This window comes from Pezoporus wallicus, unplaced genomic scaffold, assembly GCF_028554395.1.
Source record: "Pezoporus wallicus isolate ANWC-B61680 ecotype Strahan unplaced genomic scaffold, APGP_CSIRO_Pwel_v1 contig_5767, whole genome shotgun sequence".
Lineage (NCBI taxonomy): Eukaryota > Metazoa > Chordata > Aves > Psittaciformes > Psittacidae > Pezoporus > Pezoporus wallicus.
Genome location: NW_026640599.1, coordinates 10,349,982 through 10,422,070, shown reverse-complemented (window position 1 = coordinate 10,422,070; position 72,089 = coordinate 10,349,982). Strand labels below are relative to the sequence as shown.

Below are 72,089 nucleotides of genomic sequence, written 5' to 3'. Positions count from 1 at the left end.
CTTTTCAATATGTACCTTCAGCACTTCGTTCCACAAATGTTACATTTGCATTTATAAAAATAACATGGGAATAGTTAACCAAGGCCATATGTATTAGGATACATTAATGCAATTTGTTTCTTCTTCTCAGCTGGCAGTGGCCAATTAATTTCCAAGTCCCTATGTTAAACTCTGTCTGCACTTTTGAAACAGGAGAAGAAATACCGCTTTCAAAACCAAGTGGACAAAATGAAAGAAAAAGTCAAGAATGTGGAGGAAAAATCAAAAGAATTTGTTTACAAGGTGGAGGAGAAGAGCCATGACCTCATTCAGAAATGGGAAGAAAAGTCCAGGGAGTTTATTGGCAACTTCTTAGAGCTGTTTGGACCCGATGGAGCCTTGGTAGGTATTCTGCCATTCTAGGAAGTCTGGATGGCTTTTATTTCTCCTCCGTGACACAGGTCAAGAGCAGATTCTTTTGCTGCAGTCTTTGTTTTGAAAACCAGCACAGTAGGATAATGTCAGACCTGCTTGCTGAGTCCAGTACCTCATGCCAATACTGCAGTGGGAGGATTTGCCCTTCTGACTGTTGCTTCTTTGTGGATAATTTCTATCTTTTGTCAAGGTGTGGTGCCGAATGTGATGCTGCATTCAGTAGAGCTATGTAACATCAGTACACAAGTAAACAGGCTAATACAGTCCATTGTCCCCATTAGCACTAAATGGGACCACACAGACATTAGAGAGGGATTACACACTGGAAGTGGTGAGGGAAAGAAGACCATAGAAAAGTTTTTCAGAAGTTATTTTCATGCTCTATACTCAATAGTAGAAGATGACAATTTTCTAACTTGAAAAACTACTAATTTGAAGTTCCAAGAAGTGATTTTACACGTCAAGTGGCCAGGCTCATCTGACTGACTGCAGGGAAGGCTTAGGAACTGAAGCACTTCGAAAGCTCTGCTTGGTACGTGCTGGCTCCACAGAGCCCATTTATCAAAGGCCCCCAGGTGACTTGGAAAGGCAGTGGAGGGTCTGCAAAAGCATCCTTCTGGGGGGAAACCCTGGGGCCTCACCTGCTCAAACCAAAGTCATGCACTGAGTGAGTGGTGAGTTGGTGACACTTCGGAGCCCCAAGAGAGTCCTGGACCCCATCTTTCAGTTCTGATAGCTTGCCAAAGCCTTGAGAAGCTTCGTCTTTTTGTACTACTTCCCCTTGCTACATTGAAACCAGTAGCAAAGCTTAATTTATATGTAGAATTTATTTGTTCTTGGGCCTTCCCAGGCCTTCCTGTTGGGAGTCAGTCCTTTTCCAACAAGCTCTCTCTGTGCATCTGTGTTCTGGTGAAAGCCCAAGCCCCAGCCAGACCCTCCAGTGCAGGCATCATCTCAAATGTGCTGCTCTAATTGCAAGCTCTAAGTGAAGTTGTTGCTCTGTTCAAGGAAATGTGAGCGAGCATGGAGGAGAGCAGCAAGCACTGCAGGGTGAACTGAGGGGAGCAGAGTAAGAGCTAGACAAATGATCCTGCAGAACAGCAGGATGCTTCAGAGGTGCATTTTCAGATTGTGGCACACAGACAGTCAGGCATCTGCCTCCTCACTTGAAAGTAAACTCTGTGCAGGAGGGTTGTGCAAAGCTTTCACTGCTCATGGATTACAGTTTGAGGCAAAGTGTCAACAGAGGCAGCAAGCCAGAAGAAACAGTTTAGGACTAACATGAAGCAGATACTATTGGAATAAAGAGTCAACACACGCATAATGTTCTCTTAGGTCCCTCTTTATCAGTTAATATCTGAACTTCCCATCACAAAAGGTACCTTGTGTTAAAAGGATCATAGCAGAGGTTTTGTTTATAAACAAACACTCAGGAAGAGTCACAGACCTGTGGCGAATTAAGTAGCCCACATCACAGGTGTGTCACAACTCAGTGCCGCTAAAGCACATAACATAGTACCTGCCTCTTACTGGAGTTCTCATCTCTTCTCAGCTATGACATGCCATATTGATTACGATTCAGTTGAGAAAACCCTCAAATTAGGCTGTGAAGGCTTCAGAACAGAAACTGCATCTTTATAATCTCTTTACAACATCTGCCATGCAAAGGCAGGTGCTCTCTGAATAACGTAAGTCCCAGCCATATAATCAAATAGCTTATTTTCCCTGGGGAGGGGAAGAGAGCAACTCTTCTGATGAAGAACCCAGGTTTACCTGCACTGACCACATCCACATGAAGCTTCTTCTCTTAAGTTATTCTCCATAGAGCTCGGCAACTGTTCCTCATGTGGGATGGTCCTGTGGCCGTAGGTGCTGAATAAATAAAACTAATGCTAACAGAGCACATGAAACTCAGAGGAGGTGAGATGAGTTTGCCTGTGCAGAGAGGAAAAGAATTTGAAAGCCTTGATCCCATCCCCTGGCTCTACCCACTCAACTGCACACTGGTGGCATTTTTAGAAGCCCTTTGCTGATGAACATTTTACCAAATCTGATTCGAGAAAAGCTGCTCTGCAACGGTCTCTTAAGAGCTGGGGGTGGCCTCCTGTTTCACAAGTTAGTGTTTGACCATGGGGCAGGGAATCTGGTGAAGTCACAGAGATCTTTGCTAAGAATAAGAGGATTGAAACCTCCTGACAGTGTTGTAGGAAAAGCGTCAGTGACAGCGAGCCGAGAGGTGGTGCAGCTTTTTTAAATACGCTTTGAGCCTTGGCAACAGGAAAGACTTTTAAAATAACGATAACTTGCTATTAGTGTCAAAACTGTTATTAACATTAATTTGCCTTATCACTGTTAGTTAGATGTTGCTTTTAATGTTGACATTAAAAGTACAGGAATCATTATGGGCATGGTGGATTCCTAGATCGGTAATTTGCATGCCATTAATATGCTATTATTATTTCACAAATAATTATTATAATACGCTTTATGCTAGCATCATTTTTCTGAAAGGGCCACGTAGCCCACAGAAAAATGCCCATTTGTGAAAAAGGTCAAAATGTCAGTTTTCAAATGTCAAGACGTCTATAATTCATTGGCAATTCTGCCCACCTGCGTGTAGTTTTTCTGCAAGAGAGTCACATGTTCTGGCATGAGAGAGGACGACCACACACTAGGGGACCCTAATGGCAGAGACATGGCCCCGGGGAAGGGGAAAGCAGTAGGGTTCATTCCACCTCCCCTCAGACACATAGGAGCAGGCAGCTGCACATAGGTCAGCAGAGAGAAAACAAGCTCACAGGGCAGGGTTTCTGTGCTAGTCTCCCTCAGGAGTGTACCTTCAAAGGGCCAGCTTCACCCTATGCAGTGCACAGAGGGAGTTTGGGATGGTTGCAAATGGCTGCATCACCTCAGACATCAGCAAGGGCTCAAGATAAATCCTGCAGGTTGCAACTAGAACCCGGGGACAGCGTTTAGGCCTCACCATGCGTCCACAGCCTGGACTTGAGCATGGCCTTGAAAGAATCAGCAGCTCAAAAGCAGCAGTCATGGAATCATAGAAGGGTGTGTTTTGGAAGGGACCTTAAGATCATCTAGTTCCAACCCCTCTGCCATGGGCAAGGGCACCTTCCACCAGACCAGATTGCTCAAAGCCCTGTCCAACCTGGCCTTGAACACTGCCAGGCATGGGGCAGACACAGCTCCTCTGGGCAACCTGTGCCAGTGCCTCAGCACCCTCTTAGTGCAGAGCTTCTCTGCAATGCCCAACCTGCACTTGTTCCATAAACTGAAAGAATGTCAACATGCAGGCAATAAAATTCAGAAATAAGCAAAATACTTCTGCCCAGTAGCAAGTTTGACAAAAGCAAAGCATTATCTCAGGACTGAGCAGGCACTTACCCTGCTGAAGGTCTGAGTGCTCCGGCTTGCTCAAGCAACAAGCTCTTTGCTGAAGCAGAGACTGGAAAGCAGGTGTCCTACAGCCTGGCTGAGGGCCTCAGCAGGAAGGGGAGATTCTCCTTTCCATCCCTTGACCATGTAAACCTGCGGTACAGTGAAGCTCCCTCTGCTACACGGCATACCAGCCAAGCTGGGACACCTCAATCTCCTCCAGCACCGGTACCACAACACCGTGAAGCATCCCAATGTCACCAAACTTCCTGAAGTGGCTGACTGATGAGGTGCCAGTGCAGTGGTTTGCTTGTTCAGGAAGGGGATGTTTCATATCAAACATCATATTTTTTGTTGGGGGTTACCTTCAGTGCGACATGACACAGACCAAATGAAGCAACAAAACCTCAGCTTCTCTGATCTAGAGAGCAACTTTGCAGTCCTACCACTGAATTTCAAATAGGCTCCGGGGCTTTGCCAGCCCTGGTGACTTCCTCACAACTCTCAGCAGCAGAAACCCTCCCCCCATCCAAATGCTTCCTGGCACCATTTATCAGGAGCAACCACCATCTGCTAACTACTGAGATTGTAGGAATCCTTGACTATTCTGGACCCAGCAGGAGTGCAGGGGTAGGTTACATGCCATAGGTCTATGTGGGAGAATGCTATTAAGTGTGACTCCAGGCAGCAACTGCCCTATCATTCTGCACTGCAGTGACATCCAGGCTCTAAAACTTAATAAAAGCCAATGTGATAAAGATAAAAACAGTGTGAGGGAGCTCACAGGGGAACAGTTAAGTTTTGTACCTGTGCTCAGTCATTAGCCCCCAGGAGTAGCAAACACTGGATGGGAAAACCTTGCATCCGCCCCTCTGCTGGCAGGGAATAGTGCATTTCAAAGAGTAAGAGGAAGAGCAAGATGAACAGCCAGATGCTCCTTGGCTAGGAGGAAGGTCATCACAGAGCAGGGTTGCTGCAGGGGAAAGGGAGGAGGAACAAAATGAAAACTCAAGCTCAGCAAGCCTGTGGGCTGCAGCAGCCCAAGCAGGCAAAACCAGAGTACATCCTGCACAAGTTCTTTGTTCTCAGACCTCAACTTATTTTGCTCTCAAAGCATCAGTTTAACTTTGTCTGGGCTGGCTCTTCCATTCCAGGTGAGCATTGCCTATGAGCCGACCTCCAGTACTCCAGCCAATGCTGAGGCTTTTTGTTCCAACCCCCAGAAGAAGCAGTGGGACACTCACATTTTGCACATGAAGCCTGCAGCAGCAGCACAGCACAGGCCAGGCCAGGCCAGACCTCCTGTAACCCAGCCTGGCAAGGCCATGTAGGTGCTACCAAGCAGCAGCCTTTGCCTTAGCGTGGCAGACTGCTTGACTGGCAAGGTGGTCTCCTCCACCCCACCAGCACTGGCAGACCTTCATGCAGCTCCGCAAAGCAAAACTGACAATAAAGAGCCCAAAGCAGAACAGTGCCTGCATATGTTTCTCTTTTCAACAGACACCTGAATTCTGACATTCCCACCCCCAATTCAGGGTCTGGGTAGCACCAGCTCCAAGTAGCCGAGGATGTAGCTGACTCCCTTGGGAAGGGAAAGAAGAAAAAAGGCTGGGCCAGCCAGTAAAGCTCAGCGGGAGATGGGTGGTATGCCCCAGCACACTGAAAGGAAGAGGTCCTGGGAACAAGGAATGTTGAAAGCTCAGGCAGAAGACTGACAAACGTGTACAAAGAAATCCAAGTGGAGTTTTCCCTAGCTGGCTTAGGACAATACACACAGTATTCTCACACTAGGGGTGTCCAATCTAAAAACATTTGTCATGTAAAAACTGGGTTATCACGAGCACAGTAAAAGAGGCAAAGGCTAAGTGTGAGCTGGACTGGCCATGTTTCAGAGCAGAAGGCTATCCTCTGTCTCCCTGCTCTCCCCAGGTGACAGGCAGAGTGCAGCGCAGCACCTGCCTGCCCACAGGTGTAGATACCTTCTCTGTGCACTACTCAGAGAACATCTTCTCACTTTGCTTTTGCAGAAGCAGATGTTCCAGGAACGAAGCGGCCGAATGCTCCAGGCTTTTTCTCCCCGGCAGAGCCCCAACAGCAGTCCTACACGAGGCCGCTCTCCATCCCGTTCTCCATCTCCACCCTGGGTCTTCAATAAAGCCTCTCCTCCATCTTCTCCAAAAGCTGCCTCTGCCTCCCTCAGCAGCATGAGCGAGGGAGATGAGGATGAAAAGTAAAACAAAGATTTATTTTTTTAACCATGAGACAGAAGAACAAGCCACAAACTCAACCACTGGATGGGGAGAAGCGCGAGGAACATCAGGGGTATCTCTGACAGCGGGAAATGTGCTCTGGAAGATGCCGTAAGCAGATCAGAGCACAGCAAGGGAGATCTCAGGAAGAGCTTATCCCATCCCCACTCCCCGCGGTGCCCGGTGGCCCGACCGGCAGTGCTTGCCAGACACGGAACCAGGGTCTGACAGAAAACAGACACCTTTGTGCAGGCTCCTGTCTGTGGCTCACTGCTTACAGCTGCTGCAGCTGGGCCAGTGAGCTCTGCACTGAGCAGGACTGGCAGGGGAGCCCTGCTGGACCCAGTGCACAGGCAAGCAATGGCTGAAGCGTGTGGATGGAGGAGCTTTTCTGGCACGTGAAGGAATGGCACTGCTGCAGCAAGTTCACTGAGAAACAGGATGAAACTTTACTTCTTTTCTCAATGGGATCTGCCCCAGACCTCAAACCACACCAGTGAAATGGAGAGCCCTCTAGCCGAGTTGGTGGGAGTCAGTTGAATACATTGAAGCTACTGAATGCTGCTTGTTGACTGAGCCTCTGTAGAGGGTGGATGTAGAGTTGGGCTGTATTTACTTTACCAAATCGGTCTCCATGTTCCCAGTGCCTGAACAGCCACCTAATAACTGCTGGTTTGCTCCCTGGCTTTGCACTTTGGAGGCAAGAAAGTAAATGAAAACACAGCCGCAGCTGGCGTGTGTTGTTGAAATGACACAGTCTGAGGATGTTGGCAATCTTTACTGGTGAATTCTGAAAAACACATGGGATCCCAAGGCCTCAGGACATAGCCTCCTCAGAAACCCTGCTGCTCCCAGCTATGTGTCACCAAATGACGAGCACAACAGTGCTGCTATCACCACATGCTACGCAGATGGCTAAATAAATTTCACGTCAAACTCTAGCCAAGATACGTGCCCAGACACCATGTTCATGGAGAGGGTCCCAAGGCCATTCCTCTCTACCTTCATGTGGAGAAGAGCTGGGGAAAAGGTTTCAAACAGGTTAGGCATGGGGGTCTCTGTCCACAACACCCCCACAGCCCCCAGCAGAACCACAGCACGAGCAGCATGAGTGAAGCTTTGCCCTCCCCTCAATGCACCAGCTCATCTCTTCAGCTGTGCAGAGCCAGACCTGCCTGATGCCCGGCTGCACCACGCAGCCCCTCAGCTGGTGCCTGGTGAAGGGGCTTGCAGGGCTTCTGAGCACAGGGACACCCGGGCCCAGAGGTTGCTCTGCCCCGCAGCTCAGAGTGCCACAGAAGACATCGCTGCGGTAAGACTGCAAAGTATCAGTGCCGGTTTGCTCCTGGATTGCCTGGCGAAGCCTGCCTCAGTGCATGGGAACACTAGAGGCTCTCCAGCCCCGTGCCAGGCCAGGTGAAGGCTGCCACTGCCTGCCTGTCCCACCTCAGGCAGGAGGATGCACCAGAGCTGCCTGCAACTGCAAACTCATCAGGGCACAGACGGCCGGGGGCAGCACTTCACTGGTCCCCAGCAAAGGCAGCACAGGGAACACTGGGAGAGGGAGGAGCTGAAGGAACAAGATGCCTGAGCACAGGGGGTGGTAGTACCTGCTGGCAGCAGTCGTCCGCCCCCTGCAGCCAAAATCCTTACTCAAGTGACCCAGTAGGTAAACTCCTTTCACTCCTTCCCTTTCAGATGCTTTTCCAGGCAGGTAAATTACAGATCCTGGTACCAGGCGCCAAATTATCCCCGTGTTCTGTTCATTCCTACAGCTTTCATCCCTCCCTCACTACAGGGTAACCAATTTTTCTTTGGGAACTTTTTGCCAGACACTTCTTGAACTGCTGTAGCACCGAGGATGTTCCATCTCATGGTGTGCTTTGTCCTCTGGAGTCCAGTCAGGTCCTTCTTCACAGAGCTGCAAAAAGAGAGGAGCAGGGAAAAGGGTGGGAAGTGCAAAGGGAGTGCCAGGGGTAGTTCAGCTGCTGCCAGCTGTGTGCCCGATGGAATGATGCAATTAAGACCTTTCTCAGCCTTAGGCAACCTGTTACTGTAATTTCATACCTGGGATGCACTTGTTAGTTTTTCTGATCCTTTGCAAGTCCTAAGTCTTCCCATCACAAACCACTCCTCCACCATGGGAACTGTCTGCTCTGTGCTGGTGCTGTTTATATGATGAGCGATGGCCAAACGCAATGGAGGTCAGCAGGTTTTTGTTGTTCTTGGCTTTTACCATTTTTGTTTTGTTTTAGTTTCGTAACTTACTGATTTCATAAGCTTACTGTTCAGCAGCCTCTGTTCAGTGGTTTGAGTGGAAGACAGCACCATGACTTGTAAATAGGGACAAAACAAAACCTCACCAGTGGCTTCTGCCAAACAGAAACTGTTTCTCAGAGTCACAGGTTCCACCCAGCAACAAAGCCATACGCTGTACCAGGCGCCTGATCGCAGTTAGGATATCAACAAGCCGAAGCCTTTGCCCTGCTGGTACAGACACCAAACCCTGTGCTGTCTCTGGCAAACCAGAACCTCATTGCCTCTGCACACACGGAGGGCAGTTTTGCACTTCTGAGTCATGGTTGGGTTTTATTTTTCATGAGCATTGCTTTAATTCAGTCCCATTTACCAGCCAAGCGCCACAAGAAAAATAAAAAGTGTACCACAGATACTGCTGCCTCGCACCCTCATTTTACAGCACCTCTGGGCACAAACACACCCCCGGCACAAGCCCCACTGCCAACACAGTGCTTGTTATCCCCACCCTTTGTACCCAGGGCTTTACACCCCGTCCAAATGCCACTAGAGCAGCTCCACCAACCGCCCCAAATGCTGCTGCATGAGTTAGTGCTGCTGCTCTCTGCTGTGGGGATCACCTCTCTCCTTGCCCTCACCCACAACTTTCCAGCTGCAAGGTAACAGTGGGAGAATGCTGCCTCAGCTGGCACAGTGCAGCATTAGATACCAGCAGGTACAAGACCCCCCCTCACCCTCTGCCCCAGCACAGTGGCATCAGGAGCCACTATTTTAACTCTTACTTCCAGGTGGAAGAGGCAGTGCTTTCACAGCCATCCTGGTTCTGCTTCGGAAGACCAGCCCCAGCAGCAGCAGTGATGCTCTTTGTGCGAGACAGTATACGGCTGTGCCAGCTGCAGGCAAAACTGCTGCAGCCAACATTAGCCACGGAGACAAATCCCAACACTGCCCCTCCTCCAGCTAAGTCAGTCTGATGTCTGAACGCTCCTGCTTCCCTCCTTCCCTTTGTCCTTTCTGCAAGTAGCTGCTGCCACAGCAGCTGTAAAAATTACTGATCAGCCCTGCCTCAGGCAGGGAGAAGCTGAACCAGCAGATGGGAGCTCAGGCCTCCCCAGCAAAGACACCTTTAATTACAGAATAAGCAAATTTCAAAGTCACTGAGCATGGCAGAGAAGCTACTTAAAGGCAGACCCCACACCAGAATGGTCCTTGGTAAAACAAGCTTTATTACTGATGGTGAATTTGGGGCTGTTTTAAGCAGCGTCTTGCATCACCTGGGACATCCCTGTATGCTCCCAGGAGAGGGAAGGTCAGCCTGGCTGCAGTCCTGCTCTTCTTCTGCCACCAAGCTGCCTTCACAGCAGGAGACCATGCCCGAAGTCTGTTCACCATCCCAATGCCTTGTAGGCAGTTGTGTGCATGCCCCTGCACTCCTGGCAGCACCCTGGGAAGGGGCAACAGGGACCCATGTTCACATGGGCTGGATCTGAACCCCAGGACAATAAGAACCACCAGTGGGTAAGACCCTCCCAGGCAAGGTGACACAAGGCAAGAGCTAGAGCTCCCTAGGGCAACTTCTCCCTCTACTGCCAACAAGCACCATGTTAGATCTGGAACTGACTTTAAATCCAGTAGTATGAACTACAAAGCACTTCTGATTTTGTAAACTGGCATTTCACTGCACCATAGAAACCCTGAAACAGCAGCAAAGAGCATAACTGGAGCCGGTCAGAGAGTCCCCACTGTGAATTCATATGAGCTCATGTGAAAATAGGCAGGCAAAGTTTGAAATGAAGTGTGGCTGAAGCAGCAGGGATGATTCCCTGCAGTACAAGGCAGGGCTCTCGTTCAAGCGCTTGTGAAACAACTGCACTGTTTCCTTGGTTTTAAATTTTTCCAGGATTTTGACAACTTACAACATTTTACTGCCACCATTTTGGTAGCGCAGCTTTCCATTTACATTTAGGAACCAGAAGCCCCATATCCATAGGCAAGGGGATTGCTTTTGCTGCCCAGCAAACTGCATTAATTACAGCACAGCAATAAACACCTGGAAGAGCCCAGACATACACCCAAGAGGGGAACACCCCAACCCCCTGCCTGATTCTCTGCCACTGTGACCTCAGCCAGTACATGGCAAAGAACCAGGATTCCCCCATTTTAGAGCAGCCTGAAGTACCCTGATCAACAGCAGCTCTTGCTCAGGAGCACATCTGCAAGGGCAGGTGAGCAGAGCGACTTCAGGCCACGTACGACTGCCCTGGGCTGCTCCACCGCTGCAGGGAGCCACAGGCTCGCAGCAGCTGGGCAGCACTGACCTCAGCATCTGGCTGCTGGTGAGCTTGGTCCTAAGGGAGCAAACAGGGCAGGAAACCCTAAACCCTGGTGACCAACTTCTGTTTGCAAGGAAAGGCGCAAACAAAACCTCCGACATGGGAAAGCTGGGGATCCAGGGATCTCAACAGGTTTTGGCTTGTTTTTAGGTGACTATGCTAAACTGCGAGGCACAGATTTGTTACAAAGCCTAGCAATAAATTATGTTTTTAAATGCTTAACTGGACTCATCAAGAAAAAATAAACACATTCACTCTCTCAAAATAATCACTCCCAGGTCTAAATACACGAAGGCAGAAAGTCTAAGGGAATATCCTACCTGCTGGCACTGACCAGGCTGCATGCGCACCTCATGTCTCACACTTTAAATTCGAGGAACAGCTTTGTTACAGTAAGTTGCAGTCTCTGCAACACACTGTCATACTTTTTAACCCTATTCTATCATTCCCTAATCATAATTCTGACAAACTGACCCTGGTTTTCCATAAAGTTAATTAACTGTGAACCACAAAGCCATGACTGAATCACAGAATGGTTTGGGTTAGAAGGGGCCTTGAAGCTCATTCAGTTCCAACCCCCTGGCATGGGCAGGGACACCTTCCACTAGACCAGGTTGCTCAAAGCCCTGTCCAAGCTGGCCTTGAACACTGCAGGGATGGGGCAGACACAACTTCACTGGACAGCCTGTGCCAGGGCCTCATCACCCTCATCAGCCACTTACTTAAGATTAATTATAACCTGCTCTTTACGAGTAGCTTTGAATACCGACAGGGTTGTGTTATCTTACTGTACTACATGCCATACTAGTCCCTAGCTTTTCCATTTCAAAACTAGTGCACAGAAACAGTAGGAACCCACTTACTTTGCTGCTTGACTCTCCTTCGGGTATTTTCTATCACCAGTTTGAAAACTAGTTTGATTTTTAACAGTGCCCTAACCTTGCACTGCTACAATACATGGTTAAAGGCCAAATGGCAAGATTAAATATGAAACTATCCTTTAGAGCAAATTTCCATTGTGGTGGTTTCTTTCTTTGGTTAGTTTTTTTTTTTCTGTAACTGTTGGTCCTCCATAGCCCCAAGGGCTGTATCAAGCATTCTCTCATCTATGAAGAGGTTTATTGACACCAGAATAATGAGCAAAGTAAAACAGGGAAGGAAGGTGCTCACAGAAAGCACAGGACAAGCCACAGACATCACTGGCAATTTCAAGTCTGCTAGATGGCCCTTCTATTTTAAAAACTGACACAAGAGTGCAAGCTGGCCTGTTTCCATCACCACAAGCCAATTTTAATGCAGCTGTCCTTTGAAAGCTTTCTAATGCCAAAACAGTGTCAACATGTGACCTGGAGGACTGGCAGAACTAAAGGTTTCTTCTGGAAAAAGGAATTAAAATCTATTTACCAGCATCTGCTCATGTATTAATTTCAGGGAAAGCATTCACAGTGGCAGACCAAGGAGGAAAATCATCTTACAACTTCCAGATAACATCTCCTAGTTGCACACTAGTAGAAGCAAAGTGACATGCCTGTTGCTTTTGGATTGGGAGACACAAGAGGGGATATGCTGGGCCAAAGACAGGAAAAGTTATCCAAGTCACTGGAATGAGAAGGGTTTTCAGATTGCTGTGACAAGTCTTCTGAATGGCTGACAGACAAAATACAGCAGCCATTCTTTACTATATTCAGTTGTACTAGAAGAGATGGTACGAAAGCTTAAAATAAACACACCCTTAGTGGCAAATGATGACTATAAACTAATCTGACAGAAGAATGTTTAATTTCTCCTATTGAGCATGTCTGACATGTCTTGTACACCTGACTTCATTTTAAAACTGTCTACTGCAAGACTTCTTTCTACTTTCTAAAATAACAAATTTAAGTACTGAGTCTACAACAGTCTAAAAAAAAAGGCATGGGTTCTATAATGAGAATCTGGTCTCTAATTACAAACTGTTCTCCCACATAAGCCTGTGTCCTGGAGCCATAACTCTTCATTACGCTGCTGCTGCTGCTCCAGTTAGTTGCTTCCTGTTTTACAGGCATTTATTTTACAGGCATATTATGTGGTACATGCCAAGAGATACTGCAATTCTGAGCCACTTAATGAACCCCTGTGCTCCTGTGAATACCCTGCCACAACAAATGGCAAACAGGAAAGTTCAGCGCACAGATTTCATCTCAGGTTTCTAAATAAATTCTTCATCTGAAAGATGTTCTTCCAAAATTCTGACCATGTGGAGCCTCATTTATTACTCTGTAAGGAAGTTAGCGAGTCAAGCAAGCTGGGTCTCCAGACAACCCCCTGCTCTGGAATTGCTTGGCAAGAAATGTTGCTTTTTCATTTTAAGTTGTGAACCATATGAAACTATAGAAAGCTAAAGAAATTCACGGTAGAAGCCTTGGGTGTTGCTTTATATTGGATATTTCAAATGTTAAGAATGATCCAAGAAACTTTAGCTTTAGGGAGATTTATACAGCAAGAAAAGCCCAAACCTCAAAAGGTGCTTATATGCTTCAAAGAAAACTTTCTGGTGACAAACCATGCTGACATGCTCAGAACAATCAGATACCAGAGTTCCAGAAACCCCCACTCACTCAGTTTTGGTTCCAAACCATTGTAGGAGCTTCTGCTGGTTCCATGTCAGGAAATCAAAACCTCCAAGCAGGAAGGATGAACTGGAGGCAGTCCTTAGTAACACTGACTGTTAAAGGAAATGTCACACTCCACTGAAGTGTTAGGAAGTAGCAGAAAACAAAGGCTTCACCTCCATTCAGTTCAGAGGAAGCGTAAGCACTGCTGGATGAGGCAGCTCCATCCACACCTTCAGCATCTCACCAAATCCCATAGTTCTGCAAACCAGCAGCCTGAAGTGCTGTGAAGCCACGCGGCTGCCACCACAGTAACAATGATGACTCAAGGGGATAAACACTCCCTTCTGTTACGTGCAGTGACCTAGTAAACCTTACTGTTATTTATTAACAGTAAGGGCTATGAAACTGAAGAAAAAAAACCCATACACTTAAATAACAAAATTGTTAGTGAAACCACTGTAAATCCACCCAAATTTTACCAGTTTGAAACTGATGGCACCAAAATTCCAATTCAGCTCTTAGCCAACAACTGCCAATTTCTGAGATCCTTTAAAGGAATACAATGCTGCAATTAAAGCACATGGACTTTAAATTTTCTTATTTATTCTTAATTAGAAGGCCCCTTCAGTTACACAAATCTTTGCCGTTTCAAATTAACGTCAACAGCTTAAGTCTGGATCCTGAGAACAGATTCATTTCAGTGGGATGACTTTCATACACTGTTTACCTGTGCAAGCATTTGCAAGATTCAGCCCTGAAGTTGCACACAACTTAGAGCTGTGCTCTTCATTTCTGAATAAACTCTCCTTCGAACTCAGTAACACATCATTCTGTCATGTGCCATCATATTAAGTTCTGCACAAACATATTTACATACATTAATTCAGATGAGTTTGTCAGGAAGAGATTAAGAGCTATTAGAAACCACAGCATGTAAATGGCAGCTGAGGAAACACACAAGAAAACATTGTGCAGTCACACATGGTTACCCCTCAAGAGATAAATACTAACAATAAACACTGAGGCTACTCCCGACAAAACTGATACCAATCAAGACTATTTTGCGCTTTGCAGCACCCAACACATAAGGATCTGTAAGTTCTTATTGAAAGGTCAAGGGGGAGATATCTTCCACATCAATGAGGCTGAAATTCACCTTAAATACTCAGTTTGGGTGGAAGTGAAGAGGAGACTGCTCTACACTGCAAGATCATTCTTGCTCACTTTTTGGAGAAAGCAAACTGCTGTTTCAAAGCAAATTCTACATGCCGCAGAAGACAAAGAAAAGTATGTTATCCAGCTGAAGCAGCAAGTGTTGCCTACAGAGCAAAAAAGTAGCTTGAGTTTTCCAAGAACACTACAACTAATATCCATATTCTTTAAACATATGTCAAGGGACCTGCTTTAAACACTGTCCAAGAGGTAGCACAAACTGCAGCAGGACAAAGACTTTCTCAGTACTATCCTAGGTCACCAGTCAAGTACAGAGACAAAGGCTACATCTGAGTTGCAAAAGAAGCATTTCAGTATCTTCTGAATGTTTCTCATCAAGTGCAGATTCTGAAAGACCCCTTGTCAACCCCAAAACAAAGCCTAGAGGAGCAGTAAGCACAAACAAGTATAGGATTTGGAGATACTTCAGTATCTATTAATATTAAACTAGGCAGGAGATTAAAATTACACTCAAGACATAACACCAGAAAAATGCACACTGGACAAAAAAGTTAAACTATTTGTTACACTACAACATACAGAAGTTGTTTGTAAATTCCCAGGAAGAATCAAGGAACAAACATCTCTTACTCAGTTTGTTACTTTTTATCACTAAACACAACAGATACAAAGCATTTTCATTGAAAACATTTTTTCCCTACTTATGCGTCCTGTAACTCAAGACAAGCAGGTTGCAACAACGTTAGCAGGTCATACATCTGAAATCCATAAAAAGAAATATACTTTTATATCATCAGGAAGTTTGGTATTAACAGCCCCAAAATACTAAAACAAATAGTTGGAACAAACTCTAATCAAAGACAGAAGTAACTGAATAAAGACCAGTATCTGAAGTTAAACCAGCCATATTAAAAACCCATCCACCTTCATTTTTCAGGCACACCCACTGAAACACTCTCTCCTAATCAAAGGTCTGCTGCTGTTGTTTCCCAGACCAGTTTTTTGACTAACACCCCTATGTAGAAACATGGCACAAGGAGGATAAATAAATAACAACCCATGGCATACCTGGGATTTCCACTAAAGCACAGGCTGCCTAAACAAGGCTGGAGAGAAAAGTGGCTTCTCATACTCACTCTAATGCCCAGAAACAGACCTTGGGAAATAGAAAGAAAATGCATTCCTTGTGCTCCACCTTCCTGCTTTCAAGGTGTTAGTACATACTCAAGAGTGCTTGGAAATAGGTGCTATTTTGGGGGACTTCAGTTTTCAAGTACTCAAGCACTTCAGCCCTGAAACCCAGCCAGTTGGTTTTGTGAGCAAAGTGGTGAAATAACTAATATACCGTTAACATCCTCCACAGCATCTTCAGCTTTCATTCACCGGCTTCTGTGGTTTATATTCACTTGATGGAAACAAGTTCAATATACCTGCATCCTTTCTTTCGGTTCCCTCTCCTCTTCATGCATAAGGAGACAGGCAAAAAAGAAGCACCATGTCAGGATTTACTGCTTCAAAATGTGACTTCTAACAAAAAATGAAAATCAGCTTCTTGCAAAAACTTAGCATGTTCTAGGAAATGTTCTAGGAAAAACTGACCCCACACAACTGGGACAATACTAGTTTCATCGCAAATTTCTATTTTTAAGCAAGCCCTCCTCTGTGGTCACCAGAAAACGTACATAATTTGAAATTAATTTAAAAACCAGTAAGAAGTTATGGGTGAGGGCATAAGTTAAGTGACTAAATTTTAGTAGCTGTGACTCCCAACTGGTGTTTCAGTCAAGCTATTACTCTGATTTCACCCAGCAGCATAGCTGTATCGCTTCAGCAACAATTTGCCTTCTCTGCAGCAGTGGGAAATTATTGCTCTAGAGGCCACAGGCGTTACACCCTCTCCGTGCCACATAAAGATCCACTAGCCAGGGTCAAATGAGTCTGGTTCACGAACAGAGGAGGACAGCCCCTTTCTCTTCCTACCTGCTAACAGAGGGGGATCACAAGGGCACAGCTTACCAGGTAATGAACCAAGCAGCCTTCAGCAGCTGTCCTGGTATCTCCACCTCCAAACAGTACGGCAGCACTTTAGAGATGCGTATGAGAGCACACTAAAAGCAACCTGGTGCTCCAACATGACTCACCTGTACAGTGTAGCAAAGCCCACAGAGCCTCAAGCCCTGCAAACTCATGAACTAGTCACATGCAAATTCTTTTAACTGACTGTAACAAAATTAAGGGTTTGTAAGGTAAGGACTCTGACTCTTCAGAAATGGGGCTATGTGAAGCTTATTGCTCAAAGCACATTGTAATCCTGTGATGAAATACGTTATTTAAGTGCAAAGTACTACTGTTGAGTCAAACTAAGATTTTTATTTTTACAAAATATCTAGGAATTCCTCAGCATTTTGCTGTTTAATAGATCAGTTCTTTATAAAAATAAATACTGGGAGGACAAAAGGGCCAGTTCCCCCACAGTTTTAGTAAACAAATCTCATTTTTTTCCATGCTAAAATCCGCAATATCTCAGAAAAATATCAAAACACCTATGAGAGACTGAGGATGCATCAGAGTTGCTCCAACTCATCTACTTTATTCCCACAGCTAGGAGATCACCAGAACTTCTAAACTTCACAATTTTTTCTAATAAGCCACAGTATCAGAAACATTATTTGGCAAAGGCTTGTTAAGGAACAGTTTCCTAATAGTCAGCAATAACCCTTACAATAAATTTTAGGGGAAAATACTTAGGGGTTTTCTCTTTGATGGTTTTTGTTCCTTAAGTAACGTACAAGCTATGTTTAGTCCCTCTCATTTCTATGGTATCTCCAGTTTCATGTATTTAGACCAATGACACTTTCCAAAAGCTGGTGTACAACGTCTTTATATACACTACAAATTCACGTTACCAGACTATTGTCAGACATTGAATATATAAATAACTTTGCAAAATATTTACAGGTTTTAAGCTAATCTGGTTCCAAGCAACCAACACTCTTAAGGCAAATTCATTTGTATGACTGGCTGTCTGGCCTTTCAGCACTTCTTTCCCCAAATCAACCCAAAATTACAGGCAATAGACATGAAATTGAATTACCCCCTGTCCCCAGATTGACAGAATTTCTTGTATGAAGAGATGATCCAACTACTTTCCACAAAACAGGGAAAAACATAGAAATACATTTCTGTGTTTGCATGTCAATAAAATCATGAAGGTGCATACCAAGAAGGGGAAAACCCAATGTCTTATAACGTTAATTTTTGTATGCACTTGACAAATGGATTTGGAATTTGGGGAACGCATCAGTTTAAAGCTGCACAAGCCTTTTTAGAACTATGCATTTAGAAGCTCATTTGATACAAGATCTGAAGAGCTCAAAGAGAATTTCTGTAACAGGTGACATTGTGCAATATAAAATGTAGCAGAGTGGATTTTCAAAGCGTACATTCAACTACATTAGAACTCTTATACCATATTGCTGTGCAAGATACTATTCACCATTTAAAGGTATTATGCACATCTGGCCAATCCTTACCTTGGAATAAAAATTGGCCATTTCAAATAGTATCTTTTTGTTATAACATTGCATTCTTAAATGCAGTCAGTGCAATCCCGTTTGTCAAAGGATGACTGAAGCAACCAAGCATATTCTGGTGAAGTAGACAGGATTCATATACCAAACATGCTTACTGCCTTCCTTTATGTCCCAATCATCACTTTGTTCTTAGTATTTTTCAATGCCCTGATTAGGTCTTTGTTTGGAAGTAATTAGCTACTGCAGTTTGAAGGATTTTGGAACAAAGCAGAGACTTTATACTGAATGCAGAGGTCATCTCTAACAGAGACAAAAGGCGGCAAATTATCGATTAGCTTTATATTTAGAAGCATCCCTTGGTTCACTGCTAGGATTGCTCCAGTCATCTGCTTCAGGTGTAGTCTTGTAGTGTCGCCACGCTGACTTATTGAAAACTGGAAGTCTTTCAAATGATTCACTTGAAAGGGCCTATGGAAAAACAAAAGCAATAGTAAGATAGCATCACAGACACCAAGAGCAAGATGATACTCTGGGAAGTCCTACAGTTACAACTTCTGTATTGAACAAGTGTGCCAATTATCCAAATGTTATATGCCATAACACTGTTTTGAAAATACTTTAGCTGTGACTAATCGCTCTACTCATAGTCAAAGTACTAGTCATTGTAATGTTAAAACAAAATAGTAACACTTTCAAATATACTGCTTCTTTCGAGGAGTGAGGTCTACAAAAACAGCAAGAAAAACGTTTTGGTCAAAAACATTTTAGGGAGATTTGTCCTTGACACGGGGCAGACAACTACTCTAACATTTCACTTCTCCAGCAAACTTGGACTCTGTCAGCACACTGACTTCTGAGGACTGATCTAGTACAGTCCATCAGCATGCCTTTTTCCACTGAGAAAGGCAGTACATTTCTTCTGCACACACACAGGAGAAACACCCATCAGAACTAAGGCTAGCACAGGATTCCACAACTTGCTACATAGCGTTGGCACTGTGCCTTGCTGTAAGTCAACAACCTGCACATGAGCTATACACTATATTCTTTTAAATTCCTTGATGATATTCAAACAGTTAGTTTCAACCTTTAGCCCCTGAGGAGCCTGGAATCTCCCAAAACATGACAATAGGATCAACATAGTGTACTGTACAAAGGTCAGGAAACGCATAGAAAAAGAGTATGTACCAGTCAGAGGTTAGTCAACATTTTTGTCAGTTTTATTGTGGTTAGACCTTTTACGATCAAAGTATTAACTAAATTTATATCTTATCACCCAGTTCTTTGGAAATTCAGCACTTATGATGGATTAACAGAAGGCAAAGATCCAAAACTGGGGACTGAAAAATGAAAGCAAACTAGTATTAGCACCAGGTTAATATTTATAACCTTGGGTTTCAGGATTCTGTGTAACTGATTTAGATAATGAAGACAGCAATTACCAATTTGAAAAGAAGTTGAAGAGTGAAAAGAGAGAAGGGTCACTTATTCAGCCTGCTACAAACAAACTGCATCACATTACTAGCTTATAAAAGGGTCAAATTTATACCTTCAAATAAATTACAGCATCCGAACCAACACCTTCCATGGAGTAGAGTTTAAGGTCACCTTGAAAGTACCTAGCATACAGACGAGAAATTGGCAAGCCATAGCCAAACCCAGCCTACAAAAAACAGGGAAATAAAAACATGATGAAAAATTTAAAAAGCCACACAGAACACTGAAAATAGACAATACCTAAATATTAGATTTGCATCAAAATCCTTTTCAAGCTTTCTTTATTACTCAGCCAACACTTTTGAGCAATCTTTCTTCTCCTTGGCATTATTTTTCATTTTTGGTAACAAAAAGGGAAAAATATCGGAGTCCTTTCTTAGGACTGACTTGGCCATTTTGCCTCTTCTCAAAGAGGTAGGTAGGTGCGACATATAGTACATGCTGCCTCCAATCAAAGCAAACAGATGCTCTCTTCTGCTTTCTCAATACGATTACCATTGCTATGATACTTCATTCCTTGGTTCAAATCAGAGGTTTGACAGCATGTTTGTTCTCCCGCAAACCTGGGACTATTATTCTCATATGTGTCAACACTTAAGAGACTACACAAAAAAGCCAGAGACACCTCTGCTTACTTCATCTAGGTCACACCACAAAGTGATTGTTGATGCCATACTGCAGTACAGATCAGAAGACCACTGCAGAGGACTGCACACAAAACAATATGAGGCACATAATTCTTGCTGTTGTTTACCCATCTACCAAAAGATCAGAATTCCACAGCACTGAAGGATCTACCTAGGACTGTGACCCTGTACAGACCACACAATCTTCAAATCAGAATAGATGTGACAGGTATAAATTTTAGACTTTAAATTTACATAACTAAATATTTACAACCACAGCTGCCACAAGGTCAACACCTGGCACCTTTTCCAACCCACTCTTGTCAGAAGAAAAGAAACCAAAACTCCAAGCCTCTCTCACTGCAGCCAGGGAGCAAGATTTTGAATTACACATCACCATATCACCCCTTTCAGATGACTGGGTATGTGCCAAGAATCACAGTGGTTGATTATTTACCCAATCCCCTCTGAATTTTTCAGGACTATGCAAAGCAATAAAGGAAGGAGTCCAGACACACAAACATTTGAAAAGAATAATATACAAGGCAATGGGGTAATACAATTTTTCTGTAAGTGAGGTTTACAGGAAGAATTAAGACACCTAATGTTTTCAGAAAACCAAGAAACTCATTCCATTGTAATATTTCTACAAAGGCAACCTGACATGAAACTGAAAATCATGCCCTTAATCTTAAAAAGAAAGCCCCCAAATGATCCAAAACCAGAAGGCCAAGAAAAAACTTATGAGCATTATACAGACCTAGTACGTAGTATCACTTTATAGAAAACCCCTTGAGGGAGGGATGAATATGAAAGAACTTTGTACTACAGTATCCATCACACATTCTCTTGCTGTTATCTATTATCTCCACAGTATCTTTTGACCTCTGCCTTGTTTTTACAGAAGTCTAAATTTAGTGATCTTAAATTGGTTAGTTTCTTACTCAGCAGCTCTGAGCAACGTGAAAAACAGAAATGCCAAAGATACCCTTTCCTACTCATGCTACTTGTCATAGTTAATAGTGTCCATTTCCACAGTTAGAATGGTTGCTTAGCAGCACTTCTTCAAACAACAGTATGCTTTAAGCATATAATTCTCAGACACATGCATCACTTTCAAACATCTGGTCTTGAAAACCAGATGCATTTTACTATCTTAGAGCTAAAAGAAATAATTCCAAAAGCTAACTTGCATCTTTTGTGGAGACCAGACCATACATTACAGGAAATAGAAGCACAGTAACCAAAGGGCAAATTGTAGATAGTACATACCTCCAGGAACAGCTCAAGTAAAGGGCAGTAACAAGCAATCCTGAAAACACATTATACTTTCCTCTCCCCAGAATTACATCTCCTCAAAACCCATGCCCAACTTCTGTTTGCCTCCTGCCCCTTCAAGCAGTCTTTTACACTCTGTGCGAGCCCTCATTATTTCATACTGCCTTCTTCCAAAAATGTCCTGTCTCTTCTTTACAGTGTTTTTCAGGGTACTTTCCAAAACTGGTAACTTACAAGAAATATTAAGACAACAGACCCCAGATGAGTACCTTGTTAAGGCAAAACACTGCAAACAGTGTATTTTGTAAAAGACATTAAGAAGCTATTACTAAGTAGGTCTGTGCTTAACCTAGACGACAGATTATAGTCACTGATAGCACATCTGCCTTGAGAGGGAAAACCTTTTTAGAGCCAATTTCTAATTAAATATTACAGTATGCATTATACCAATAGAGAATTATTACATTTCTGCGTACAGTTCTCTGTAGGTTTAATTAAACATAAGCCACATTTTTCCCACTATAAACAAATGCTGCCAAAGAAAATAATTCCTTAAGAAAACGTAATTCTCATTGCACATTACATTATGTTTCTAACATTTTCACTCTGCGTATAGCAGTACAGATGAACACAAGACCTAAGATCTAAAAGCTTCCATGCTCACAAGGTTTCTTGGCAGTTTTTAACAATATCTGCAATGGCAGAAAAAGAATTTCCATCGATCAACAAAAAGATTCCTCTCTTCTGCTCCCCAAGTCCATTAATGTTCATAAACTAGACAGGGGATCATATAGCAATGGGAGAGTGTGCTAGAACAGAAAAATATGTCTATTTACACTGCACTGCAATTTAGTATATTATCTAAGTCAGAACAACACAAGCACATACATACCTACCTATGTTCTAGAGCACCATAATTCTTAAGTGGTTTGGTCTTTGGCATTAAGCAATTAAAAATTTCTGCTCTACGAACTTTAGAGGATTTACATGCAGAACCTTTCTGCTGAAGGATTATTTCCAGACTAACATACAAATTATAGCTGGATCTGGGCCATAATACATAACATGGCAATCTTCACTGCCAAGTCCTTTTTTCTCTTAGTGGAAAGATATGCCACAGACCCCCAGTCCCTGACTTCTGTCTGTCTGCACACACATGTAAATAATGGAGCTTAAAAACTGTTCTTGACATTCAATCATGTACAGGCTTCGGGTCAGACTCACAGGGCAAAAGCTGCCAGGTTCACAGGAGAGGGGGATACCTTGCAGGTCTGACTACAGTAACATACAGACTGAAGAGGGAAGCAAGGCCTGGAAACGGGGTACAGCAAAAGCAGATTAAGTACAAATGCCACAGAATCAAAGTAAGCAGTCTTGAAGGTAAGGAAATAAATACAAGAATGCACTGCTAAAGACACACGGGAAAAAAATGAAAGAAAAAATAGTGTAAATCCTAAAATGAACACATTTTACAATCAGAGAATCATAAGGGAAGAAATATTTTAATAGCGAATACAACTGGTAATCAAGTCATAAGTTTATAATGAGAACAAGCTTCAGGAAATCCTTGTAGGCTGATATAGTAAATTGCTTATCAAAAGTGAGAGAGAACAAAGGCAGATTATGAATCAAGATTCTGCATTTGTGACAAAGGAAAAGGTTATATTTGAATTAAGGCCTCTCACCATCACACATCCCATTCAAGAAAATCTTCTGTGAAAAAGCCGAAGTTTGAAATATATTGCTAAAATGCGTTCTAGAGGTAGAAGCTGTTAAGTATTAATATCAACTTAATGCAGATATAGAACCAAGAGTTACATATACTGTGGTAGCATCAAACACTGCTGAAAACAAGGCAATACGCTTACGTACCACAACGTAATGAACTGTGGACTAATAGTACCGTAGAGACTTACTTCTAAAAATCTAAAAAGCAATTCATTATCTCTGAACACTCTGAACTGGTTTCATCCTCAGTTCACTGTTAATTATTTTACATCAGAAATAGTCATTTAGATTCTCTGTGCCATGTTTTAATAGCTGCCTGAAGACACTTCACACAGTAAGGGAAGAAAAGCAATTTTCTATTCCAAAGATTAAGTGACTGTAACAGAACCCATTTTCTCTTGATACATTTTACCTGCAAAAGCTTGTTAAAGATAAACAATTTCTTCACTGTAAAACCTGATCCAGTAAATTGCAGTAAAAGAAAACATACAACCAGAGTAGATCACTGGGACATTTAAACACATTGCAACTGCTTACCAAAGGCACAGCTCTTGATGGCTCCAAACTAGGCCTGGGTGCTGTTGAGTACATGTAGTTAAACAATCTGTCTATTTTTCTTAAAGGTACACCTCCACCTTGATCACTTATCTAAGGAATGAAAATTAAGAGTTTTAAACATGTTCTGAAAAAAACCTGCAAAAGTTCAGCAGCATTATGTAGATTACTTCAGAAATATGGAAGGAGCAGCTAAGGGCTTTGGGTTTGCCTAGTTTGGTAAAAAAATGAGGGTGAGTGGTGACCTCACTGCTCTCTACAGCTTCCTGAAGATGGGAAATGGGGAAGGAGGTGCTGATCTCTTCTCCCTGAGATCCACTGACAGGATGCATGGGAACAATTCAAAGCTGCTTCAATCAGGGGAGGTTTAGACTGGACATGAGGAAGCATCTCTTCACCAAGAGGGTGGTCAAACACTGGAACAGTATTCCTAGGGGTGGTCAATATTCCATGCCTGTCAGTGTTTAAGAGGCATTGAACAATGCCCTTAACAACACGCTTTAACTTTTGGCCAGCCCTCAAGTTGTCAGGCAGTTAGATTAGATAATCCTTGTAGGTCCCTTCCAACTGAAAATATTCCAACGTATATGAAGAGTCAGAACTGATGTAGTAACTAATTTGCCTGTTCAAATTACAAGTCATACTGTTCTAAACCTAGCAGGTTTATATGCTGCATATTATTTTTAGACACTTACCTTAATAGATAGATCCTCTTTTCCCAAAGTGACTAAGGTTTTGATCGATGGATAACCTTCTTTTTTACCTTCATGCAATTCCACTGTAGCTCTCATTGAATTCTACAGATAACAGAAATAAGTGGGTTTGAGTCTAAACTTTACCATATATGCTTCCTATGACAACTTAGAATTTGCAGTTTTGTTGAATCTAAATACTTTTTCCTACATTTGTATACAAGAAAAGGCCATATTTAAAACAAATTCAAGAAGTGCTTTCTAGTCAATGAATTATCTACTTAAAACTTCCACATCAGAACTTCTTTACACATTTATCTATTTAATATAGTCAGAGAACATAAAGTAATAATTTTCTCTTCCTCCCCCTGACCTTGTGAAATCAAGTAATTGTATATAAGTGATGACAACATCCTTCACCTTGCAGAACACCAACAGTGATGTTCACCACAGATAGCAAGATTGCATTTTATCAGCCTGAGTCACACAATTGTTAAGTTACCATCTATGAATCTGACTTTATCATATCTATTAGTAGGGTTTCCATCACCAGTCCCTCACACATTACCATTACTTACAGATACAGCTTACTGGTTTCACACTATTTCATGACTTGTACCAAAGCATACCTAGAAGTAATGTAGAAATTCTCACCTGTTCTGCCCTAGAACTAGTTACAAATGGTAAAGCAAGGGAAAATTTAAATGAATATACATGACAAGTGTCAGAAATCAAACCCAAAATATCATTATTTAGGAAAAGTTTCTCTCTGACCAAATGCATTTTTCCCCTTAATGTCTGCTGTTCAACTGCACCACCTAGAGACCACCTGTCTTACTCAAAAGCATATAATAGCTCTCATGTTCCATTTTCACTGTTGTTCCAATTACTATGGAAACACAAACCAAGCCAAACCAAAACATGCTCTTCGCATGATTCAAAGACATATAGGCTGTTTTCACAATAAAGATACTGATCGTAAGCAGTCCTCAAATATGCAATAAAGATGCAAGCTTATAAAAATTGCAAGGTAATGAGCATATCACTATTGGAAAAAAGACTACCATGAGTGTTTAAAGCTGCAAAAGCACTTAAGTGGGAAACCAAATTTTTTTTCTTAAGTACACAAGGGCATAAGAGAGGGCTCTAAGCTTTTAAGTTTCAAACCCTCTTCACTTGTTTAAGAATAACCTTAAACAAACTGAAATGACATTTAAGAGCTGTAACTGAGCAGAATCTCAATTTCAACAGTATCAGAAGTTCACAAGACCTTCCAAACAGTAAGTGCAACCTACCTTGAATAATTCAAATAACATATGAAACAAATGAGAAGGTACATAGACTACTTGAATAGGCTTGTTTGGAGCTTTAGCTAAAAAACAAAACCAAAAAAAGTAAATTCTTTTTTAAAAAACAGGATTTTATAGCATTTCTACCTACAGGAATAACATGAAAATGTAGCCAAAACTAAGTATGTAAGCATGTTCTAATTTTCCAAGTGCAACATTAGATCCATGAAGTAAAAACATAAAATTCAGTTGACTCCTATCATCTGAAGTAACACATTCTAGTGATGATTTTCAAAGACATCTATCTATGGCAACAGACTTTTAGATATGAAACTTCACTAAACAATGGTTGGTTTTGTCCTGACAATGTATGCTAAGAAAACTTTCCCACTAGAATGGGAAACATTTTTCTTAACACACATGATATTTAAGCATGATATCTGCTGCATAAAAAGATTAAAATAAAAAAAAAACAAAACACTAAAAACCAGAAACCCACAACACTTTAAATATTCCAAAAACAATTACATATTTTTCCTTAATTAAAAGACAGTGCAAAGTACTCAAAACTTTTCAAAATATACTTCAAACAATATCTCAGTTTTCTTATCGCAAATCATAACTGAATTGTTTGGCCACTATTGCCCTGCTGTTAGTGTTTCCACAGATGTGTATGGTTTGGCACAACTCCGAATGCTAGAGTGCTGACTGATTCAGCCAGAAATACTACAGCTCCATTTAATACATTCCAGGACAGTTTTGGTGCTGAAGATGCACTTGTCTCTGAATATCTACTGGCATTAAATTATACAGTCCCAGCTTGTCAGACTCAGCAGAAGTTCAGGCTGAAGAAAAGTCTCTGAATGTCTGCTTCATAAACGGCAGGAAAAACTAAACATGCACACAGACTGATGTGTGCAGACAGACGTGACTGGAGTCAACATCATCATTTTTGGCACTGAGGGCTGATTACAATACCAGTTATTACTTCAAGAGACACAGTAGTGAGATCTCCTAGGAAAAGGAGGAGATCAAAACAATGCTCTGTATAATTAGTTGCAAGGCAACCTTCTGTTTTATTATGTTAATTTTATCAGAGTCCATACTCCAGTTTTATGCATCACCAAAATGAAGGCAGAGTGATTCACACTCCTATAAGGCATAGAGTACACACAGAAAACATGCTATTGCTGCTCTTGTGATCACATCCGCAAAGCCACTTTCCTCATGCTGATTATAAGCTAGTTCATCGGAAACTAGTAATTCCTTCCTCACTTCTTTTTTTGAGACCCACCAACTTGTTTTCTCTGCTGTTGGATCTTTTTACTTAGTCTTCAAATGAATTTCTGCATTGATTCCTCTGCTGCAGCACTCAGTACTTTTTGCTCAAAAAAATCACTCAGTTTTGGGCCCTTTGGTTTTGGGAGAGGGGCTGACAGTATTGCATCCGACTTGACAATATCACTTTGCGTAGAGAAGTATTTCTACAATATTAAATAGTACTTTAAGCAACATACATTCCTATGTATCACTCCATTGAGTGCTACCCATTTCTGAGACTTCTGCAACTCTACTGCTGAAGTTTGGAAACATCGTAGTCTTATGTTTGGATAGCCGTCCAAAATTTGCGAGGATCACTCAAGACAATTTATTTTTTAACTTTAAAAAGTAATCTACATTTTGTCAATAGAAATTATGAACAAAAATCTATTCTCATCAATTTTGTAGGACTGAATTTTCATCATTGTAATCAACTTGAAACAGACTTTCACGTAAGAAGTTTATGATAGGACTTAAAGCATAAGCTATGGAAAAAAAAATCCCAACAATTTTGCCACCTTACAAAGAAGAGCTCACCACTAGTGCAGAGACTGACAGTGGGATTTATAGGCATATTCAAAATCAGACAAATTTCAGCTCTATTATAAGATTAATTTGAAGGCAGGCGTGTTTGCTTCCCAGTTATGATTATTCCTGACCACTTTATTTTCCTTGAAGTAACACCAAATTCAGCAGCTAGCACTCTGCATTCAGCATCAAGAAGTAAACATATCATGATGAGAAGCTGTAATTCAGGTGCCCATGCAGACACATTAAAGTCACCCTAAAATACAGGACTGCAGAGTTCAGACTATCACTTACAATTAACTAACAAAACTAGAAATCACAGCTATTAGAAATGCTTTTTTCCTACATACATCACTTAATTTCACAATTACCATTGAATTCTTCAACTTCCAGATCAGGTGCCACCAGATAGTACTGTTCACACAACATCTTAGCTGTTTCATAAGCATCTATAAAACAACAGAACACTGATTAAAATCACCTAGAGAAGATTAGCAAAGTTTATCCTGTATGCAAAAGACAAGCAGAAACTCATTTTAGTAACTAGTTTACAAGTGTGAAACTGGTATCCATTCCAATCCTTTTTTCTCTGTATGATTATAGCCCATTTGCCAAGAAAAGGCAACTTCTATTTAAAGATCTACAAACAAAAGCAGATTCGTAGAGACAAGCTATTTTCCATCTTTGTTCAAGGCTTGAAAACCAGAAGGGTATAATCTTAGGCTGACCATAATACCTACTTATTTGTCATGTGCTGATCACAATTTAATACTTTCAATCTCAAACAAAAAAGTGATGACATTGCAACCACAAATTCATTTTTTCCAAACACAATGCTGTTTACAATACTTCATTTTCAAGGTCTTTTTAGGGGAAAGCTGGAATCTAAGATTCTTCATGCTTTCCTACTGAACCAAAATAAAGCCTTCTCAGAATGCAAATCAGTCTTTATGTATTGTCAAAATATAGCAAGGAAGTTCAAGTCATCTTTTATTTGAAAGCTTTCTTACTGGTTCTAAATATTCACTGGTATTTCATCTGCAAAAAATATTTTAGAAACAAGCAGCAAGTGTTAGCTTAAAGAGAAACCACAAGCTCAAGCATGTTCTAGCTGTATTGCTTAAGCTACCTTAACAGAAGTGGCTTTCTTGTAATAAGTATGGGCTATGAGCAAGCACATAAAAAGGTGGGCAGTTCTGCAGACAAAGAACTTTGCTAAAGTACCATAACAACTGCATTTGACCTCATCCTACATGTACCTTCTTCCTCCTGTCCAAAGTGACACTACAAAAGAAAACAGTCACTGCCAAGACTCAGAGCTCTGTGACAAGCACAAAAACTGAAATCACTAGCCCAGAGAAAGGGCTGGTTACCTGCAATTGTGCTCCTTCACAATGGCTACAGAAATCATCTACAGTATGACCAGATATCTGAAAACCATTTCTATCAGTTGTTCAGACATCTGCAGGGCTGGACATATTACACAGACACAAATGCTTCTGGAGGTCTAGTAAAATGGGGTTAATCAACACTGGAACTTTCCTTGATAGAGTCCTGGGAATGTCCCACAAAAATCAGCTACCCAGTAGGAATCTTCTGTGTCAAGATGGTCAGCTCCAGAGACTTTCTAAAAGTGTCCCGTCATTAACACAATAAAATGTGTCCTAGTAAAAAAGATCAAGATCCTGTTTAAATATCCAAGCAGTACAGAAAACTGTACAGAGAACACAGCCTGGGATGTGCATAATTTAGGAAAAAAATATGCAGAAATAGCTACACTTACATGACATTCTAAGATTATCTCCAAAATTCTATGGCCTTAGGATCAATCCTGTGCTTTAGAAACAGGGATGCAAGAAGCACAGCCACAATCTTTACTCAGTCATCAAAAGCTGAAGGTAGCAATAAGCTAGTATGACCATAAGGCTGTCTACGTGGAGAAAGAAATATGTTAGCACATTTCAAAGAGTTTTGAGATCATAGAAATGAAAATTATATTGATCCTGTGGGCAGGAGTTGAATATCTACTGTGGAAAAAAAACTTCAAGGCCTCTAAAAAGCAAATCGATAACTGTATGAGAATAAATCAGAAAACCTTACTCCACAGATGTGGATGCAGACACAGCCACTATACAAACCTTGAGAGAATCAAGAGGCTCTGAATAAATCTATTTGGCCTCCCTGTAAAGAATACGAGAATGATTCCTGTCAAGAACTGAGGAATCATTGTTACCAATGCACCTGTGACCGGTGTACCATGCGTGGAATGTATAAAAACAACCTTGATTATAATAGATGTTGCTGTCAATGCTATGATGGGAAAGAAAAAGAAAGAAGGGAATAAGCTAGTCCGCTCTTTAATCATTTAGACTGTTAAAACAGTAAGGAACGCTTTTAGCTTTGTTTAGCTGCTTGAATGCTTTAAGGGGGTTAAGTAATCAAGGAGACACATCCTGCTAAATATACGGGTCTAAGATTGTGGTTAAGCTTGTGATAGATATCTTTCTGTTAATGTATTACTGAGAAGTTCCAGTATGTTTCTTTACCTGGACAGAAGACCCCAGCAACGGGACAGAAACAAATGAAAAGGAGCCACATCGAGTTCGGGCAAAGAAAACAACAGGATTGGCTGGAACTCAAAACCAGGAACTGAAACCCTGGACTGAGAAGTATAAGAGACTGTACTCCAAAAACCCCAGTGTGCGTTGTTGGCGGAGCGGAGACTCCCTGCGCACCCAGCGCTGCTTGCTTATTGCCTCTTGATATTAATCAATTGTAATAAAATAATTAAATCAGATCATGGCCAAGGCTAAATTTTTATAACATCCCTAAATTCAGTGACAAACTCTAATCCATTTTCAAGAAGTAGACACCTTACCATCCTTCAGATGAACAGGAAGGAGCTGTCACTTCATGATCAAGTAAAATATCCAGCCCCAAGCAAAACTGCCAGAGTCTGAGTGCAGTCTTACATTTTACCTTCCTCCCAAAGCCAACTCTTTGGCAAAGTTCTAAGACTGTAAAAGAAACTGCAAAGTTCAAAGAATGCTTCATGTTGTCGCTGGAGGTAAGTAGCAACAAGAGTGAAGGATCTATGAGCACCTCTAAAATCCTGGCTCCAGGAACAAGACTGGATTTCCTATCAGCTCAAAAATCTTATTGAAAGACAGTGAGACAGAAACCCATCTCAGTTACAGACACAACACTCAATGAAGCTGCTTGAAATAAGGAGTAACTGTTTTCTTCAATGTTTGAAGGGTACACAGAGCTTGTAGCGATCATATACAGCACCAGAAGTCAACATCTTAACTCTGACAAATTGCTCAGAATGCTGCTTGTGAACCAGAACACTTTGGAGCTAGTACGCTATACACAATGTAGATTAACCCCTCCACCCATTCTGCAAGGAAATGGCCTCAATCACCTTGACCCTAGACAGGCTGGTTTAAAGGACTTCTTGCTTCTTTGAAAGACAACACTGCATAATGTTTATGATGCCCTTGTTCTGTGGAAGAGCTATTTCAGCCTCTGCCTTGAAAACTGGACTGTGCACCTTCTGACATGATGCATTCCTCTGTCCAAGGCAGCAACTATGAACTTGATGATAAAAATGGATTTGAACATATGGTCTAACACATACAATGCTGAGGTCAAGCTGGAGTAAGATCAATCAAAAGAAAAGAAAACTGCTGAAAAAAAAAGGCTGCCTTAGGGACAAAAAAAAAGAGTTTGACGCCAAGAAGCCTTCATAACAGCAAAAAGCATCTACATTAAAAAGCAAGCTCTCACGCAGGTCAAAGTCTGACATAAGAAAGGTTTCCCTCTTACTTCACCAAAGGCTCAGGGAAAGCAAAGGAGAGAAACACATTCTTCCCCTCTTGCAGCTTCACGAACAGCAGTGAAGGATAGAGGGTGGAAGTCCCTCCTATGTAATTACCTGTATTTGCAAATAGAGACACTCAAGAGTGTGAACAGCATTTAAGAAAACAGCTTTTCTAATGTGACTGCCATTCAGGTCACATACATGTCTTCTGTATAAGAGAGAACAGGCTGCGGTATGAACAGATGCACACAGCAAAGAGGAATTTCCCTGGAATATTTGTCACCTGAAGATGTTTTACTGAAAGGCCTAACTAAACAAACTGGAAAATATTACTTACTCTCAAATTTTCTTTAGTATCGGCATCAGATAAAAAAGCAGTACATTAGAAACTCCTTCTAAGTATTTTAGGGAAGAAAACATCTGAAGTTTAACAAAACACTTCATCTGATAGTTAAAAATGACAGATTAAGGTAACTAAAACATTACTTAGTTCCATTAAAATACCTAAAGCTTCTACATTCTCAATAATGAAGACATTAGAAAGCCTCAATAAGCCCACAACTTTGCTGCAAGCAACTGCAGAACTTCTATTATTAAATGAATTTAAGTCACTTTCAGTCTCTTGTATCTCAAAACCATATTTCTGCATACTCTAAGGTATGAGGTGTTTGTTTTTTTTTTAATCAACACACACATTAACATCATCTTACCTTTAACCACCTCTGCTACATTACAATTAGGATCAATGCTTCCAATATGTTTGGGATGAGCAGGATTAATATCTCCACCAAAAAGAAGTGCTAAAAGGGAAAAAAAAAGGCAGTAAGTCACCTACTAGACTTGAGGCAGCCCAGAAAGTTTAAATCTGAAATTTGGTGGACAGTGAATTGTCTTGTAAAAACATACTCTAGCAAATTGCCAGAATCCTTGTTTAGGAAGACTACATGCCTCCCTCTTCCATTTTCTTTTTTATTTTTCATACTTATAGCTAAGACTAATTAAAACCAAAATGGTGTGGAAGGGTTTAAGTGGAAAACTTAAACTTATATTTTGAAATAGGCTATCAAAAATTAGATTACACTAAAATGTAAAATGCTTCACTCGTAGCATTACATCAGAACACAAGCAATCACAACAATGGAAGTATTACAGTAAAAAGGACTGACGAACTGTAAGACAGCATTAAAAACCTTTTACACTCACCTAAGCTGCAATTTCACAGCTGGCACAGGGGTGTCTCTCACTTGACTTCCTCCCTGACTCTCAGCAATATGCTCCCTACTCCCTTCCTTTGCAAAAGGATCTAGCACTCACCAGATCCTTCAGAAGAGTTGAGCTCTCAAAGCAGTAGAAAGGTTTGACACTTTTTTTCAGAAGTGATTTTCTGCTATTTTAGCAAGTTATTCAGCTCTGATATGAAACAGATGCAGTATGAGGTGAGCAAGTGACAAGATCTGAAAGCTTTTCCTATTCTGGTCCTGGTGAGCTAACACAATGGCACACTGCCTTGCAGAACTGCACTGTAAGAAACAGTCTGTCAATAATGTATAAAAGAAGCGGAGACTACATGAAAACTCATTTCTGCATCCTGCTTTCCAATTATCATATTCATCCGTGCTTTGAGATTAATATTTGGCATCATATATGGATCACTACTGTGGAAAAATTTTAGAAGATTAACTAAACTTGCAGCATCTGCAAGTAGTTTTAAGTTTCAAGCACTTAAATAAGAGTGTCCACAAGAAAAGCCATTTCAGTTCAATGAAATAAGTTTGATGTTTCAGAACTAGTGCCAATAATGCTAGCACTTGACCCAAGAATTCTATTAGGAGAATATTTTTATTTATAGAGTTCCACAGAACTCTTCTATGGAAGCCTTTTAACTTAACTTGTTTTTTTGCCTGTTACTTGTCTACCCAGGTAGAAGAATAAGCTGCACATTTACCTCATTTTCTATACTTTGCCACAATGAAGTTATTCGTACACACACAGGGAGGCATTTGTTAGTCACACTAAAAGTTACTGGAACAGCACACATCTTGTAGTAAAGTACTTTGCATTACAGTAGCTAGTGTCTGTCTGCATTATATGTAACACATTACAGCTTCTAAGAGCTCATAAAAGCAGAACACTGAGCAGACAATGAAGCTCTAGAGCTAAAAGACACAAGGTACACTAAAAGAGATCACAAGACTGTCCTTAACTTTATACAGATCACTTTCTGCATGGTTGCACATATTGGTTAGTAGGAGCTGTGCAAGTAACTCCTTTCACTCTGTAATACGAATATAAAAAAGCAAGTTTATTAGTAACAACAAGTGAAACAAACTAATGACAACAAACAACTATTTCTAGCATTTATTCATAAAGAGTGAATAGGAAGTACGAGAACACAAGGGATATAACTTAAGTTTTAAGTTAGAAATACTCAACCTTTTTAAAAGGCAAGAAAGTCTAGGTAACTCGCTGGAAAAACACAGCAGTAAAAATCCATATAGTGCATAACCTATTCAAAATTTATGGCATCACTGCATTTCATTATGGAATAAATGTCAGCTCTACAAACTATGTTGACAGATTTGTGAGCAGAAAGATACAGCTACTCTACTATCATCTAAAAATAGTTTATGCATCACTACACAAGCTGTCTCTGCCAACAAAGTTAAAAAGCGACAGCCACACTGACAAAGCTTGACAAATTGTGGAAGAAAGCACACTGCTGGCTTGGATTCATTTCTGATAACTGCAAAGAACAAAATTAACAGGTTGCCAGAATATCTTACTATAATTAGCACAAAACATTAAGAATTAGTCATGAGTAAAAAAACAAGCTATGGCTTCAGGTTTACAAGCAATAACTAATGACTTCTCAAAGATGAGAAACGCAATTACTTACTGTGTTGGTTAATAAGCATACGGAAAGAGATGCGGTTGGTGTAGAATCTATCTAGAAAATACTGGATGTTACTGCTAACAAATGGATCAAAGCCATATTTTTCCTTGTATTCAATCACCCCTTGCGCCATGGTTGGAACCACATCATTGTGTCTGTTCCTGACTTTAATTAAAACATCTAAAAAGCTAGAGGAAACAAAAATCAGAAACAGATTGTTAAGAAGTATAGTTAAACTCGATCTCTCACTTCTCTTTTCAGCTCCTCCCCAAAACACCCCTTTAAATTAAATCTCTTTTCACCATTAGCAGACAACAAAAGGAACAAAAGATTCTCTTTTATTGCAATTGTATGCACCATGGTAACTCATTCTCTAACAGTACCTGAGAGATTGGAAAAGAAGCTTGGGGAAAAAAAATTGCCTGACTGACCTTCATAACTTGATAACCTTTACATTTTCTTCCCAACACCTCAACCTGTGCAGTGTAACTTTTGAATGCATTTCCTTTACCTTGCATCTGTTCTTAAGTTTGAGCAACGGGATGGGTGATTACTACCAGTGTGACTTCTGTTCAGTTTCCTTTTAGACCACTGGATGGCAGAGCGCATACAATGGTGCTCTGATGGGCTCTGTGGTATCCGGAAGTTTTAGGAGATCACATTGGTTTTAACAAGTGGCTGTTAGGATACACTGACTTTGAAACAGGTTGGAGGACTTCTGCTTCTCCTACTAAGGCAGCTTGACGCCTATGATCTTGGAAGCACTCATCCTTTTTGTCCCACACATGCAAATTCACACATACTTGAAATATTAATTATTAATAGGTTTCTAAAGCCTAGACATGGAAAAATCAGTACTACTCAACTGCATTACATTCTCCAATATTAAACGAACACCAGAATGATTATATAATCTTGTTTTTAAAAAGCACACAGTGAAATACACTTTTCAAAGTGCAGCTGGGAGACTTGTTCAGCTATGCATACATCTACAATTCTACAGATCCTTTTTAAAGAAACATCAATGGCAGAACATTCTCAGATTTATAATGATTACTAAAATGAAATGTATTATTAGAATCATAGTTAGGGTTGGAAAGGATCTTTAACAGTTATCTAGTCTAATGAGCAGGGTGAAAACCACCAAAAAGTAAAAGACTACCAGCAGTTAAGTCACATTTAAAGCATCTGATTCCTTCCTTTCCATAACCCCTTAGCTAAAACAATCTTCTGACAGTACACCATACTTAGAAGTGTATCACTTGTTGAGAATGGTATTTCTGCCAGTCTACACTGACAGCTCTAAAGGAGTGTAAATTCCAGTTTCTATAGTTTATCATTCTCAATTTAACCACCAGTTTTTGCCTGTGTGTTAACTGTTCAAGTCTTTCAACACTATGCTGTGCATAGAAAAGTTTAACTGCCTAATTCTCCAATCTAAATACTATCACAGTACAGAATGACTGCTCTTACTTACCAATCTTGCTGACTTGACAGCTCAAAAATCTTTTAAGGTTTTAAGATTTCAAGACTTTTTATGTTGAAGTCTTGATTCTGTGTGTTCTATAACCACTGAAATAGGATGTTAGTTTTCAAGACAAACGAGTGCCTGGATGCACTCGTGCTACTTCTATGTTTCAGAGCAACAAGACACTAAGAACACAGCAGAGAAGCAACACCTACAACCACATCTGAAAGACAACTCACAACACTCTCTACTAACAGCTATTTGCTGACAGCTTTGCTATTTGTTTTTAAATCCTTCCACTATCCACAATATATATAACGTGATGCTACTGTGCTCCATGAGGGCAAACCATTCACAGACATCCCGCTACCAAAGCGCTTAAATGCACAGAGCATGCTGAGGGGCAAATACACGATTAGGAGATTCATCTGCTACAGACCAGCATCAAATCATAGCTGAAGCTTAGTCTGCAAATACACAAAATAAAGGAATCCTTCATTATTGAAGTGATACATGAAACCCCCAATTCCATCTTTGAAGGTAACTAGTTCACACAAGCGTTTCCATCAAGGGGATGCTTTTAAAGGACCAAACACATGGAGTATGTACAGGCACATTTCAAAGTGGCAAGGCAGAAATCAAAGCATGTTTCCTTAATCTTACCACTCACTCCTTACCACATCTCAAACCCACATACCCCTGGAAACACAGAGTTTTTACTGTACTCAAACTGTGGAAGATCATGTATAGAATTTCTTAAAATGCTCATGGGATTAGCCGGGGGGGGGGGAAGTGGAATATTCCAGAATAGCTCTGAAAATTTTATTAAGCAATTACGTTTTATTTTCAGGGGTTTTTTTTGTTGTTGTTGTTTTTTTTCAGAAGCCAGTGTATCGTATTCTGAAAACCACAACGAATAAATAATGCAGTTGGTTTGACAGATGAGAAATTACTAATATGAAGCTATTTTAGTCAGGTGAGTTTCAGTGATTTCTGTATTAACAAAAAATACTTAAGGCATTAACAACTGCTGTTAAAAAAACTAAGCCTACAGACTTCTGCAAAGACAATTAATGTCACAAACCAAGTTATTATTTTAACTCCCTAATGACTGTATATATTATTCTGGTTTGATCTATCATCAAACTGCAAGAAGTCAAAGTCAATGTAAAGACAAAGGAAATTTCGCTATTTCTCTTTTATGGATAGCATTATCTGAAAAATGAAAGACAAGAAAGTGATGAGTGGACTAAAAAATAATCCTTTTAAATGGATTTAAATGGAACAGATATGCAATTTTTTTTTTTTTTTTTGATTGGCTGCCCTGTTTTAAACAAGTGCTATCTGGCGGCTGAGAGTCATCAGAAAGACAGGGACAAGTTCACAAAAGATTTCTCTACTAGAAAGCATAGCTACTTTCAAAGTGCAAAACTAACTGAAGTGGTATTTCACATTACTTGGAATGTAAAAGAAATGGCACCCTCTTAAAATCTAATCAAATATTTACTTATTTCAAATCGCTAACAGAAGCACTATCTTAATCTTAGTGCTGCTAAAAGGAAAATTACTTCTTGTTAACTAAGTTCCTTGTCTGTGTGCTATCTCTAGCCAGCTTAAGTCACTCTCAGTTCCAGGACACTCCCACACACACCCTCCCGCAAAGATTAAAAACAGCAAGGAAACTCCATCACCTGTACCCATAAGTGTTCTTTGAAAGTACATGTGAACAGCACGTTTTACAAACACTTCAACTGTTTAAAAACAACTTCTGCCTCTGCGTGTTTTATTGACACCACGGGAAGCTTCTGACACTTCTGCCAACTTACCACATCTACTGAGCATGGACACCTTATCGCAACACTTCTCAATAACATAATCACACTGTTTGACAGAAGTGTGGAATGACTTCCACCTGGCCACTCTGCAGTTTGAGCAAAGATATTTGTTATCAAAAAGGCAAAGTAACCTGACCTTTTGGCATATGCGCATACTACCAGCAGTGCCAGTAACATGGTGACACTGTAGTAAGCCTTCATAAGGTATGCTAACCAACAGAATGTAATAAAGAAACTGAAGCACTTCTGAAGCTTCATCACAGAAATGCCAAGACAAAAAATCCCTTCATTTAGTCCAATATTCATAAAGGTAACATTCTTGAATGTAACATCTGGCCTCGAATTCATTCACTAAGAGCAGAGATAATTTGGGCCACTCTGAAAAACATCAGCTTTAATTTAGTCTCCACACTTACTGCTTCTTACCATTCACCTTCTCTATTGCCTTGTCTGTCTTTGTAAGCCACACTGTAACAGTTTAGAGTCCACAGGACGGAAAGCGGTCTATTTTTCAACTACATTGATTTCCCAATTCACTTCACTGCATGGCTTCACAGTCAGCTGTGACAGTACATGGATAATATCTGTAATTCTGTAATCCTCAGAAAGAGTGTCCAGATTCTGAGAATACCAGAGCAGACTCACCATACAAGCAAAGATACAACACTAGTGCTGAACGGATCAAGTAATTCCACTGTTTTAGAAGGCATTAATTGAAGTCCTGCCAACACTGATACAGCACATCTGTGGATATCAAACCTCTTTAAAACAGCATCTTAGCTCCCTTTCTCTCCTATGCCATTGTTACCTTGATTAGCTGTAACAAACTGAGGTCATCTCAGCTGCTAAAAAGACCACCAAGGCACTCATTCAATTTCCAAAAATCAGCTGTTCTGTAAGCCATCATGGTTGAGTGCTCGGTGTAGACACTACATTCAGCTCAAAGAAAACCTGAAGTACTTCCACCCAGACATGTCTTACAGTTGGAGAAGCTAAGTTACAGGAAGAAGCGTTAGACTGAGAAAGCTGGAGCTGTTCATCTGGGAGAACAGAAACTGTGTGGAGAACTCAGAGCAGTTTCAAATATCTGAAGGGGGCCTACAAGGATGTTAGTGAGGGGCTCTTCATCAGGGACTGTAGTTATAGGACAAGGGGTAATGGGTTAAAACTTAAACAGGGGAAGTTCAGGTTAAATACAAGGAAGAAGTTTACTGTGAGGGTGGTGAGGCACTGGAATAGGTTGCCCACTCACAACATGAGTGCTCCATCCCTGGCAGTGTTCAAGGCCAGGCTGGACAGAGCCTTGGGCGATATGGTCTAGTGTGAGGCATCCCTGCCCATGGCAGGGGGTTGGAACTAGATGAGCTTAAGGTTCTTTCCAACTCAAACCATTCTGTGATTCTGTGAGATAAGGGCCATTATGAAATGTCCAAGTCATCTGATACCACACAGGGCACTCCAATGACCAAAAGATGCAAGAGTGGCCTTCCATAATATGAGGTATATAATACATAGTATTAGTATATAATAAGTACGCTCCTACAGCATGCTCAATGCAGGAATAAGACAGCTGAGAGGAACCAAGAGATGAATGCTCCAACCCCTCTTCACATGCTACTATATGCAAGGTACTCAGAGATACATCACAGATACTGCTAGTACCAGAAAGTCTCTGGTTCAAATGACCCAGCATACCTTAAGAGTCAACTTCCACTTGTCTTTTTCTAAGCAAACCAATCTGGTTGAAGGAAAGTACTATTCCTAGTCATGCATCCCTAAAGACGCTACCCATAAGGTCCCAGATGACAACTCAAATTCTGTATTAAATGATACATACAAATAATAGAAAAGTGGTATGTAAACCTAAATTAACTCAGCTAAGTGGTTTGTTTTGGTCCCTTCTCCACCCCACACTCCTGCACTGCAAAGTAGTTCATTAACTATCTCCCTGTATTTCTCTGCTGACTGCAAGGCATAAAAGTAGGATAGAGCTAGACAGCAGCAACAAGGAATACTGGTACAGAAGTTGAGAAATTTGTTAGATTTATCTGTGGGTTATTACAAGATAAATATGGACATAGTTATTCTTTGCAAAATACTTATTTAAAAATAACTATGTCCATATTCATCTTGTAATATGATAATGATAGCTAATTATGGATCAATATCCAGTTAAATAGCACAGCCTTCAGAAAGCTAGGAAGAGATGACATGCAAAGAGCAGGAAAGTAAATCTGATCTTCTAATCTTAGGTAGCCTACCCAGTACAGGCAAGAAGACAAACTTGCTCTTTAATCAGTCTTTCATCTTTTTCCCCCACAGGCCAAACTCAGTATAAAGGCAATTCTTACTGTCCTAGTCCCTACCGGGACTTCACCTTAGAATACAGAAAAAAATATCCCCAGCATCCTTATTATATGTACTTCATTACATAAATGCAATAACCACAAGATTTCAAATATGTTAACAGTTATACTGAATGAGTTCAGTATAAGTTCAGTTCAATTTGGTTCATCATCAAATATTTGGTGTATCATACTAATATAGAGCATCAAACAACACTTCCAGTTGCCATGAAACACCATCAAGAATGTGTGTTATCCATATGCCAGATTAAGATAATTCATTTTATAATTATGCACAGACTGAAAATAGATCTCCAAGAAAACTCTTCATCAACATTTTAAAACATATGGTGATCTACCTCTTGCTTACAGGTCTAGAACAGCTTATGCCATCTCAAAAAGAAACAAGACACCTAGGTTTTGGTAACTTAATTCCACTCAAAACACTCTTTCAAGTCAAGCAATAGGAAAACTTACTACTGAACAAGTCACAAACAAATTCTTGTGCAAACAGGTTGTAAATACAGAATAACAAAATGGAACAACTAGAAGCAATTGAAAAGTTCATCTAATTTATCCACTACAGAAGAAGCTTGCCTAGAACATCAATAAAAACTAATCTGTTCTTAAAAGCTTTTAAAATTGAATGCTCTACAGAGAATACTTCAATTTTTACTATTTATTAAATAAAATGGAATTATTTATTTCCATTCTGAAAAGCATTCTTTTTCAGAACAGGATGAAATGGTCTTTTTCAGTCTGTTCTTGCTAATATTAGAATTTGCATTTTTTGCCCTGTGTACAATCTCAACTACAATAAAAATCAGCCACTTTTTTTTTTATTTCTCCACTTCTTCACTTCAAGCAACCAATAATCTTTTATTATGGTGACCTTTTCTTTTGGCACGCTCAAGACTTGCAGTGTCTCACACTTCAATTACTCTTTTCCAATCTAAACGAATGCCTTCAACATTATTCAGTACTTCAACTACCCACATCTCCAATTCTTGTTCCTTTCATATCAATACTGTCCATGTGCGTTTTAACTGCTTAATAGGTAAGTACCCAGAACTGAAGACAGTATTCCAGATAAGGACTCACACTGAGAAAATACTTTCCCTTGTTCAGTAACACTACAATTCACTTGGTCCATGAACCTTACAGCTCCTTCTACAGTTCTGCCACGCAGTGAAACTGGTACTCACGCAATTGAGTTTTTCCTGTATTGGTCGATACTTAAGACCTTGGATAATATGACCACAGCCAAAAGAGCATAACATCTAAAATGCATTACCTAATAAACCCCTTACTTAGCCTAACATAACATACCAGTTAATGTATCTGGAACTACCGGAAAGCAAAACATCATTTTTGCACAGCGTAGGCCACATCTTGTACAACCAGAGCATTTACTGGACTGCAAGATGTTTTAAAAAATGCTTCCTATAAAGTGTTGTAAGATTTCTAGTTTTTTTTGTTTTGGGTTTTGTTTTTTTCTTTGGGGGGGGGGGGGGGGGTGTGTGTGTGTGTGTGTCTTCTTTAACACGAGAAGCTACCCTAAGAAAACTAATTAATAGAACAAAAGCAAGACATAATCTCCTGAAACAAAGCTGGCTGCTATATAGTACAGAGTAACCATATCCCTTAGTGGTGGGAGGGGTTGTTTTGCTTTTTTAAGTCTCTAATGCGTTTGTTGTACCTGTTCTCACTTACATGTGGTTGGGGGTTTTCTTATACATACATATTTCAAGGAAACATTCTCATAACGATTTTAACATGATTTTGTTGATAAAGAAAACTGGCTAAGCTTTCCTTCCTTCTCAAAACATAAGTAGTATTATTCAGTGAGGTAGGTGAACACAAATAATTGAAGCCCATTAAAAAAGCTTTTAGATAAAAACAATGACACACCGAATGTTTTCAAACTGAAAATGAAATCAAAGTATTAATGCGTTAATATACACTATATGCAACAGTACAAAACTCAGTGTATCCAGAAATGATATTTTAATCCTAAGCATTTGATATGCAACTATATTCTTACTTGCATGTTGTCTTCTCCATACAGCCTTGGAGGAAGCATTTCACACTATTTCTTAAACTACTGGACTGTGCAAATGCAAAATATATTGTTCAAAAGCATAAGATTCCTGTATCCTGCTCCAGATTACAATTTTGGCCTTTCCTGCACAAATTCTACCTTATAAATAAGATTACTGTTATCTTGTAGTATAAAAACACTTGATTGTTTTGAGACAGATTATTTTAAAATGAACCATCAAAAGAAAACAGATTACTCACTCATCCAGAACATGAGGATCCTCAGGACTTTTATTTTCATACTCTAGAAGCTCAAGGAAACTCTGCATGTACCTGAAAATAATCAAAAATGATAAATAGTTAAAATACTTAAAGTATTTTTTTTTTTTTAATCTTAAGACTATAACCTCACCTGAAACAACAGTAGTACACAGTCCTCTGTAAAGGCTAAAATGAAGTTGGATACCAGAACCAAGGGACAAAAAGCAACTCCAATATATTATATTGAGTTGTAAGCATTCTTTATGCCTCTACAGACCACAGTTTAGGGAAATTTCTAAGGCCCAGTTAGAATTAAACTTAGCTAGAGGTATTAAAGATAACAGGAAGGGATTCTACAGGTACATAGCAAATAAAAAACAGACTAGGGAGAATGCAGGCCCCCTCAGGAAGCTCTCGGGAGAACTGGTTACACAGGATTTGGAGGAGGCTGAGGTTCTGAATGACTTCTTTGCCTCGGTCTTCACTGGCAAAGCCTCTGACCACACCACCCAAGGCTTGGAAGGCAGATGCAGGGACTGTGAGAATGAAGACCTTGCGCCCACTGTAAGAGAGGATCTGGTTCGAGACCATCTTAAAAATCTGAACGTTCACAAGTCCATGGGTCCTGATGAGATCCATCCGCGGGTCCTGAAGGAGCTGGCAAATGAAGTTGCGAAGCCAATGGACATCATATTTGAGAAATCATGGCAGTCAGATGAAGTTCCCGATGACTGGAAAAAGGGAAATATAACCCCCATTTTCAAGAAGGGGAAAATGGATGACCCAGGGAATTACAGACCAGTCAGTCTCACCTCTGTGCCTGGCAAAATCTTGGAGCAGATTCTCCTGGAAGGCATGCTAAGGCACATGAAAACCAACAAGGTGCTTGGTGACAGCCAGCATGGCTTCACTAAGGGGAAATCCTGCCTGACCAATTTGATGGCCTTCTATGATGGGGCTACAGAACTGATGGACAGGGGTAGAGCAGTTGATGTCATCTACCTGGACTTGTGTAAAGCGTTTGACACTGTCCCACACAACATCCTTGTCTCTAAATTGGAGAGACATCAATTTGATGGGTGGACCACTCGGTGGATAAAGAACTGGCTGGATGGCCGCACACAAAGAGTTGTGGTTTAGCATTAGGTGTCCCTGCCCATGGCAGGGGGGTTGGAACTAGATGATCTTAAGGTCCTTTCCACCCCTAATTATTCTATGATTCTACTCTATGAAATTGCTATATAAATCAAGCCGAAGTTAACAGGCGCAAAACCCCTCTTCAGGTAGGTCTGTAATTTCATATATCTTAGTTTGTCCCTGGATCTTTATTTCCTGGTCATCCACTTATTACAGATGACAGTTTGATGCCACATTCTTCAGACAGCAATCCAAACTTCCTTCCAAAATAAAGCTCCAGGGAACACTCCCCAAAAGCCACACTAACAAGACTGCACCAAGCTGTATTCCAGCACAGTACTCCCCATCACACATTCTCACATCTCCTCTCATTGTACCTCAGGCCACCTGACACAACCCTGGGTTTCATAAAAACACCACTCTTACACAACACAGCTCTACTTTAGACATTTGTCACACATGAGATATTATTATGCTTAGAGCCACAGATGTACCACAGGACTCAAAAACCATTTAAGGCAAAGTACCACTAAACATCAACATGGCCAGCCTGTTCCACTGGAAACTAGCCCACCACCACTTAAAATGCACCACCTCACACCACTGGGCCTAAGGACCAGGGATCACCCCCTGAAACAGGCGCATTAGCAGTACAGATATAGCTTTAAAAAAAATACAGTAATGGGACCTCTTTCTTGAAGTAAATCACACAAGGTATAAGTCACACATAAAAGGTTGGGTGGTTTCAGCATTACCAGAAGGAGCTGGCATTCCTTTCCCTTTTACCCTCCCTTCACTCCTGGTTAAGCACTATGAAAACATCAGTGCTAATCAGATGTGTGTCTCAACAGCTGTAGCTCCCTGCAGTGGTGTAACAGAGAGCCAAACTGATTAAAAAACTCAGACCTTTCTCTTACATGAAAACAACTCACAGAAAGGTCTAACCAGCTAAAGCTAGCACAAGAAGAAAAAGATAACCATAAAGCCTACATAAAGAAAAAGCAAAACAAGTGACCCTTTTCAGTAGGCAGCAAACAACAAGATCAGCTCAACAGAATGGCCTATTCAGAAGCTCCGGGCCTACGAGACTGACCCCAGCCACTGAAGATTGGACAACTTCACATTACAACAAAATCTCTGTTGGTGGCAGTTCTATGTTAAGATTAGCTTACGGAGGCTGTGAAACTTCACCCTCCATCTTCAAGCTACAGCAAAGCTTAACACAGCACTGCTGTCTACATGACTCCCTCGAGCACCACAGGCTGCTACTCTAACCCCCATTTCAGCTGCATGATGTGGAGGATAGAGGGGCAGGAGAAGAATCATCAGGACCACCAGCAGGAGGAGGGACTGAGTTTCTAAGAGTGAATCAGAACTAATCTCCCTTGAGAATTTGCCCTTGCACTTTCCTTTTTCATTAATTCCCTCTGGAAAAGGCTGCTTTAGTCTCTGAACTCAGCTGCCTCACCTGCAAGACTTAACATGTAACAAATTATGGTGACCCACTCCTTGGTTTCAGAGAGGAACATATTCTTCAACATTACCTGGCTCATGTGAATCAAGGTCAATCAAGTTAATCATGGGTACAGGATGGGAAAAAAAGGTACCATTATTACAGTTAGCAGAACACAGTAATAAACAATCAGCAAAGAAACTCCAAAATGAAAGATGGGAAATAATGGGCAAGGCACTGAGTAATTCAGGGTGTCATCAGCTTGGCTCCATACAGGCAATGAGTTTTTTTACTTCTCGCCAAACTAGCCAACATCATGTAGAAACAATGCTTAAGACCCATTCCTGTGCCAAATTTTGCTCTGCCTCTAACGAATACATGACATTCCACAACAACTCTTTGCTGCCTACCTCACCTTTTCCTTGATGGATGATGAGAACATATCTAAATAATTCAATCTGTAATTGTCTCCAAGAGGAAACTGACTTTTTTGGACTTTTTCTGTGGAAAGGGAAAATGGGTATCATTCACATGACATCCTTGCAAATACGTTTAGTAATTAAAAAAAAAAAAGCCATGTAACTTAAGACCACCAGCACTGTCAGATGGGACTAGTTCTCTCATACTGTGGGTAGTAATATAACGAAAAACTCCTTTCTTATTCTATAATAAATATTTGCTGTCTTATATTTGTTTGTGCGGCAAAAGGAAACTGCACAAAATATTTGATTCTACAGAGAAAAGCAATCTACCCAAAAAATACCTGCATGATTACCATGAAGAAGTCTTACTCTAATCCTCCAATATAGGTTGACCTCATCATTCAATGACTGTTGTCTGCATTTTCATTTCCAATCTAAACCTGTGGTATAATAATCTTCACTTAATTCAGGCCCCTTATATCTGCAAGGTGGTTTTGGCACTTATAAGAAACTAAACAGGAAGCTGCTGAAGCTGCCCATCAAATGTGTGAAACCCAAGGCAGCCAACGTGACCTGAAAAAATGAGTGAGCCAAAATGCTACAATTTCCACCCCCACTTCCCCCCATCCCTCCCAAACAGCTCAAAATTAAATAAACTTAGAACTCACGTTAGCTGTAATAAATAATTTTCAACACTGTCTTATCCATCAACCACATTACGATCTGTGTAATTGTGAACAGTCAGCAATGCAGTTCACTCCTGTAACAGCTAGGGTGTGTAAAAACAATCATTCCCCTTTCATACAATCTATTTCCTTAAATTGTCTTTTGATTTGAACTGTGTGTGCAGATATGGATAAAAGAAGGTGGTAACTACAGAGTTAAATCAAGCGCTGAAAAGACCTTGTGATGTTTTAAACAATCTACCAGACAGCCAGAATGAAGCAGAAAAGTAGCAGAATAATGGATTACTTGCTATATTACCAGTAAATGAGTGCAACTATACAGTACATATCTTAGAAAAAAAGAAACCAGCATCACCCCAAAAACTGAAACAAAACAAAATATTTTGTTATCTTCGGTGAGGGTGAGTCATCAAAAGCGTGAATCAGAACCTATGCCCTTCAAATCTGTTGCCCTTCTAGTGTTTAATTTTTTATTATAATAGACTACAGATCATTGGGCAAGCTCTTTGGTTTCAAGCAGCCTTTAGCCTTGTTCCTTTGTTAATTACTGCCACGTAGATTGAATTGTTAGTCTGCCAAATGCAGTAATTCTTGAATGGCACTTTTCACACAAAATCACTGCAAATGCTCAGAATGTCAACTCCACGTTTGGTTGTTGGGTTTTTTCAGAACTCATGCAAGATACTTTTGCTTTTTGGGTATGTGTATTTTAGAAAGATTTTCCTTTAGAACCTAACAGCAAAGCACTGAAAAGATAAAACATATCTTCATAGCAACACAATTTTGTTAGCATAGTCTGAATGTAAAAAATTATTAATCCCCAAGCTGTATCGATTTCTCCAATGGGTCTTTTCAAGGAGGCAAATGGAAATTCATAGCCTTTTCCAGGTAAAAGTACTAAAGAAGAGACATTTAGTCAATGCCAATTAAAATACGAGTTTTTGATGAGTGAGTAGCATGTTGTGCAAACATCACATGCACTTTAGATATTTTACAAGCTCTGATCTTATCCATTATAAGGTTTAATTGTAACTACTTTCCCTCATCACATCACATTAGTGATGATATCCTCTATTATGCAGTTCTGCCACACGTTCAATATCCTACCTCCAGTGCACAATAGCTGGAGCGCCCTCTGAAAGCTGGCCTAAAAAAAGGCCTGTTTCTTCAGAACTAGGATGCTGCCCACTAATCTTGAAAAACTGAAAATAAGTTGCTGATCCCTAGCACACTGATTGTTGATCTGTCAATGCAGCTCACAGTCAGAACATGTTAACTGTACTATTATTTTTATTCACTTTATTCCTTCCGTTGCTATTCCATACAAAACATACACATTAAGTTATAAACTCAAACTGGGACAGAGCTCATGATTTTGCACAGACTGAAATGCACAGACTGAAATGCAAAACTGGTTTTGTTGTTCATAGTTCACTCTCTGGATACTGCCAGCTTTATTCAGAAAAGCAATACAAAGAAAGGACAGCTGTCTTGCCTACGCTCGCTGCAGCACACGCATCAGGCTAAAGGAACACAGAAAGGAAGGAGAGAAAAAAACTCACCTTTCCTGAAAGCAATCAAGCAATCAGCTGTAAAATCTGTTAGGCAGCACAGTGCAGTCAAGAAGCATGTTACAGGAAACGAAGTGCCTATAGACCCTGAAGATGGATTAGAGAACAAGGCTTGCCTGCAGCAGGGAGTGTATTCTCAGAAGTGGCAAGATGAGGTTGCTTCCCAAGGGATCTATAAGGGACTAGAAAATGCATGTAACCCAGAATGTCACTCCCTGACTGGACAGAGGACTGATGGGAAAGGAAGGATCCATGCTGTAAAGTAGGCAGGGTCAATTTGTTTTCTTACTCCATCAAACCTAAGTTCTATTTACAGAGCCACCATACTCTAAATAAAACCTGCTTTAAAGATAGGAGCTTTTTGTATTTTTTTGCATGCTGACATGAAGGCATAGACTGGGAACTCAGATTTAAAGCTTCAGCTAATTTGGAGTCTCAGCAAAAGCACATAAAATCAGGCTTCTACTGGAAAGTGGTAGCATAAATCAGAAATATGCTGGTGACTACATAAATTACTGAAAATTAGCAGATAAACAGACTAAGGTGAATAATGCATTAAATTATGTGTGCTCACGTATGGCAAATGTACATCAGATTTTTTTGTTCGCATTTTAATAAATTACCATTTTACTATGGCATAGTAAAAATAAAGTATTGTGAAATCTGATCTGAAAAAAATTTCTTGAAGCAAACAAGTGTGTCAAGAAGGTGTTTCTTAATTTTACAAGTACACAAGACAGCTATATTTATTCTACTGCCTAAAATTCAGGGATCTCTCTCTAGATATGTCTGAACTTCACAGGAAGAAACTATAAATATGTTTTAAAACCTACTATCAGCATAGCTGCATAATATTCAAGGTCATTCACACTGAAGCTAAGAAAACACTTTTGGTCTTTTCAGAAGCTGATAGAGTAAATTTTGGCAAGGGTTCATTACCAGTATACCATTAGGCCTTACAATCTACAGGTAAATATTTAAAAATTAAAAGCCTCTAAACAGAGGATAAGAAATAAGCTCTTTCAAGTCCACGTTTACAATCAAGAAAAAAACATGCTACATTTATGTTTGTTACTTCTGACATAAGATCACAAATATATTCTTATACAGTCTCAGTGAAGATCCTCTTTTCCACAAAAACAGCTACTTAACTGAAAATCAAAATTAGAAGAACACAACAAACATTCTGATTTCAACCTTCCATCTCTGGGTTGGATGTCCACTTGAACTTCGTCATGTTAAAGCCTGATTTTTGGCCCATTTATCAGAAAACTGTCAGTCTATAGCTGTGATAGTGCAAATCACATTATCATATAAAGTACATTATCTGGGCACGACATTATATATTCTAACACACTTAAGACTTTTTAAAATATTTTTATTTTTCTCTTTTTTTATAATCAGTAGTATCTCTTGTATAAGTCATAAGCTGTAAAAGTCATCCCTTGAGTCCTCAGACCTCTAAGCAAAAATTCTGAAGGGGGCATCCACTCTAAGCACCCATTCAGTTCCTTTGCCAAAAGTGATCCAAATGTTACTTGAGTCTGTATTAGGAGGTCAGAAGCCTATGCACAGAAGGTATATTTGGAGTAGAAGAATTAAGCTGTAGAGTCACTACAGAAAAATTATTTTCTTTTCTTCATTCACTCATGCGTCCACATTTCACTAAAGACAGCTTCACAAGTCATCTAGATTAAAAAAAGCCTAAAAGATCTGCATATTATCCAGTCTTTCCTATTTGGCATAACAACTTCTGGTAACATCAGACAGATGATACAAGCCTTCAAACCTTGCAAGTTGCCACTTAACCACAAAAGTGATTGTTATTGTGTGGCTGCACAGCATTCCCATTTATGTGAAGCACTTAATCACTATGTTTGAAGTGGTCATCAAGACAGCCAGTGTTACCCTTTATAGACAAACATATTTAAACCAAAGTACACAATATTACTTATACTAATTTATATTTCTTAAGTATGAAGCTTGATAAATGAGACCAAATCCAGAAGAAAGGTACAGCCAGTGCGGAATTTCTTGGTTCAAGGGCTATGACTGAACTTAACAGAAGTCTACAAAACAACTGCTGTTACAGTTAGATAAGCTGTTTTCCACAAAGGGAAGTTTGTTGCATACTGCAAAGATATTTTTACATAAATTCTTTGGATCAAGTATTTGTAGATAGAAAAACAGTAAATACCCCATGAATGACAATTTTTTAGAACTTAATACATACAAGGCAGTACTCTCTAAACCACACCGAACATGCAGGTAACCTAGAAAATAATTACTGCGGAAAAGATGACAGGACTTTAAATAATTTTGGGTATACACTAGTTATTATAATAGGGAATGTTAATTACTGGATGACACTAGATTTTTGTCTCATTCCATAACTTCTACTCAATACCAGGTTAAGTTTGCAGATTTAGCAATGAAAAGTACAGATAAGGTTTACATTTTCTGTTGGTATTTTTGACAAAGGAAGAATAAGAAGAAAGAACAGCTACTTCAAGAAGTCATGGGTGCAATATAGTAAAGAGTATTTAACAAGCTTGCTCTTAAAAGTTATTGACTGATTCTAATTATGTGGGAGACAACAGTATTATTTTACTAACTTAAAAGACTAACTTATAAATTCTTATCTCTAGGATCCCTTTTAGAATATTTATTGTTAGATAGAAGAAAATTAAACTTCAATTTGACAAGAAACATGCATTATATACAGTTCAAGGCAGAAAAGAGAGTTCAGTTCAAAACAGTTCAAGCCAAGTTGAAAGTAAAGCAATACGTACAGTTTTGCACTAATTTTTCAATCCATTTTTAAACTTACCAACTCTGTACTAGTCCAACTGAAGGCCTATTAAGTAAGTTATCAGGCAACAAATTGACTTCTCTCATGGTGTTAGCTAGTCGCACTGGAAGTTCTTTCCGCAGAAACATGTAAGAAGTTTTCTCACATGCATTGTCACGACCTGTTAGAAGAGAGGGGAAAAAAAAACAGATGTCCATTTAAGCAGATCAAATTTTAGACTTCCCAGGCTTGTGGAATTAAAAACATTTTAAGTCTGATTTCTTTCACTACCCACCTTCAGTTCCTTCACCCCAAAATGCATATTCTACTCCTACCTTCCTAGAGCTTCACCCCTTTTATCTAACATTTTTCCCCATTTCATATAATCTCATCCTCCCTCCTATAAATAAAAACCTCTCATCCTACAGATAAAATTCATTGAATACGAAAGACTTGATATCAGCTGGAAATAAGACCCCAAAATACCAGCTTTTATCAGTATGATTTTTCTACTAAATTAAGCTTTTAAAAAGTACATGCCACACATGTAATGGAGAGAAGAAAACGAAGGGACAAAACAGAATGGCAGTAGCCAGTTGATGTTTCATGCCACAAGCTCTTCAAAACTACTGAATACTTAAATATATCATCAGCACCTGGAAAGACCAGCAAAGGTCATCATCCCTTCTAGGACTAGCCTACAAGATGCTCACTAGCCACCTGTAAGGAAAGTGCAGTGCTTGTCACCACATTCCCATTTGGAAAAGCTGCAGTTGAGATTATCTTGAACTTTCATTTTTAAACCAGATTTTTATCCAGCACAATATTTTGACAATTAAAAAAAAAAACACAACCAAAAAAAAAAAAAAAGGTCAGAAAGCAAATGAAAGGGATCCAGGAAAAATATCACTACTTTGTTGCAGACCTAGTTGGAAAGGTGGTAATTCTCTGGAGCCACCCTACAGGAGCTAGAAGACTGACATAATTAATACCATTCTTAAGCTAAACTAGTTGCTGATGATACCTATAAAACTTTAACTACAAGTATATGAAAGTGCAAGATGTTAAGACACTTGCCCGAGTAATTCAGATGCCAGATCAGACCTGACAGACTTTTTTGTATTTTGCAGCATTTCACAAGTGGGGAATTCCTCACCATAACTAATTTCTAAGAGACCAAGTAAATTTAAAAAATAAAAAAATAAAAAAATCCCTTTTACTTGCAATGAACTGTCAGTATTCTGCTTAAATCCAGAAAGACAGAAAATGTCTTTTGTGATGATAACCAATAAAACTGCCTGTAAAATCTGTGAGTGAAGGCATAATACAGGAGCTATAAATTATGTTCAAGCAAACCAGAGTTTTAAAAGCACTGCCAGGCACGTAATCACTGAGATTTGCAATTTGAAAGACTCAAGTACTATGCAACCAGCACAATCAAGGTGATACTTTTAAGACAGTCCCATTATAATCAGATGAGCAGCAGAGTTTTCACCTTCTTTGCATAGGTAACATGCATTGATGGATTAGATCCCAAACAGTAACAAGCTTGGGGGAATATGCAAGAAGGATTAAGATTTCCCTTTCTTCTTGCTCATTTAGGTATCATCAGCCAGTGGATCATTAAATTCTATTACTGTCAGCAATTCTATTATCCTTCTTTCAGCAAACATTTGGATCCATTTCACTTACTTGCATTTTCACATCTTAAATTACAAATACACACATCCTGTCAAAATTAGACAAAGGAAACAGATATTACACTGTTGTTTTCTGTGAAGCACAGTAATGATTTCAGAGTTCAATCCTTCAATTAAGTTAGATACCAATTAACCTCCAATAGAGGAGAGATACCTGTTTGTTCACAAGTCACTATATATAACAGTGTCTTTACGAAGACTGTGGCTGGACAGCAGGACTCTCAGACTAGCTCACACTACAGCTTCTGGGCTGGAAAACCCTCAGGAACAAAGACTTCTTCCCCAAGAGTGACCAAGAGCAAGCTGAGTTATTTTGTAGGCAATGAAAAGCAAAAGGAATGAAAGACAGCCCAGAGAAGGAGGAAATGACAAACAAGAACCTACGACCTGCAGGAGCCTGTGAAAGGGCACAGGAGCCCTTCATGGACACAGTCCCAGGACTTGTGGCAAGGCAGATAACAAAAGCTGCAGGACTGGCATAATAAACCCCCTTCATCTCTTCCCATGAGCAAGGGCACATCTCTACTCAACCAGGCTCACCCCAGCAGTTCTAAACTGTCTCTTTTCAAAGGAGTTGCCTTGCTCTAATGAGCTACATTTTAGGTACAGAGCTTCTTGGGATCCTTTTGCATGCTCACTGCAGAAAAGGAAAGGAAGCTCTGTTTAAGCTTGCCTAAGTGGAAGACCTGCTTCACCATAACTTCAGTATATCTTTTTGGTTTGGGATACACGGTCAGAATACCGGCTGCTTAGCTGTATGCAATTTATCTGAGAGCCTTCACAGAGCAGGTTCACTTCTACTCTAACATCAGTTATCTGCTTGCCAAACAGCACATACAAGTAGATATTCCCCAGCTCTGAAGCAAAAAAACATACTTAATGTATCCTAACAGTTGCTCCTTGGCTGCTGTTCCTCACAGCAACACTTACACCGCCACATTTGTCAAAATGAGGGACATCCTAGTAACTACAGAAACAACATCTGAGTCTGTAAGTTAGGTATTCATTAGAAGTTACTTCAACAGAAAAATGGCAATAAAAAGCAAGATATTACAAGAACATAATCTTCAAGTTATTTCAAATTATTACTACTGCATGCATACCTAGGGCAAAATTTGAGAGATGCCAACTGTAACCACAGCAGGTCTTTAAAAAGGCTTAAGAAAAGGGGGTCAACAAATGCTCTATCATCTTCCATCTTCTCTGTTTGGGCTAATCAGTAACCCTATGCAAGTGATACAGAACAGCAAATTCATGCCTGCCTCTCTGTTACTTTCAAATCTTCAGCTCAAAACTAGCACCAAAGAGAGACTGTGATGCCAATCCCGAGATTCTTGTTTAAGTACAAGTCTATGTAACAGACTGACAACAGATACAGCCTTCAACATAAAATGAGAAAACAGATCAGTCAAACAAGGATCTAAGCAGTGATCTGGATTTCAGGATTATACATCATCATCACTGGTGGACCTTCAATCCAAAGGAAATTCAGGAAGCAGTTTTACCTCCAGACAGTTTTCTCTACTAAACTATTTTCCCCCTCTCCGGGATTCAACTCTTGATATCTGCTCATATCTTTCCCTGCTTTTCTCTTTTACCTTTTACCCAATAGGGCTAAGAGATGGAGAACAAATCTAACACTGATAAAAAGGCCCATTCAGGCTCTAGGGATCATAAGCCTGTAGCATGTAGGGGAGAAAAAAAAAAACACAAAAACAACAAAACAAAAAAACCAACAAACCAAACCCCACACATTTTCAATTGGAAGAAGTGAACATTTACCACAATGTTCCCTCTTTTCAGTTCCTTCCATTGCAGTGAAGGAATTGGACAACTGTTGCAAAGCTGGACCTAAACTGTTCTGGGTTGTGCAACAAGAGGCACTAACAATGTAGTGGCTATCCACACACATGCAGCAGACCCCAATTCAATCCTGGCAAATTCTACAAATTGCAAGAGCAATATGCTGTCCAAGATTCAGATTACAGAAGGATTAGTTCCATAAAAAAAAGCTGTACACAAACCTCGATTTTGCTGCAGAAAAGGGCAGAAACTCAGCATGGCACCATGAACTCTGCTTCCTCTAGAAGATCATCAAATGCTCTCAGTTCAGCTGCCAGATTCTCACATTTGTGAAATACCCCTGAGAACAGACTACAGTAGCAGTCCTTCACAGACAACGATCAAAGTCATCTGCTTCAAAAACCTAACATGGCTGTCACATCCCTAGCAGGTACTGGACTGCCAGAGTAACATCATAAAAGCATCAGTAGTTTAACACTTACCTGTCAGAGGAGACAGGAAAATAAGCTAAGTGATTATTTTAGTCTTTTCGCTGCACCCAGAGCTCTAATTCTCTCTACTAAGCATGTAGTTAACACTGAGCTGAGACATTAGATACCACACTACTTTAAGACTCAAAAGCAGCAAAGTTCTACCTGTTGTTGAGAGGAGGGACTCTATGCAAAATTCCTTAAAAAAAAACCAAAACAAAAAAAACAAACCAACCAACCAACCAACCAAAAACAGAAAACCCCACACAACTACAGGATCAGAAGCATCTCACCTCCTATCCCTGTGCAACTACTACTACTGCTGCTTTTATCTAGACAGAATACAGGAAGACAGAAAGGCAGAAGTGACAGACCATATCTACTCTCTTCTTGAGCTTCCAGAACACTTGTTATCTCCCATGCTAGCAAATAAAATGGAGGGAAAAAAAAAAAAGTGGAGCAGAAGGACAGGGTGATCTTCAAAAAAAATACACAAAAAGATGAAGGTATCAGAGCAAACTGAGCGAAGGCTAAAACTAGTAACTTGCTGCTAAAGCTAGGTAAACAGAACTCAAGGATCAATTAATTCCACTGACTATACACCATTTCAGGAGCATGGGCTGTACGTTAAATGGCACTGCCCCAATAAATGTGGCTACAAAAAAAAAAAAACAACACCCAAAAAAACAAACTAACCTCAACTCCAAAAACCAGTCCTATTCCCAACAGAAATAAAGATATTTTCAGCATATTCTCTAGGTATTTATCTCACCAACAACTAAAAACACCAATCCCACAAAAAGCATACAGGGCTGATTTGTTTGTTTGTTTGTTAAAGAGAGGTCTTTGTAAAATCCAATGAAAGGAAAAGGAACACACGCAATGTAACTGCAGATGCTGACTCCTGTGACCCTAGCTCTCTACCACAGAGCTGCCTCTAAGAAAGCTGCACACTGAAACTGCTTTCCCTTTTCCAACCTACCACATCGTGCTACAGGATAGCAACGACAGCCTGCACAGCTGTTCCAACATAGGTAGCCAGCAGACGGCCACATCAGGGCCCACACTAACCTGAGGCACTTAACCTGTTTTTTACACATTGCAGACCTAAGCTTCAGCCCAAGTTCCATCACTGCTCTCTAACGATACTTCCACCAACAACTGCAATTTTTATATTGTGCCCTTTTTTAAGGACATGCTTTCACTTGGCACATATCACTAGCATAGTAAGAGACTGACTTTTATTTCATTAAGTAAACTCGAAAAACTCTGAAGTTTCAAGAAAATTAAACTTGAAGAATTAATGACAATGTTTCTTCATCTTACTGAACTATAATAAACATACCACTTACGAAGTCTGAACAATTAAGTTTTGTTCAACAACTACTGCTAGAAAAGCAGCTAAATCCAGAGGAATTAAAGTCTGCAAGTAAGCTTTCCCATGTAACTTCTGTTCTTCAGTCCAGTTCCCATTACTAGGTGCCCCTTTGCAGCCTAAGGGAAAAGCACACTGATAGAAGTACTCAAGTCTTCTCAATCTAAACTATTTGTGTTCATAATTGAGAATTTAGTTAGCACTGTACAACCACTGATTTCTACTCTGTGCCACTGCATTGCTAAGCACAATCCAAACTACTAAACTCACACGCTAATTCACTTTCCAGCTGAAGTTTCCAATAGTCATGCTGGAAACACAGCATACAGGTAAGTTACCAGAGTTGAAGTACAGAAACAGTTGATCTTAATAAACCATTTCTGATTCATGCAATTTAGCTAACAGATTCAAGCTCTGTCAGCCAGGCCAACTGAAGCACTTTCTTTCTATTCCAAAGGAAAATTTTAGGATACTATTCACTAATGAGAAGCCTCTATTTAGTCCTCTAAATAACCAGTCCAAATCATATTCACAAAGGTCCAGACGTCAACTTGAATTCAAAATAAGCAGGTATAACTACTCTTCAATTTGCATACAGAAAAAACTATACTTACCTCCAGTTATTTCCAAAAATCTCTGAGTCAGTTTGTATCTTCTGTGTATTAATTACTATAGCTATATAGATGAATACTAGAGCCAAGAGAAAGTCAGTTTGTATCTTATGTAAATGCAGGTTAAGGGCAAAATGTCAAATAGTTGTCATTATCTCAACATGGACAAAACCATTACATTTATTTTTATATTAGCTGTACACTAATGTAATAATAATGTAGAAATAATAAGTTATGACATATAACTTGTGAACTCCAGTAAACACGTTTCAAGTAAATGGTCCTCCGAATGAAAGAGACTTGTGCTGGGAAACAGCTTAACTTACTGTTGAACTGGAACAGATAAACAGAAAGAATTAACAGATGCACAATCCACTGCAGATCTCTGAAAGTCTTAGTCAAAATACACTCATTAATTTTAACTCTTAAAGCCACAACTTTCCTGTCATATTAAAAAGGCTCAAAGGAAGATGTGCTTCTGTCTCAAGAGGAATGGATTATGAGGCAACCACATGTAAAAGCTGTAAATCAGTATCACACATTATGTAAAACTCAAAGCATGCATTTTTAAAATAAGCTTCCCTGATTTAAAACTAATGTTTGTACTTATTACCACTCTGTTCTAATGAAATAAAATTTTGACTTATTTTATAGCATTTGCCAAGTAGAGTAGTCAAAGGGATCAATAAAGTTTAATGCAGAGATGCTCAAGCAATTACCCACAGGCTGTATTATTTTTCAGACGCATCAGCCAAAGGTTGTTTTTCCCTGGGGCAATTTCAGAGTAGGCTGAAAGTCAGATGAATCATTCCAGCAGCTGAGCCTTGTCTTGCTGTATCACAGGCACTCCTCACAGTACATGACAAGCAAAAACCCAAATTGTTCTTAGAAGAAACCATGGCCTGGATCATGGATCCTAGACCTATATGTGCAACCCAAAACCTCCCTCCTTTACCAAGCACAAGGAGCCTCTAAAAAAAGTGGCTCTTCAGAGTACATCAGTTCCCCTTCTGCTAACACTCCTGAGACCTAAGCAGGTAATAGTCCAAGAGCAGTGAAAAGGTGTACATACTATACACACATCAACCCTAGTCACACTGCGAAGGGGATCTATAGCTTTCAAACAGGAGAAATTTAGTTTTGTTCCACTGAAACCAAAATCTAAAAACAAAATTTTAAGGGTTTGGGCTGTGGTTTTTTTTTTTTTTAATGTAGATAAGGCTTAAAAATTAAAACATCAAGCCAAAGAAACTTATTCCCCATTTATTGCTCTCTGATCAGATTCTGTTACAGTAAACTGACCAAAAAAGAATGATTTTTTGCTCCTTTGAGCTTATAATCACCCTTTCCTCCTGTAAATGGTGAAGACCTATTTTACACCAAAGGTTATAGTTAGATATTCCAAATTTTTAACACTCTTCCTAAGTTTTCACAGATTTGCCAGCTTCCTCCCTAACCTTTATGCAAAACTTCCGTAATTCCCCACTAACTGTTCCAGAAAAATATGAATCTCTGTTTTATCCTTTAGTTCCTATCAACATGCCACAGTTATTCCAAATCTCCATAATAGATAAAACTAATGTTTATGAGCAAACACTCATAAAGTTAATACCCATTACATAAAATACTGCCAATGCCACATGGTTCAGTTTCCCTTCAGTCTCAGTGAGCTGAAAGGTGTTAGACTGTTAAAACATCCTGTTACAAAATGCTTTTGATGATTAACAAACCACATTGCAAAAAAACAGATGATGAGAGGATTCCTCTATGCCACTGCTAGTTACCAGGGTTCAAATGTATTTATGCAGTCCATGCAAATTTTTAAGCATAAAGACAAAGTAAATTCTAAATTATTTTTTAGCTAGAAGTAATTTTTAACTTTGCCTCTTTCTTCTTTTACACAGTCTTCAACGTAATTCTGAAAAATATTGACTAAAATTTACACAAGCATACCATTTGATGGAATTAAGTCAGTGAAAGTATTATAAATCCCACATTACTTATTTTACATTAACTCCAGACTAATGTGCTGATTTTGTTTTACACACACACACACACATATATACACATAGAGTAACAGCAGCCTCTTCCCAGGCAAAGAAAATTATTTAAACAGGGCAAAGACACAATTACACATTTGCGTAGAAAAGATCAGAGGAAAAATACTCAATGTAATAGTCTCTCACAAAACACAAAACATCAGAAAAAGGAGAAGAATTGTTTATCTCAGTCCCAGTTCAGTGCTCTAATCTGTCCTTTCAACCTACTACTCTAAGAAAAATTACATTTAACTGACTCCAGGAACACACACAAAATCATACACATATTTTAAGAAGGATAAGTAGCAGCCTGTAAATCATTTAAACTATTCTGGGGAGAAAAATGGCTTTCAAAAACACTAATATATTAAGGAGAACTGGCATCAAGAAAAACTGCTGTAATATAGTAACTATGGAATTAGATAATACAATTCCTAAATCTATGCCTAATTCTCCTACAGATTACATTGTTGGGCCTTGGAGAAGCAGAGCAATACTACTCACACTCCACAGAACAGTACTGTGAAGATCAAAGACTGCTAGTAAAACACAGAGTATATATGAAGTGCTGTCCAAAAGTCCGTCTAACAAGTCTGGCTGGGATGAAGTCAGCTTTCCCCAAGGCAACCCATAAGGTTCTGCTGTGAGGGTGCCGCGCTTTGGATTTGTAACTGTGTTGATGACATGCCCCTGGTTTTGGCTATTGCTGGACACTACTTGCATAGCACAAATGCCTTCTCTTTCTCCTGCATTCAGCCCTTACCCCAGCAAATAGGTTTGGGGGTGGGTTAGAGGCTGAGAGGGGACAGAGCCGAGACAGATGACCTAAACTGGACGAACGGATGTTCCACATTACATAATGTCATGCCCAGCAATTTAAAAAAAGGTGGTTCTGTCTCAGAAGACAGCCACTGCACTAAGGCAGGCTGGGTGGGAGGAGACAAGTTACTTCCTTTGCACCACTTGTTTCTCTTCCTTTTTCCTTCATTATTAAACTGTCTTTATCTTGACCCATGTCTTTTCCCATTTGCCCCTCCTGTTCTCTCCCCTGGCCAATGTGGGGTGGGAGAAGGGAAACAAACACCTGCATGAGGGCTCATCTTAAAGTTATTCCATAGCTTCTTATGGTTCAGTTGGGTGGTGGTTTTTTGGGTGTGGGGTTTTTTTTTTGAGATTTGGGTTGTGGTTTTGGATTTTTGGTGGGTTTTTTTGTTGTTGTTGTTTTTGTTGTTTTAAGATTTTTGTGGGTTTTTAGTTTTGTTTGTTTGGGGGGTTTTTGGTGGTTTGTTTTAATTAATAATTTCACATGGGCTGTACCAAAACTTCATGAAAAGCCAGGCAGAGCATCGACTGCTACTGCCTTAGCAAGCACCAAGTTAACTTCGAAATCAGAGTGCCCCAACACAACTTATTGTTTACTACCTTATTATCTCTTGGCGCTTACCTATATATCACTTCATTATTAGTTCTGCAATTTTTCAGCTACTTCAGTCAACCCCACTTACTCCGTCTTCCTTTTTCACACAGGTAGTGTATTTTCCCACTTCCACAACTCAGAGGCCATCACCATAGGTTATTTTCATGAAGATTGTAAACAACAGCTGGGCTGTACCAGGCTGCTTACATTTGCAGAAGAGTGTTCAGCTAGTCACAAAACACATCACTGGCTTATTTCTACTGAAACCCACTAAGCCAAGAGGATCTAGACATATTTCAGCTTATCTAAAATCAGGGGCAAGGGAGAGCTGTGATGCCCTTTCAGTTTCTGGATGCAAGTTATCTTTTTCTGACCATCAAAGCAAAGATGAATTCAGCAGCCTTTACCATTACATAATTACTTTAATCAAGTAAATGCTACAATTCAACATTCTCCCCAATTACTATAAATTATCTCAGCATCTTTTTCTCTGCTTTTCTATCCCATGACTTTTCACCTCAGTTGTTATTTGTACTGCACCCTGACATACATGTCCTTGCTTCCAGTTTCCATATGATTCCTTTTTAATGAACAGTATTTCTGTAATTCCTAACACTGGTCTCCTACTTTCTTTTGCCTGCATCAGAAACTGACAGGTCATCTTACATTCCTTATGTCTCAGGAGACCCTATCTACCTATTTCCTTAGTTTGTGAAAGTTATGGTACTTTAAAATCACTAGCTGTTATTTCTTCCATTCCTGAGAGGAAAGAATACCACCAATTCATGATCGTTTTCACCAAAATTTAATTAAGTTTCAGATTTTCAAGCACCTCCTTTTTTGTCAAAATCTAGTCCAAAGGAGACAGTGCAATTATTTTTTACCAGTTTCTAAATAAAAAGGTGTCCAAAACATCCTTAGATCTTCAAGAACTACAGAACCTTTCTGTCTTTCCAGAAAGTGGTTTTGCCATCAGTCCATTTCTGTTAAGCTGTATTCTCTATCACTTCTGTTCACCTGATAAAGGGGGGGGGGGGGAGGGGGAAGCGATAAAGCAAAGCATTGTTTACTGCTTTATGCAGACCTGCTGTTCTTGTCCTGTTTCACCAACAAACATTCAACTGTCTGCTTAAACACCACATACAGCTTCAGGAAAACAATGCATGAGCGTGCACACATGTAACATCTCCCCTTCTGAGCACCTGAAAGCAGAGGGCTGCAGCAGCACCTATGGTCAGTCCAAAGACAAAGAGAACACAGACCATGAAATTTTCTGCTGTTTAGAGAAACAAAACAGTCAGAAGATGCTCACTTGCAGGCTACTAGCCTACTCTTACAGGCAAGAAATGGCCAGTTAGATCACCTACTTAAGGCAGAATTTCCAATGCTTAGGACCAATCTTGTTCAACATCTTTGTAGGTGACATGGATAATGGGATCGAGTGCGCCCTTAAGAAGTTTGCCAATGACACTAAGTTATGTGGTTGACATGCTGGAGGGACCTTGACAAGCTTGAGAGGTGGGCCGACGCAAACCTCATGAAGTTCAACCAAGCCAAGTGCAAGGTCTTGCATATGGGTCAGGTCAATCCCAGACACAGCTACAGGTTGGGCAGAAAAGTGATTCAAAGCAGCCTTACAGAGAAGGGCTTGGAGGTGTTAGTCAACAAGAAATTGAACATGAGCCAGCAGTGTGTGCCTGCAACCCAGAAAGCCAACTGTATCCTGGGCTGCATCAAAAGGAGAGTGACCAACAGGTTGAAAGAGGTGATCCTGTCCCTCAACTTTGCTCTTGTGAAACCCCAGTTGGAGTACTGTGACTGATACAGATAATTCTGTACATGACATACACTATCATCTAATATTATATGCTACTATACACACACAAATATCTGTCTTATCAGCTCAATAGTGAGTGCTGAAGTTATGACTCTTCCAGACCTCCACAATAATCAATATTAGGCTTTATAAAATTCAATATTATGTACAGTATTGGAATACCACTGCCTGACACTCTGGCAGAGGTGCAACTGTTACTTATAACCTGTTACAATTTACATCAAACAGGAGCTACCAGCTACTTGCTGTGCTACAGCCCATTCAAAGAGACATTTTTGATATTATGAAATGCAAACTTTATCCATGCTCAAATCCAGAGAATGAAGGACTGAATACAGAAAAGCAATAACCCCAAAATAATTCAAGAACAAAAGCAGGCAGACAACCCTGCTTGCGCATCTAGCCTTCACTGTGGCAAAAAGGCTAGCCTTTCAAGGTAAAAACTGAGTAGTAAAATGCTTCTATCCCACTGTTAGGCAAAACTCTACTGGGATTCTATTTAAAGCTCCAACAGACATTTTTTAAGAATAATACTAGAAATCCTGGAAAAGCAAAAAAAAGATAATTTCATAGTATTTTCATAAGGCTTAAAAGTAACTCGTTATTAAGCTAAGGAACGTATTTAGCTTTACAAAATCAAAACAAAATACTCCATCACAATGTACACAAAATACTCCACAGTGAAAAAAATTCCAGACATTAAAGGATCCCAACCTACCAACGACAACCTTAACAAAATTGCTGGTTAGAAGCTGAAGCCAGTCAGATGAAAATAAAAGACAGTAATGCCTAACTAGCACCCATCTTTCTGATCTGAATCGGTGCTCAGCACACTCCTGGTTAACATTCACATTAAAACTTTTTTTAAGGTGCATTTAAATCAAGCGTAACATTTAAGGTCAATGCACAGTACAATAAATAAAATAGCAATTAAAAAAAAAACAAAAAACCCACAGCTACAGGTAATAAATGGTAAGTAATTATTTAATAGTATCTTTTAGCCCTAAAATCTGCAAGTGCCTTAGATATGCATTCTGTTTCAAAAATAAAAAAAAAAAAAGGACACCCCTCCCCCCCCCCCATAACTTCCAGTGTCTTTTTGTATAAAAAGTCTTATAATAGTAATCTTGCATCAGAAAACTAATAATTGTGTTTGGAGACATAAGATGGCTTTCAATCTCTACTTTCCTAACCCCACATCTTGCTGTTTATATCGTAACCTGCTACCTTTTCAATGGCACATCTTCAGTTCCAGTGCTGACATGTGCCTGCTGCCAACAAGACAACATGAAGTGTAAACACTCCTGCAGAAACCTGACCTAACACTGCACGTACAACTGACAGCAATCAACAGCAATGCCAACGCTTGGTTTATTCTTTGAACTGGTTCTGAAAGAGGCCTACAAGTCCTTAAGACAGGTACCACAAACTACATCATTTCATAACATAACTCAAACATAAGTCAGGTAGGGATCCATTGCTCATGTTTTCCTCCAGCTATGCCCCGGGACACAGGAGTTCTCAAACTGCATGCACTCATTGTGATTATCTACTGCATGCTCAGCTGTTCACAGTACAGTGAAATTACTAAATTACAACCTTTATGATATTTTTCAATGCCAGTAACTGTAGCAGTTACCACATATATTTTGATTATAACCTATGAAATCAGGATCTCCTAACCCACATTTCACAAGAAAAATTCACTATGATTCACAATCTTCTATCTTAAGTATATACTTTGTCCAAACTCATACTATGTGGCACATGAACACTAACATATGACAAATAAGGAAGGGTAAGTGTCATTTTGTTAAGTTTCATCTATATGTGCAAAAGAGCTAAGAAAAGCAATGTTTAACCCCACAGGTACAAAATTCATCCAAAATATTTGAGACTTAAAACAGGAAAGGCTAGAACATAGTTAATTACAATTGGCCAAGATAGCTTCAGTACTAATCAAGCTCCAAAGGTACATGGTACATGTTTTTGACACAACAAACCTCAGACTCACAAGAGTCTCAGGCACTTCATCAGATGAGCAGCAGCAATGAGGGTAATACATGAGAATAGTATACTGGCACACATTCACAATACAGCACTAGCACAACTTCAAATGACTTTTTCATGCATGATCGAAGGATTACACAACTTATATTTCACCTGCATCTGTATCTGTACTTAATTATATATAACCTTTTCAATATAATCATTCATTTCATGAAACACACTGTCAAGTGAAGTACATCAACAGGACCCAAACTAAGTAGTTGCACAGAGCCTGCCAACTAGGGCAGGGTTCAGCATCAGCATGGCTCTAAGGGTTTTGGCTCACACCTAAGCCCTTATCAAAGCAGGCGGTAGTGCGGGCACAATGAGCTTATGTTTCTTCTTTTTTTTCTTTTTTCTTTTTTTCCCTCTAAATGCTAGGACACTTCTCAACAGAAACTCCACTCTCCTCAACTAGACCTGTCTGATGGGCTATTTACTTTCCTCAGGCATACATGACCAACTGATTACCCATGTATGTAGTTGCTGTTAGAGACTACTGAGTAGTCTGCATTTTCCTGTCACCCCCGAAACAATCTAAATTGAGATTCTGTATCAATACATATCTCCAGTATGCACATTTTTTTCCCCTGAAATAGCCTAGCCCCCAAAGCATACAAAGATTAATATACCTGAATGTTAAACTACATCTCTACTTACAAGTGCATTTCAGAAAAGGTATTTGAGTAATTATATCAGACTGGGTCACTCAGGAGAGGAACTCTACCAAAATAACTTCCAGAGTGCCTAGTTTGGAAATACACTGATGAATATAGTTGGTTGGTTTTCATTCTTTCCAAACCAGAATAATTATGGAGGCCTGGAAAAACATGGAGCGAACATGCTAGCATTAAACAAAGTCAAAACTTGTTTATATTAAAACACACAGAAAAAGGTCATTCTTTTGCAAAGGAATGAGATTGCACAAGAATCTTGGGAAATGCACTTTGTAAGAAAGAAACGAAACAAACAGTGTTCAAGAAGAGTGTGCAAAGAGAAAATGAACACACTGAAAAAAGCAGCACATAATCCAAGCACTCATACTTTGTGACAGACATCATAAACCCATGACCGAGTAACCTCTTACATAGTTATGGCAGCTACAAAGATAGCTACAAGCTCAACAAAGTAAATCACATATAGCAGAACATGGTCCGTAGACACAAATGGGTCTCAGCTATAAAAAACAACTAAGAATCACTCCTTTAGGCATTGCTTTCTGTTTTGTTTCACAGGTTTTTAGTATCAAGGAGTTAGCTCAGACAGCCAAGTTGTCTCTTACAGTGATTTAATTACCTGAATTAAGGTACCTGAGACAGTTTTAAAACAAACATCATTAATACTCTACAGCTGCACTATGTACACAACTGTATTCCATACAACCTACACTTAGTGATTAAAAAAAAGTTTAAGCTGTGTGTCATGTTTGCCATGTGCCATCATGTTTGAAGAGACTCTTCAGCCCCCAAGAAACAGTTTTTCTCCCTCTGCTCACCAGGATTTTACAAAGAGCCAAAAATTCAGAAGCCAGCTTAGTCTACAACAACAAACACAAACAAGACAAAGACTATATTGTAGTTACATTATTGTCAGACATGAGGGAAAAAAAATAATCTTTCTCCAAATAAATTTTGAATTACAGTAAGTGCAAATTCCTCTTTTAATACAAGCAGCATACATCAGACAAAAATCAGACTTCCATGAGACAGTTATTCACATTTCCTTTGGGCTTATACTGTTTTACATTTGTTGAAAATTTATAGTTGTTTTTGTAACACAAGCACTACGTTTAGGTAGCTCAACAAAAATATCATTTATAAGTGAGACATTAGGCAGCCTCCATAAGCTGACTACAAAGTCTTCTTCCCATCAAACATTCAGGCTAGGTAAACACAACTGAACTGCGCCTTAAGTATTGTGCTAATTATGCTTGGTGCATTTGCTCTCTTGAATACTCGTGTCCTGTGCAACTAGCAAATTCTTTTTCAGGTAATTCAGGTATAAGTAATGTAGAGCCCTGACACTGTGCATAAAGTCCAGGCTTCCTAAGCCTCAAGTGGTAAAACTTCTGTGTCAACATCTTAAGGTTTGTTGCCAATTTCTCCTCAAGGCCTCTGAAGTCTCCAACAGAACTTGAAATTACCCAAAGCAGTCAATGCCCAGGATCACACAAGTGAAGTAATTACACTGGTTTTAATCTATTTGATTAAACTGCTGTAATCTCCCTGCTTGAGTTTTCCCAAGATGTCAAGAGGCCAGTAAGGCTCATTAAGATCAAGCTGATAGTTTTAGTAAGGCTGGTGCAACATTGAACTACTAATCTTAGAAACTCTTGGTGATCTTAGATGCCTAGATCATGGTCATTTTCTTCTTCAGAGATTTTAAATGTCAACAACTATATAGTTTCCTACCAGTCTTAAGACATGGCTACACTTAAATACATAGCCTACATACACGCAAGATTCCATAGGAACATCCAGTGACAACAGACTGAAGCATGTCCAATGAACAGGGCTGGCCAGCCTGTTACATAGCATTCTTACTATGCTCATTCCCACTAACATAAACCAGGCTTAAAATCATAAAATAAGACTATTTCTTGCTGGAGAATCACGAGACACATTTCAAACCACAAAACAAAACAGATACTACAATGCTAAAGCAAACAGAATTATTAAAAGGCTGCCACACAAGAGCCATCCAGAAGCAAGTAGTAATGCAGAGGCAACCTGGAATGGTAGAAAGCCTTGCCAAAAAGCAAAATTTTGCCAGAACACCCAAGTCATTAAAACAAAGACTGAAATCTTTACACTCTTCTAGTCACAACTAAAAACCTACACAAACATTAATACTTCCCAGCAATAATTTACAAATCAAACTTTCAAACAGAAAATGGTGAAATTATTTGTTTACTGCCAAGACTAAAATAAAGATTAGGCTATTGTTCTGCCAATACAGACAAACATGGCATAAGGAGTACAAATGCCAGAGCATGGGAAATACAGCAGCAAATGAGGGGGTGAGAAAGAGAGAACAAACTCATTCATGTGAGTGGGGACCAGATAAGGAAAGCGTGGGTTCTAGTCAGGTTCTCCTTTTAATGTAACACAGGACAAGGTATGGTATGTTTTTAAAAATGGTAGAAAGCCCTGTCTCACCAAGACATAGTAGCAAGCCCAGCGCTGGCTCTCTACACTTGCAGCATTCTTTCACTAATACTATTGCCATAAATGTGCAATTGCTTCCATTTTTAATCACCTTCTGGCTTAACAGTGCTGGCTCATTTTTGTCGTCCTGTACCTTTAGTGTAATAGTGTAATGAACACTCTATTTAGCTCCACAGTGTACCCACAGCCTTTATATTTACCCTACAAGTAACACTCCTACGCGAGTAAAATCTAAACAACTCTTGTGTCACAGGGCAGGAACCAAATAATCTCTGACACAGATATGGGTTTACTGTTATTTAGATCAAAATGTCAGTTTTTAAGAGCAAAACAAGTCATTCCTGGTTTCAGTCCAGTGCCTCTGACATGACAAATGCTGTTTATTCATCAGCAACACTTCCTAAAGCACATGAACTTTCCTTGAACGGGTCTCCTACACAAGTACTGTCAGAGCTCACTCCCGAGGTTTAGGTAAACTAATCTCTGCACGATGGATTAAAATTTTAATATTCAGGATCTGTAGCTTACTCTCTCCTTCAGCCGCTAAACTCCATAGAAGTTCAGGTCAGAAGCCCTTACTGCGACCCTCCTGCCCACGGTAAACCCCTTCTGGGAATAACCCAAGGAAGGGGAGGCAAGCCTCCCGGCGCCTCGCCTCACTTCAGGACGCCGAGACAGCGCAGCGGCTGTATTTACCCCGGAGTGCCGAGGACCAGGTACGGATGGCTGCCATCCCAGCCGCGCACACCACGGCCCCACCAGCCGTCGGGACCTCCCGCGGCCAAGACGCCCCCGACCGTAACTGCGCACCCAGTGGCCACCGCAGCAGCGGGCCCCGCCGGCCAGGTGCGGGGCGAGGAGACGAGGCCTATCCGCCGGCCTCCGCCACTCGCCCGGCCGGGCCCTCGCCACCCCTACACGGCAGGAGAGAGGGAGGGCCAGGCGACCCCCCCCCCCCCCAGCTGCTGCCTGCGCCGCCACTCACCGAAGTCGAGGAACTGCTTGATGGAGAGAGGCGAGGGGGAGAAGCGGGAGTAGTACTCGATCTGCTTGGGAACGGGGCTCTTCAGCAGCGCCCCGCACAGCCGCATGGCGCGGCACGGCCCACCCGGCTCCTCTGTGCCGCCGCCGCTCCTCGCCTCTCGTCTCCCTGCCCGGCAGCAGCACTAGGGGGCTGTGGCACCAGGGCAGCCTCCCCTCCTCATCCTAGGGCAGCGGCCGGCCCGGCGGCGCCCGTCGCGCTCTACGGCCCGGCCCGGTGGGAGGGGCGAGCGGAGGAAAACACCCCACACCCCCCCCCCCCCCCCACCGCCTGCGCGCGCTCCCGCACGCACGCACTCCCCGGCGCACGCGCAAGCCCGCGGAGGGAGCTGAGAAGAACGGGGGGAGGGCAGCTGTCGCGAGCCGCCCGCCCACCACCCCTTCCAAACGGCCGGGGCACCCTAGTGCGCAGGCGCAGCGCCGCAAGGGGAAGGGTGGGGGCGAGAGGGTGTGGGCGGTCGGGCTTCGGGTTGTGCAGAAGCGGTGGGCCTTGTGTCCCCCGTAGAAATGTAGAGCCAACTAGGTTGGAAAGAGCATCAAGTCCAACCATTACCCCAGCACTGCCAAAACCACCACTGAACCATGTCAATAAGGGCGTTGTCTGCACTGTTTTTGAACTTTTGAAAGTGATTCCACCACTCCCGTAGGCAACCTGTTGCAACGCTTAACCAGAACGTGGCGGGGAACTCTCAGCATCTTCTCAGCACAGCCCATGTCCACCATGTGATGTTCGTCCAGTTGCAGGCACTGGGCTTGCACTTGGAATTGATCAGTTAATATATATTGTATCAGCCAGCCCATGAAATGTTGTGTGCACACTAGGCTTTGACCTGAAATTCAGCCTTAATGGCATCAGTATTGGTATTCAAAGGGTTTTGCAGTTCACATGAGACTGGCAGAAGAAAAACTGCCCTAATTTTATGTAACAAAGCAAGTTTTCAGCAGTGGAGAGACCAAGGTTTAAAAGTGGAAGGCTCCACCATACCCTAACATGAGGCCTACTATGGCTGTAATGGGGCCCAGCTGCATCTCATACAATGCTGTACTCCCATGAAGACAGTCCCTCAGTCCGTGTCTAGTGTCTGTCAATACTTAGATCCTGATATTACTCAAAATTTCCTGAAAAGTCTGGTTTTATCTGAGAAAGTACCTAAATAGAAATTAGTTTTGATTGCTAAAACCAAAAGTGAAGCTGGGTATTTGAGAGCTAAAATGTACCACTGAAAGAAATCACCATCTATCTTTTCCTATTTTGCTATATTGTGGTTTAGGTACATTCATGAAAAATACGTCTGATGACAACTGATCACAAATTCCTTTATTTGTTCTGAGAGGAATTCAATGTAAACTTCAGCACATACAAGATACTATTTCTCTAATTTTATAACTGACTCACAGAAGAAGCAGGTACTCTTCAGTTACTGAAAGCCTTCCTCCATCCTTCCTATCGTGATTGTCCTTGCAGAATTTGAGATTGTGAAATCCTGACCTAATGTACAGAATAACATCAAATAGCTGGAAAACATTTTAAAATCACTTCAATTGCAGGTCATAGAAATGACCGCCTTGAAGAGGTATGTCGTGTAATCAAGGCTGACAAAATGAAACATCTCCTGTAATTCTGAAGCTTTTTTGGCAGATGAGGAGAAGGGTTCTAAAACTTTTGTTATACACTCTTATGTGGTTTATTTTGTTTTCTCTATAGCATAACTGAATTGATTTGTAGAGTTTTCTGGCAGAAAATAATATTGGTTTTATTTGGTTATTTTATTTTATAATTATATTTTATTGGTTAAAGAGAGACCAATGTTTCCCCAAACTAAGATGAAAATAGCAACTTCAAAGCATGATACATTGTCATAATCTAAGCTACTTGATTTTGTATGTCTTTCTCATTTTTAAGTAATCCAAATGTGATTTTACTTCGGCCTCAAAAAACATCAGGACAGCAGTTAACTACTGAGTTGACTTTATAAACACAAAATATTTTTTGGATTGTAAACAGGGTCACAGCATTGCTTTATTAGGAATTTTTTAAACCTGTATTAACTAGCCCAGGTGGAAATTGGAATTGATTTTTTTGTGTGCTACTAGGGTCTAAAACTATATCAAACATATAAGTGAAGTCTCTGGAAACCAGAGGTGTGCTCTTCCCATCAAATGGGCTCTTGCTATCTTCTCTTGACACCAGAGGAACTGGTGAAGTAACCAATAGATCAAATTCTCTGAAAACTGTTCGTACACACACTTCAGACAAATTCAAATCCCAGACTCACCCAACCTGCTCTACCCAAGCTTGTGTGTAAGAAGACTGCAAGACTTGCTTGAGAGAACATAAAATGCACATAGGTAATTCCGTGGTTGTTTTACCAATGCAAGACATCAACAAGCACACACGTAAGTGTAGTTCTTAAACAATCTGCCTGAATAAAGAGAAGTTAGTGGCATAACCCATGCTAAATAGAAAATGTCACTGGGGTAAGGAGACTTAATATATAAGCTGGGTTTTGCTAAAAGCAGGATTTTTTTATGATTTGGATCTCTCCTATCTGCCTCCTTTCTGCATTTCAGCACACATCTTGTGCCGAAACTCTTCCTGCAGCTTGTTCAGTGAATGCCTCCCTGAATTTTTGTTTGGATGATAAAAAGCATTTAGAGGTGTGCAGGGAAGGAAAGATTTCCCACCCTGGAAGGATGCCCAATTCCTGCAAGTGTTTAAGGCCAGGCTGGATGGGGCTTTGAGCAATCTGGTCCAGTGGGAGGTGTCCCTGCCCGTGACAGGGTGGTTGGAACTAGATAAGCTTTATGGTCCCTTCCAACCCAAATTCAGAATCATTCTATGATTCTGTGATCAGGTGATTTGCCTCTTAGGAAAAGTTAATTTTAACATTGATAATACAGTGAACACTGCTGAATTTCTTGGGTTCTTAGCATCTCCCTTTTATCAAACGTATTATTTTCATATTTTCTAGTTAAATTCAAAGATGGAATAACTAGAAGTAGGTTAGGGGTCAAAGATGCCCCAGTTCTACATGGGCCTTTAGTACCCAGAACATCTTAGTCCACATTCAGGTAAAAAAAAATGTTGGGCATGCAGGCAATCGGAAAACTCAGCCCTTGGAAGTGAATTAGGGTCTTGGTATGAACACTTGCTAGAACCCTGCGCTGAGAATGAGCCCAACTGGGGAGCCCCCAGGGAGCCTCAGCCTTCACAGCACACCAACTCATCAAATCAGTTTTTGTTGGGTCATCACTGTGACAAAGTAGGTGGATTATTTCTTAGGAATAGTCAACTTTGTCCCAATTATTGTTCTTGGGTTTCTGTACTGGAGTTGATGTAAAATCAATGCTTCTGACTTACAAACCACTGAAACTCTGAGATCAAAAAGTAGCAGTACTGGGTTTCACTGCAGAGTGATTCCATAAAATAGGGGATCTGATGGTAGAGCATGTTTACATAACCGAAAGCTTTTTGGTGTTTCTTACCCTCAGAAATGTTAAGCACTGGCTGCTTCCCACTGAATTTGGTGCTGGGATTCAAAAACTGGCTTCCCCTAGTTTTGTGGTTTGTCTATGATGGGGGCATGTGTCCTAGTGGTAGAGTGTATGTGGAAGAGCCTTTGCTGCTCTAAGTATGGTATTAGTCTTTAATTCAGCGGAGCCACATGGATAAAAAAGGAACACTTGTATGAGTAGTAGTCAGAAAATTAAGTTACTAGAAAAGAAAGGTCTTGCTAAATTTGAGTTTCCTTAGCACTTACTTACAATTAGAGATTCGCTCCTCTAGAAATTTGTAGCAAAACTTTGGACAATTTAGAAGACACATTTTTGTTCCATTTTCACCTCTTGTTCTTTGCTGACGTTTATATTACATGCACCTCTGTTTTCAGGGATCAAAGTTTTTGCATTTAATGTTTCATCCAATTAAGATTTATTTGCAGAAAAAATTTCAGATTGTTAAAACACCAGAGCCATAATCTCCTTAACAAAGCTTGTTTTTCTTCACTGCATAATATTCGGTAGGTCTATAAACTAGCTGCAGGGGATTCAGCATAATGAGCTTCTTTGTATGGATGTCAGAGGAGGGGAAAAGGAATGTTAAACTATAAACCAAGAAAACATGGTTATTAGTGTTTTCTAGACACACTGACTTCATGGAATTCATAGTAATTATTTTTTTTTAAACCAAAAAACCTCTATATTGAAGTTATTGTAACCCCTGTATCTTAAAGTTCCAAAGCACTCATTGAGAATGGGTATAATGCAATTGAAACACTAACAATGATAGTAACCAAATAACAGTTATTTGGAGAGAATTCACACAGAGAATTATAGTCTTGAAGTACCTTCTACAAGATGACAGAAAAAAAACCTGCACAGAACAGGAAAAACTATTATAG

At 40.3% G+C, this 72,089-nt stretch overlaps 2 protein-coding genes across 5 annotated transcripts in view; one reads left to right on the top strand and one right to left on the bottom strand.

The window, feature by feature from the left end:
• Positions 1–6,393, top strand: part of PCYT1B (phosphate cytidylyltransferase 1B, choline) — a 35,782-nt gene extending 29,389 nt beyond the window's left edge. For all 3 annotated transcript variants that reach the window (XM_057419554.1, XM_057419553.1, XM_057419556.1), the window contains exons 7-8: positions 193–381; positions 5,832–6,393. In XM_057419554.1, the coding sequence (XP_057275537.1) occupies positions 193–381; positions 5,832–6,038 (396 nt within the window). In that variant the 3' untranslated portion in view covers positions 6,039–6,393. The remainder of the gene's footprint in view (positions 1–192; positions 382–5,831) is intronic.
• Positions 6,394–17,274: 10,881 nt separating this feature from the next.
• Positions 17,275–67,775, bottom strand: PDK3 (pyruvate dehydrogenase kinase 3). Of its 2 annotated transcripts, XM_057419434.1 has the most exons (11): positions 67,634–67,775; positions 50,220–50,361; positions 42,121–42,192; positions 34,175–34,359; positions 31,989–32,078; positions 27,827–27,904; positions 25,614–25,690; positions 24,322–24,423; positions 23,609–23,719; positions 19,492–19,605; positions 17,275–18,410 (listed from the first exon to the last, which is right to left on the bottom strand). In XM_057419434.1, the coding sequence occupies exons 1-11, from the start codon at positions 67,737–67,739 to the stop codon at positions 18,267–18,269; spliced, it is 1,221 nt and encodes a 406-aa protein (XP_057275417.1). In that variant the 5' UTR covers positions 67,740–67,775; the 3' UTR covers positions 17,275–18,266. The 2 variants fall into 2 exon arrangements, with proteins under 2 accessions (XP_057275417.1, XP_057275418.1); XM_057419435.1 differs by lacking the exons at positions 23,609–23,719; positions 24,322–24,423.
• Between the last annotated feature and the right edge of the window lie 4,314 nt (positions 67,776–72,089).

Excerpts from the sequence above, each read along its gene's own strand:
- PDK3 (XM_057419434.1), bottom strand. The coding sequence starts at position 67,739 with ATGCGGCTGTGCGGGGCGCTGCTGAAGAGCCCCGTTCCCAAGCAGATC. Across the intron at positions 34,360-42,120 it reads GATCCTCATGTTCTGGATGA|CTTTTTAGATGTTTTAATTA; the intron begins GTGAGTAATCTG and ends TGTTTCCTCTAG. Across the intron at positions 27,905-31,988 it reads TGTAGCAGAGGTGGTTAAAG|ATGCTTATGAAACAGCTAAG; the intron begins GTAAGATGATGT and ends GTTGTTTTATAG.